Source organism: Nicotiana tabacum, chromosome 1, assembly GCF_000715075.1.
Source record: "Nicotiana tabacum cultivar K326 chromosome 1, ASM71507v2, whole genome shotgun sequence".
Classification (NCBI taxonomy): Eukaryota; Viridiplantae; Streptophyta; class Magnoliopsida; order Solanales; family Solanaceae; genus Nicotiana; species Nicotiana tabacum.
In genome coordinates this window covers 59,728,050-59,800,138 of record NC_134080.1, presented here as the reverse complement: position 1 = coordinate 59,800,138, position 72,089 = coordinate 59,728,050, and the positions used below count along the sequence as shown (strand labels likewise).

The window sequence follows — 72,089 nt, the reverse complement described above, 5'->3', positions numbered from 1 at the left end:
TGGCACAGGCTTTCGCAGGACATTTCCAATACAACCTTGAGATAGTCCCAGACCGTCTCACATTGCTAAAGCTCGAGAAGAAACCCGGAGAGAGCTTCCGAGAATTTGGGTTCCGATGGAGAGAACAGGCAGCCAGAGTTGATCCCCCAATGAGAGAAGGAGAAATGGTGGATTACTTCTTACAAACTCTCGAGCCAACTTACTTTGGTCACTTGGTGACGTCAGTTGGCAAATCATTTAATGAAGTTGTGAAAATGGGAGGTATGATAGAAGAGGGACTTAAGTCTAATAAAATCCTGAGTTATTCGGCAATTAAGGCAACAACTCAGGCCATTCAGAGCGGCACGGGAGGTGCGCTAGGAAAGAAAAGGAGAGAGGAGGTCACGACATTAGAGGCCGACAATTGGTCCAGATCTAGAGGTCCTTCCCCTCATTACCAACCCAGACCCCATCGTCTAAACTACCCACACATTCCAAATTACCCTCCACAACCCTACTACCAACCACAAGAACAACATTTCACCGTCCATCAAGCCCAGACATACACCCAACCTCCGGTTCGCCCACAATGGCGCACGCCGGTTCCCCACAATACATACCCACCTCCACATAACACATACCCACCACCACAAAACACCTATCCACCACCAAGAGCCTACAGGAACCCTCCAGGGATGGGTTTCAGGGGAAATCCGGCCGCCAGAAATGAAAGATTGCAGAGGCAAAGAACTTTTACTGAGTTGGGGGAAACTTATATTGCCTTGTTCCACAAATTGAGGCAGTTGGGTTTATTAAATCCTGTTGAGCCTAGATTACCAAATCCCTTACCCCAAAATATGGATCACTCGGTAAGATGTGAATATTGTTCGGGAGCTCCCGGACATGATACCGAGAAATGTTGGAGGCTGAAACATGCAATACAAGATCTTATTGATACCAACAAGATCGAGGTACAGGCACCGGAGGCACCTAACATTAACCAGAACCCATTGCCAAAGCACCCTGAAGCCCACATGATCGAGCTTGTGCACGAAGTAGGGGAGCCGAAGAAACCCCCACAGACAGTGATGATGATCCGTGCCACTCCAAAAGAAAAATCGATCAATGAGGAAGCAGGGGTAAAGTTGAAAGGGGAAGATGTCAAGCCAGTGGTGATATTGGGGAAGAATCCATCTGCCGCTACAAGGAAACCAGAACCAGCCAAGTTGGTAATAACGGGAGCATCATCTACACCCGTGGTTGTTGTGAAAGGGGTCTGCAGGGAACTGGTCATCATAAAACCAGTAGTCCAAACACCAATGATTGATAGCAAGGCTGTGCCTTGGAAGTATGAAAAGGCAGTGGTGATGTACAAGGGACGACAAGTGGAGGAGAATAGTTGTGAGGCGCAGGGACTGACTCGATCAGGACGGTGTTTTGCTCCGGCGGAATTGAGAAGACCCAATCCAGCTGCAATAAAGAAACCTGTGTCAGAAGAAGAAGCTGAGGATTTCTTAAAGAAGATGAAAGTGCAGGATTACTCCGTGGTCGAACAGTTGAAGAAAACACCGGCCCAGATCTCACTGCTATCATTATTAATCCATTCGGATGAACATCGTCGGGCCCTGATGAAGATACTGAATGAAGCTCATGTGCCCAATGAAATTTCTGTAAATCACCTGGAAACGATTGCCAACAAAATTTTCGAGGTGAACAGGGTAACATTTTCAGATGATGATCTGCCAGTGGAGGGCACGGAGCATAATAAAGCTCTCTACCTAACTGTCAAATGTGAAGATTCGGCAGTTACTCGGGCATTAGTGGATAACGGCTCAAGTGCCAATATTTGTCCATTATCCACCCTGAACCAATTGAAGATCGACCACGGAAGAATCCAAAAGAATAGCATTTGCGTCCGAGGATTTGACGGAAATGGAACAGCCACCGTGGGGGATATTATACTTGAGTTGACCATCGGTCCAGTCCAGTTTACCATGGAATTCCAGGTATTAGATGCTACGGTATCTTATAACTTTCTGTTGGGACGTCCGTGGATCCATGCAGCCAAAGCAGTGCCATCCACCTTGCATCAGATGGTCAAGTTCGAGTGGGATAGACAAGAGGTCGTATTGCACGGCGAGGACACTGCGTGCACCGTAGGAGGCGCCATTGTACCCTTCATAGAGACTAATGATGACAAAGGTCCCTGGGTCTACCAGATTTTTGATGCAGTGTCGGCAAACAAGATCCCCGAGGGTGAAATCATTCAGCATCCTAGGATAGCTTCCGCAACGGTTATGATGGTTTCAGAAATGCTAGGTAATGGGTTTATGCCAGGAAAAGGCTTGGGAGCTGAACTTCAGGGAATTGTTCAACCTGTTTCCTTGCCCAAGAATTTGGAGACCTTTGGGTTGGGGTTCAAACCGACTGCGGCAGATGTAAAACGAGCTCGGAAAATGAAGAAGAAAGTTTGGTTTCTTCCCAAACCTGTGCCACGTCTCTCAAGATCTTTCGTTAGAGCAAGCGCCAAGGGGTCACCAGTCCCGAAAGTTCTCGGGCGATTGATTGGGATTGACGGGGATCTGAATCAGAGTTTCGAAAGATTGTTCACTAATGTCAATATGGTAGAAGTCGGAGAGGGTTCCAGTGGAACAGACATACAGTTTATGGGGCCTGAAGCCAAAACCAACAATTGGACGGTTACTCCTCTTCCTACTCGGGGAGAGTCCTGGTAGTAGGCTTTGATTTTTGCTTTTTTATTTTTCGGATTATTCAGGGTGTAATCCAAATCTCATTTTATCTTGTAAAAGTGTGAACCCTGTTATCCCGCATTTTAATAAAACTCTTTTCTTGTCTCATTTTAATTTTGTTTTATTCTTTTCTCTTTCTGAACAGTTCTCTTTTTACTGGTTCTAATGACATGGCATGCACGACGGATCTTCGACCTAGTCTAATAAATCAATCTGACTCTGATTTAATGATACAAGAGATCGATTATGAGTCTGAATATGATGAGGATAAAGCCTTCGAGGAAATAAACCGAGAACTATGCCAATTTGAAGAGAAACCCAAGCCTAATCTGAATGACACCGAGGCTGTAAATCTAGGGGATGCGGATAATGTCCGAGAAACCAAAATCAGCATCCACATTGAGCCTGGCATCAGGGAAGAATTAATCAAAGCACTCATTGAGTTTAAAGATATTTTTGCATGGTCATATGACGATATGCCGGGTTTAAGCACCAAGCTAGTGGTTCACAAATTGCCCATTGACCCGGCCTGTCTTCCTGTCAAGCAGAAACTGAGGAAGTTCAAAACAGATATGAGTGTGAAGATTAAAGAAGAAGTAACCAAGCAGCTGCAAGCAAAGGTTATTCGGGTCTCTCGATATCCTGATTGGTTGGCTAATGTAGTGCCAGTACCAAAGAAAGATGGGAAGATCAGGGTATGCGTCGACTACCGTAATCTGAACAGGGCAAGCCCAAAGGATAACTTTCCATTGCCCAATATCCATATCTTGATCGACAATTGCGCCGGGAAAGAAATCGGCTCCTTTGTGGATTGCTACGCTGGGTATCATCAGATTTTGATGGATGAAGAAGATGCAGAGAAAATAGCTTTCATTACGCCATGGGGGACTTATTGTTATCGGGTAATGCCATTCGGTTTGAAGAACGCTGGGGCAACGTACATGAGAGCAATGACTACTGTGTTCCATGATATGATACATAAAGAAATCGAAGTGTACGTAGATGATGTGATCATCAAATCCAAGCGTCAGGAAGACCACGTAGCAGACCTTAGGAAGTTTTTCCAAAGACTTCGAAGGTACGACATTAAGCTCAACCCAGCCAAATGTGCATTTGGTGTTCCATCTGGAAAGCTGTTAGGATTTATCGTCAGTCGGCGAGGCATTGAGTTGGATCCGTCAAAGATCAAATCCATCCAGGAATTGCCGCCACCGAGGAACAAAACAGAAGTAATGAGTCTGTTGGGAAGGTTGAACTATATCAGCAGATTCATCGCTCAGCTCACAACAACTTGTGAACCCATCTTTCGATTGTTGAGGAAAGATGCCGCGATAGAATGGACGGCAGAATGTCAGAAGGCATTTGACCAGATCAAAGGTTATTTATCTAATCCACCTGTATTGGTTCCACCTGAGTCGGGGAGGCCATTAATCCTTTATCTAACGGTCCTGGATCATTCGTTTGGTTGCGTGTTGGGTCAACACGACATCACAGGAAGAAAAGAGCAAGCCATCTATTATCTCAGCAAGAAGTTTACAGTCTATGAGAATAAGTACACTCAACTTGAGAAAACATGTTGCGCTCTAACTTGGGTAGCACAGAAGTTTAAGCATTATCTGTCGTCACATACTACATACCTTATTTCACGTCTGGATCCATTAAAGTATATTTTCCAGAAGCCTATGCCCACAGGAAGATTGGCAAAATGGCAGATATTACTCACAGAGTTCGACATTGTCTATGTGACGAGGACGGCCATGAAAGCTCAAGCATTGGCCGATCACTTAGCTGAGAATCCTATTGATGAAGAATACGAGCCTTTGAGGACGTATTTTCCTGATGAAGAAGTGATACATATAGAGGAGTTAGAACTGAATGAGGAGCCAGGGTGGAAGCTTTTCTTTGATGGGGCTGCTAATGCGAAAGGAGTTGGAGTAGGAGCAGTACTTATTTCAGAAACAGGACATCACTATCCTGTTACAGCTCAGCTACGTTTCTATTGTACCAACAACATGGCTGAATATGAGGCATGTATTTTGGGCCTACGATTGGCTGCAGACATGGATGTTCAGGACGTCTTGGTCTTGGGAGACTCGGACCTCCTAGTACATCAGATCCAGGGTGAATGGGAAACACGGGATTTGAAGCTTATACCATACCGACAATGTTTGCACGATTTGAGCAAGCGATTTCGATCAGTGGAGTTCAGACACATCCCGAGAGTTCACAATGAGGTTGCCGATGCTTTGGCCACTTTAGCATCGATGTTGCACCATCCAGACAAAATCCATGTTGACCCATTGTATATTCAGGTTCGTGATCAGCATGCCTACTGCAACATAATAGAAGAAGAAATGGATGGCGAGCCATGGTTTTATGATATCAAGGAATACCTCAGGATAGGAATATACCCGGAGCAGGCAACCGGAGATCAAAAGAGAGCCATTCGACGACTGGCAAATGGATTTTTCCTCAGTGGAGGAATGTTGTACAAAAGAACCCCAGATCTGGGTTTGCTGAGATGTATTGATGCAGGTCAAGCCACGATAGTGATGACAGAGGTACATGCTGGAGTCTGTGGGCCCCATATGAGCGGATATGTGTTGGCAAAGAAGATTCTGCGAGCGGGATATTATTGGCTCACTATGGAGCATGATTGTATCAGTTTCGTACGAAAATGCCATCAGTGTCAGATACACGGAGATCTGATTCATTCTCCACCAATGGAATTGCACACAATGTCCGCACCATGGCCATTTGTAGCATGGGGCATGGATGTCATTGGGCCTATCGAGCCGGCAGCTTCGAACGGTCACAGGTTCATTCTGGTAGCCATCGATTATTTCACTAAGTGGGTTGAAGCCAAAACTTTTAAGTCTGTAACCAAGAAGGCAGTGGTGGATTTCGTCCATTCCCATATCATTTGTAGATTTGGGATCCCAAATATAATAATCACGGACAATGGTGCTAATCTTAACAGCAACTTGATGAGAGAAGTATGTGAACAGTTTAAGATTACACACCGTAATTCCACTCCGTATCGGCCCAAGGCGAATGGAGCAGTTGAGGCAGCCAACAAAAATATAAAGAAGATATTGAGGAAAATGATTGAAGGATCCAGACAATGGCATGAAAAGCTACCATTTGCGTTGTTAGGATACCGCACTACTGTTCGTACTTCAATAGGTGCGACTCCTTATTTGTTGGTATACGGAACCGAAGCAGTAATACCAGCAGAAGTTGAAATTCCTTCCCTTCGAATTATCGCTGAGGCCGGGATTGACGATGATGAATGGGTCAAAACCCGACTAGAGCAGCTGAGTTTAATGGATGAAAAAAGATTGGCAGCAGTATGTCATGGCCAGTTGTATCAAAAGAGAATGGCAAGAGCATACAATAAGAAGGTGCGCCCCAGAAAATTTGAAGTAGGGCAACAAGTATTGAAACGGATCCTCCCACATCAGATTGAGGCAAAAGGCAAGTTCGCCCCGAATTGGCAAGGGCCGTATATTGTGACCAGAGTATTATCCAATGGCGCTTTACGTCTGACGGATGTTGAAGGAAGATGCGTCGACATGGCTATCAATTCTGATGCAGTCAAAAGATATTATGTGTAATTTCTTTTGTTGTTTATTTGTTTGTTTATACTTAGTGCTTATTGGATAATGAAATGACGGAGGCAATTCTTTCTTCTATCCAAACACTTTTAACCTTTGCTTTACCCCTTTGAGCCATACTTATCTTTTTATACCCCTCTCTTGGAATCATTAATGAAAAAATGTATGAAAAAAAAACTTTTTGAAGGTCGCAAGAAAACAAAGGAGTCAGTGAACTACGTTCGACCTGATTCCTCAAAGAGGATACGTAGGCGCCTCACGGCTCGGTCATAAGGTAATAAAAAAAAAAGAAAAAAAAATCAAAAGAAAAATCCCCAAGTAAGAAAACTGGGGCAGAAATTATGTTTCTAAATTTTGAAAAAAAAAAAAAAAAAGAGTTTGATTCCAAGAGTTGTAATACTTTACCCATCAAAGTTATTTTGAATTTTATATCCTTTTCTTCTAAAACCTATATTGATATCCAAAAAAGACCTCCCGATCAGTATCCGAGAGGTGTTAAGATAGGCAAATGAAAACCAAGAATAAAACATCGGTCCCTGACTGAATGAGGATCATGAATTGAAAGAATTTTTAGCCAAAAGAATTCCCGGCAGAGATAAATCTTATCGGCAACACTCCAATCCCAAGCTGAGAAAATAAGATGAGAGAGTCTTATCGGCGAAAACCTTCACAGGCGCCATAAGGCGACGTAAGCTGAGAAATACAAAATGAGAGAGTCTTATCGGTGAAAACCTTCACAGGCACCATAAGGCGACGGGAGTTGTGAGAAATGAGAGAGCCTTGTTAGTGAAAACCCCGCGAAGGGCACTATAAGGCGACAAGATAGATTGACGGAAAAGATCCGTATTTTGCGAAGAATTGGGCACCTATTTATCCCCAGCAAGTGAAGACATCAGAAAGTTTGATCGACACAAATAGACTGGGTTGATTAATCCGGAATGCACAACATGATCATTGGAATCGGTTGTATCACCCAGATAAGTTCATTTTTTTTGTTCAGAAAGATTTTCTCATTTTTCTATCTTTTCATTTCGTTGTTTAAAAGAATTTTTCTAGAAATTTATGTTTTAAGGAAGGTCTTTCAGAGCTTACTACCAGTTGCCAAAATGGTACAACATAAAAAGTGAAAAGGTCAGGCAAGAGACAAGGCAATAAGGCAAAAGACGTGGGTTGCTAGGCCGAATAATACTGTCCTAAAATGGCAAGGAAAGTACGGGGAAGAGCCGGAAAAAAAAATGTTGAGGAAATTGTAAGCCTAGTTCCAAGACGATCCTCAGAGTACTCCGACCGAATATCGACCAAGCTACGAGGTGGTCGGACAACACAGAAGGGGAAGGGAAGAAGGGAAAATTCATCTTCGGCAAAATAACCTCCAGAAATTTTTGAGATACAAAATGGTGAAGGGATAAATGGAAAAACCATCCCCAGCAGAATGTTATCCCCAGCAAATAACATCATCCCCAACAAGTTTTGAGAACGCCGAACAAGAATAAGGGAAAGGGAACAATCATCCCCATCAGGAGTGACATGACCATTCGCCATATTTCAAAAAAAAAAAAAAAAAAAACTAACTAAATTTTCTTTGATTTGAACAGGAAAATAAAGTGTTGATGATGGCCTAAAAATACGCCATAAGAGAGATCGCCAGAATTGGGGCATAAAATTTTCTGCCACAAGTGGAAATTTTCTCGGAGAATAGAGGAAACAAATTCAAATTATTCTTTACCAATTAGGCACCCACCAGTATAATGCGGGAATACATTTCTGTCTTTTCATTTCATGTTCTAGGTCACCCACCAGTAGAATGCGGGAATACTTTTAAGTTCTAGGTCGCCCACCAGTATAATGCGGGAATACATTTCGGTTCTAGGTCGCCCACCAGTATAATGCGGGAATACTTTTAAGTTCTAGGTCACCCACCAGTATAATGCGGGAATACTTTTCTGTTCTAGGTCGCCCACCAGTATAATGCGGGCATACATTTCAGTTTTCCATTTCTAGGTCACCCACCAGTATAATGCGGGTATACATTTATGTTTTCATTTCATGTTCTAGGTCGCCCACAAGTATAATGCGGGAATACATTTAGGTTCTAGGTCGCCCACCAGTATAATGCGGGAATACTTTTAAGTTCTAGGTCACCCACCAGTATAATGCGGGAATACTTTTCTGTTCTAGGTCGCCCACCAGTATAATGCGGGCATACATTTCAGTTTTCCATTTCTAGGTCACCCACCAGTATAATGCGGGTATACATTTATGTTTTCATTTCATGTTCTAGGTCACCCACCAGTATAATGCGGGAATACTTTTCTGTTCTAGGTCGCCCACCAGTAAAATGCGGGAATACATTTCAGTTCTAGGTCGTCCACCAGTATAATGCGGGCATACATTTCATAATTTTGCATTGAAGCAACTTTTTAGTCTTGTATTACAGAGTTTGGAATCAGTAACCCCACCAGAAGGCGGAAGGTTACAACAGGAATCCCCAGCAATAAACAATAAAATTCCCCAGCACCGGGAAGCAGAAGGTTGCAACAAGGGGTCCCAGCATAAACTCAAGTCCATGTGTCAAAAGGAAGAAAAGCATCGGAAGAAAAGCACCGAAAGAAATGCAAGCAGACAAGGAAGCAAGGCAACAAAAATAAATTGTACTCTAGCCTAGCTTCTTGTTTTTTAAGCACGGTGTAACAAGGAGATCGGTAAGCAATAATAATAGCATGCAACAACAGTAACATTGCAGTCCAACGGTAGTCCCAGCTACCAAAATTTCCCGAACTACATTGACCTGATTCCTGTTTAGCCCAGGATATGTAGGAAACCTTTGAAGCAAAGGTTCGGTCAAATCTTTTTCAAAAAAAATGCTTCAACGGAGTACGCGAATGGGCAAAAATCGCTCGCTTTATCTTTGCACGAAAACCCTTCGTGTATCCGGGCAAAGAGGGGCAGCTGTAAGCACGTGATTTTTGCCCTATATGAGAATTACTCCCAAAAAAAAATTCAAAAATAAAATGATTTTTCTTGGTGTGCCATTTTGTGATATTTTGTGACATTTTGAATAATTATTTGTATTTGTCTGTGCGTGTTTATTTGATAAATTAATAAAAAATACAAAAATATGTCGCATTTTGCATGTAGGATTTAATTCTATAGTTGTTAGTAATTAAATTTGTTTTACAAAAATTTAAAAATTACAAAAATAAGCATCGTTTGCATTTTTAGCATTTAATGTCCAAATATACAATTTTATGCTTAATTAATACTTAATTGTGCGTTAATTGTTATTGGGAGTTAATTTGCGCTTTTATAACTTAATTTAATTCTTAATAATAGTTTAAGTATTTTTATAATTTAGTTTTAGAGAAATAAAAGAAGAAAAGAAAGCAAAAATATAAAGAAAGTCGGAATTAGGCCTCTTCTTCAATTTCAAGCCACAAGCCCAAAAAATGGCCCAATCTTCCCTACGACCCAGTCCATTTCGAACTGGGTCGACCCAGTCCATAACCCAAAAGACTCAAACCCCATTTGTCTTTCATTTTTACAAAACAAAAACAAAACAAAAAAAAAAGAAAGAAAAAACCCTAAAAGACCTAAGTCATCCGCCCCCCCCCCCACCTTTGCTTCTTCTTCTCCAAGTTTCTCCCTAGCATCAATGGCTTCCCTTCCATCCTCCTCACTGCACACACACACATGTCGTCTCCAAGCTGCCCTCCCATGAACAACCTCAGAAACCATGAACGACCTCAAAAACCACCAACGCGACTTCATCCTTCTCGCCGTGTCGCGTCGTTTTTTTACTGTTGCTGCACCCTTTTCTCGACACATCTGCTGCTTCAGTGATTGCCATGGCCGTGCTTTAGTTCCTGGACAACTACGCAGTCGATGCCTTGTCACCGCTACAGCTCCGCTCGTTGCCATGGCTGCTGTCGCGACTGCGTCTTCTCTTCGTCGCCGGTTGTCGCAGCTACTCCCTCCATCGTGCTGCTGTCGATGCTGCTGCTTCTGTTTCAATCAAATGACCAAACGAACACAGCCATGGACGAGCTTCGACGTCGACCATGTCGTCGTCCATGGCTGTCCGCGACGTGTTGCTGCCTTCGCTGCCGGATTGCTGCTGCCGATGCCGTGTTGCCGCTGCTGCTGCCACTGCTGCCCGTTTTCTTCTTCGCAGCTGCTCCATCGCGGCTGACCATGGACGAGCTTGCTCGTCGCTGCTGCGTTTTCTTCATCTTTCACTGATGCTTGTTGCTTCGTCGTCTTCAAGTCCGTTTATGTCCAAGTTTCGTTGGTTTCGTTTAGAGTTCGTTCGATGTTCGTCATTGGTCATTTACGGTTAGTTGTTCTAAGTTTATTTTCATCCATAATTTGTTTGATATTTTCAGATTTGAAATTAGTATAAGTTTGTTTCATTTTTCATATTTATTTTTAGATAAAAATGGTTAGTTTAATTATATTGTTGATAGATTTGAATTGAAGATTCAATTAAATTATTTTTTCAGTTTGAGAAGATTTAGTTTTAATATAGAAAAGTGTTAGCTTAAATCGTTTAAATCCGTTGATTGTTGTTAATATAGATTTAATTCGTGTTTCATCTTGTTTGAAGTTCGTTTTTAATTCAGTGATTTAATGTGAAGTTATGTTTTGGTTTTAATTTTTGGATCATGCATATTTGTTATAATTTTGTTGGATTTAATTTAGAAAAGATTAATTGATTATTTGAAGATTAGTAATTTGAATATGTTTATTTGTTTTGTTTAAGTTTAATTCGAAGTTGAATAAAGCTTGTTTGTTATTGTTGTTAAAGTAGATTCATTCATGTTCCTACTTTGTTTGGATGATCTTGAATCCGAATTTTATATAGTTTGATTTCTTGTTTACCATTTATGATTATTGCTTGAATTGTTCTCATAATCTTGTTTAAAGTTTAATATAAGAATTGTTTGTTGTAATGTTGTTAGAGTTGATGTTAAGTTCAATATTATTGAATTTAAGAATCTGAATATACTTGTTTGATTGTTGTTGTTGTTTAAATCCGAAAAATAGGTTTGTTGTTGCCAAAAATATTGTTCAATCAAATTTTGGTTGTTCTTGGTTGTTCAATTTATGTTCATATGATTTGTTGTTGAAATGTTGTTAAAATCATGTTCATGTGATATTGTTGTTATGATGTTCATCCATGTTCATATTGTTGTTTGAACATTGTTAGAAATTGATCATATTGACTATATTTTGGTTATGTTTGATTAAATGATGTGTTATAGCTGATGGGTAGTTTGGTAAATTTGTAATACGATCAGGGGTAGTTTGGTAATTTCAGTAAGGTTGGAAGGGGTAGTTTAGGAATTGTACATTTTGAAATTGTTTATTTGAAGCATGGGGGACAAAATGAAATGGGGTGGGTTGTGATATGATTATTTAATATAAAGGGGGACAAGATTTAAATTAAAGGGGAATCTTGCATTATTTTAAATAAAGCATGGGGGACAAAATATAATGGGGTGGTGTGATATATTTATTTAATGTAATGGGGATGAGTGGGAAGATAATGGGTTTGGTAGAGAAAGGGATTGATTTGAATTGATTTATGGGATGGGATATATATATGTGAAGTCTTGAACATAAGAAGGAGGACAGACAGAAAAAAAGAGATTGACAAAAAAAAGGGCTGAACATTTATTCCGAAAAAAAAAACATTGAAACTCTCAAGAAAAGAAAAAACATACAAAGAAAAAAAAATTTGAAAATTAGAAGAGAAAGTAGTACACACCTGAGAAATATTCTGGTATACAGGTGTAGAAATTAAGGGTTGAAGATTAACTAGCCTTTCAAAAATCTGAAAATTTCCTTTGGTTTCTGTCCATTATTTTCGGCATTCCTGGATTTTATTTTGAATTTTTCAAAGCTGTCACTGGGATTTTCGTTGACTGGTTATTGCTGGTTATTGTTGCTGTTGCTGTGTTACGTATTACGTTGCTGACTTTCTTCTTCTTATATTGACAATATCAGGTACACAACTGTAATTTTGGCATTTTGTAAGCTGAAATGAAGAATGGAGTGTTAAATTTTTAATTTAGTTTAATTTAATTTTTGTATTGTATTTAGGTTATTCATGTATTATTATTCTGTAAATCACTGTCATCGGCATAACTAGGCATATTATAGCGACATATTAAATAACGCCTTTACCAGATTATTAGGAAATATATTTAAGCCTGATTATTAATTAAAACTGTTTAATAAAAAAAAATAGAAGAAATAACGTAAAAATGGCGTTATTGAATCAGTTTGGCAAAAAATTAACTAAGTTCCTTATGCAGAAGGTTTTTCATCAACGATAAGTTAATCCGAATCATGTAGTTAATTTCAGTTATAACATGAATTAGTTTGCAAACAAGTATTAGGACATGATGAATTAAAACAAAGTTAGTTAATGTTAAATTGTTTAAATTTTTAGAAATATGATTTAGTACTCAAGTTTTTATTTTTATTTCTTTCAATTTTCAGTATTTGCAAATAATTAGTTTCAATAAGCTTAAGTCTTACTAATAATTTGAATTTTAATCCAACTATGGGATAATTAGTTTTTTTTTATTTTTTTTTTATTTTTTTACTTTCCGATAATTCCATGTTGTATCCATGATTATAATTTTATTATTTTCTGCTAATATTTGTTTTTCCCTTCTATTTAATATGTCATTTTCAAGAATGTAGATATTGATTTTATATTTATAAAAAACTTAGTAATAATAAAAAGGTAGTCATTAGGGATACTATTAAAGGAGTTCGCTAAAAATAAATAGATGTAAATAATACAAATGTATAGGATTCTCCATTCTCATTTATTTATTTAATTATTAAAAAAAATTACTTAGAATTAGGGATGGATTGTTTAGTGAATTTCACTTCCTTCCCCAAAGATGATGACGCGTTAGACTCTTTAGGCGCGATTTAATTAATTTTACCTTCTTAAACTCGGATGCGCATTTCATGCGACCCAAATCTAAATCCTAAAACATCAAATAAAATATGTTTCGTATTGTGGGTGCATTTCATGTGACACAATCCAAAGATATGTTTTAAGCGATGTTCACATTCCTAAAAAATAATTATAATAATAAAGCGGTAAAAAGATAAAATTTGCACATGGTTCATAATTGTATTAAAAATCAGATAAATAAGCCGAATATAACAGTTGAGCGACCGTGCTAGAACCACGGAACTCGGGAATGCCTAACACCTTCTCCCGGGTTAACAGAATTCCTTATCCGGATTTCTGGTACGCAGACTGTAATATAGAGTCATTCTTTTCCTCGATTCGGGATTAAAATTGGTGACTTGGGACACCCTAAATCTCCCAAGTGGCGACTCTGAAATAATTAAACCAATCCCGTTTCGACTGTCCTTTAATTGGAAAAAACTCCCTACGCACCTCGCGGTGCCGGAAAAAGGAGGTGTGACACAGCCTCCATCATATAGCAGGGTTGAGTCAGTAGATGCCCGGGGCTTCTTGGACAAGTGTCATCGGATTCTTTGTTCAACAGGTATTCTAGAGACCAGTGGGGTCTTGTTCACTACCTTTCGTTTATTGGGGATGCCTTCAGATGGTGGAAGGCTTATGAGAGGCGTAGGTCGGTCGGTGCAGCACCACTTACATGGCATGAGTCCTTCGTTCTCTTCTTGGAGAAGTTCGTGCCGCAGTTTCACAGGGAGGAGCTGCACAGATAGTTTGAGCAGCTACATTAGGAGGGCATGTCTGTGACTTAGTACGAGATGAGATTTTTAGAGTTAGCTCGGCATGTAGTTTGGTTGGTTCCCACTGAAGGGAGAGGATTAAGAGGTTCATTGATGGCCTCACATATCAGCTGTGGTTGCTTATGACTTGGGATAGGGTATCTTGTGCTACTTTTGACGAGGTGGTCAATATTGTCCGGCATATAGAGATGGTCCGTAGCTAGGATTATGGGGAGACGGAGGCCAAGAGGCCTCGTGGATCGGGTGGTTTTAATGGTGTTCCTTCTGGGGGTTAGTTCTACCACAACAGGGGTAGTCCTTATAGGCACGCTCAAATGGCTTGTCCAGTTCACCGTGGTGCATTATCCAACCATGGTTCATGCAATGCTCATCAGGGTCAGTCATCCCTCAGTGCCCTTCCAGCTCAGAGTTAGTCCCGTGCTCCATCGGTTCAGGGTTCATCTATGCCGGGTCCTTCTAGCAGTTATCCTGGTGTTCGGGGCTCCCTTCAGTCCCCACCACCAGCATTGGGGAGTTACTTTGAGTGCGGGGAGTTTAGGCATATGTGGAGGCAGTGTCCTCATCGCCCGGGAGGTCAAGTGTAGTAGAGGAGTTAGGTTGCGACTTACGCACTAGTTGTTTTACCACCCGTACAGCCAGTTCAGGGAGGGGCCCAGTCAGCTTGAGGTTGCCCTACATGGGGAGGCCGATCAGGTGGCTGTCAGGTCCGATTCTATGCTATTCTTACCAGACCAGATGCAGTGATCACACGTATTATCTCAGTATGCCACAGGGATGCATCTGTATTATTTGACCCTAGTTCCACTTATTCGTATGCATCATCTTATTTTGCTCTTTATCTGGATATGCCCCGTGAGTCCTTAGTTTCATACGTTCATGTATCTATGCTATTGGGCGATACTATTATTGTAAACCGTGTATATCGGACGTGTGTAGTGACTATTAGGGTATTAGAGACTAGAGTTGATCTCTTGTTGCTTAGTATGGTTGATTTCGATGTGATATTAGGTATGGATTGGTTGTCTCCGTGTGATGCTATGCTGGATTGTCATGCTAAGACCGTGAAGTTGGCGATGCCGGGGTTTCCAAGGATCGAGTGGAAAGGTTCTTTAGGTTATGTTCCCAACAGAATGATTTCATATTTGAAGGCCCAATGGATGATTGGAAATGGTTGTTTATCTTATTTGGCCTTTGTGAGGGATGTTGGTGCTGATACTCCTACTATTGATTCTGTTCCGGTGGTGCGAGATTTTTCGGATGTGTTTCCTGTAGATCTGTCGGGCATGCCACCCGACAGGGACATTGACTTTGGTATTGACTTGGTGCGGGTACTCATCCTATTTCTATTTCTCCATATCATATGACACTATCTGAGTTGAAGGAATTGAAAGAGCAACGTTAGGAGCTTCTTGATAAGGGTTTTATTAGGCCTAGTGTGTCATCTTGGGGTGCACCGGTTCTATTTATGAAGAAAAAGTATGGTACTATGTGCATGTGCATTGATTATAGGCAGTTAAACAAAGTTACAATCAAGAACAAGTATCCTTTGTCGCGCATTGATGATCTATTTGACCATTTTCAGGGAGCGAGGGTGTTCTCTAAGATTGATTTGAGGTTTGGGTATCACTAGTTGAAGATTCGGGACTCGGATATTCTAAAGACAGCATTCAGGATCCGTTATCGTCATTATGAGTTCCTTATGATGTCATTTGGGCTAACCAATGCAGCAACAGCATTCATGCATCTAAGAAACCATGTATTTCAGCCTTATCTCGACTCGTTTATCATAGTATTCATTGATGATATCCTGGTGTACTCTCGTAGCCAGGAGGAGCATGTCCATCATTTGAGGATTATGTTGCAGTAGTTGAGGGAGGAGATGTTTTATGCCAAGTTCTCTAAATGTGAGTTTTGTCTTAGCTCAGTGGCGTTCTTGGGGAATGTGGTGTCTAGTGAGTGGATTCAGGTGGATCCAAAGAAGATAGAGGCGATTCAGAGTTGGCATAGACCGTCCTCAGCTACGGAGATTCAGAGCTTTCTTGGTTTGGTTGGTTATTATCGTCGCTTTGTGGATGGTTTCTCGTCTATTGCATTGCCTTTAACCAAATTAACCCAAAAGGTTGCTCCTTTCAGGTGGTCGGATGAGTGTGAGGAGAGCTTTCAGAAGCTCAAGACTGCCTTGACCACAGCTCCAGTACTAGTTTTGCCTTCAGCTTCAGGCTCTTATACAATGTATTGTGATGCTTCACGGATCGGTATTGGGTGTATCATGATGCAGGAGGGTAGAGTGATTGCTTATGCTTTGCGATAGTTGAAGCATCATGAGAAGAACTACCATGTTCATGATTTGGAGTTGGCTGCCATTGTTCATGCATTGAAGATTTGGAGGCACTATCTCTATGGTGTGTCTTATGAGGTATTTACAGATCATCGGAGTCTCTAGCACTTGTTCAAATAGAAGGATCTAAATTTGAGGCAGCGAAGATGGTTGGAGCTACTAAAGGGCTATGATATTACTATTCTGTATTAATTCCGGGAAGGCCAATGTAGTGGCCGATGCCTTGAGTAGGAAGACGGTGAATATGGGTAGCCTTGAGTTCATTCCTATTGGTGACAGACCGTTTGCAGTTGATGTTCAGGCCTTGGCCAACCAGTTCGTGAGATTAGATGTTTTGGAGCCCAATTGGATTTTGGCTTGTGTGGTTTCTCGGTCTTCCTTCAGCACGATGATGCTAGAGATGTTACTATTGGGGATAATGGGGTGTTGAGGATGCAGGTCCAAATATGTGTGCCCAATGTAGATGGGATATGGGAGTTGATCCTTGAGGAGGCCCACAGTTCATGGTATTCCATTCATCCGGACGCCGCAAAGATGTAACAGAACTTGAGGCAACACTATTGGTGGAGAAGAATGAAGAAGGATATAGTGGGGTTTGTAGCTCGGTGCCTTAACTGTCAGTAGATAAAGTATGAGCATCAGAGATATGGTGGATTGCTCTAGAGTCTAGAGATCCCAGAGTGGAAATGGGAGCGGATCACCATGAATTTTGTAGTTGGGCTCCCATGGACTTCAAGGAAGTTCAATGCTATTTGGGTGATTGTGGATCGGCTGACCAAGTCCGCGCACTTCATTCTAGTTGGGACTACTTATTCTTCAAAGCGGTTGGCTGAGATTTACATTCGCGAGATTGTTTGCCTTCACGGTGTGCCAGTGTCCATCATTTCAGATCGGGGCATGCAGTTTACATCACAGTATTGGAGAGCCGTTCAACGAGAGTTGGGCACCCAAGTTGAGTTGAGTACGACATTTCACCCTCAGACGGAAGGACATTCTGAGCACACCATTCATATATTGGAGGATATGCTACGCGCTTATGTCATTGATTTCGGGGGTTCTTGGGATCAGTTTCTGTCGCTCACGGAGTTTGCCTACAACAACAACTACCAGTCGAGCATTCAGATGGCTCCGTATGCGGCTTTTTATGGGAGATGGTGTCAATCTCCAATCGGTTAGTTTGAGCCGGGTAAGGCTAGGCTATTGGGTACTGACTTGGTTCAGGATTGTTAGTTTGTATGAGTCCACCAAACAGTATAGAGTACCTGGTCCTCTATGAGTTTCCACTGAAAATACTAATAAACCAAACTATATAGAGATTTGGTCCTATATCAGTTCCCATAGTGCTAACTACTGAACCAATATGTAAATGAGATACATGATTTTTACGCGGAAAAATCCCAACTCAAGGGGACAAAAAACCACGACCTACACTGGTAGGATTTCAACTTCACTAACTTGTAATCACCTATTACAAGCCACTTTGTAATGACTCCATTACAAAGAATTCAACTCAACTAACTTGTGGTACTCTCATCGCAAGCCACTTTGTCACTCTTCTAGTTACAAAGACTTTAACTAACTTGTGATGCTCTCACCACAAGCCACTTTGCCACTCTCTAGTTGCAAAGACTTTTATCACTCTAACTTGTAACAACTCTATTACAAGTCACTTTGTAATAACTCTATTACAAAGACTTCACAACTCGACTAACTCTAGCCAAGACACAAACTTAGATGGTTTATGATTTTGAGTTTCCTAAAACAAAGCTTCTAATAAAGCAATATAGGAGTTACAATGAAGAACAAATAACAAAGACTCAACAAACCTAAGGACTTAAGATATCTTCAATCTTTGGATCTGGTCCTTGAGGTTGCAGCAGCTTTGTTCTTGAGAGAGGTGTTTCTAGCACCTGAAAGAATATTACTGAAAATTCTCAAGTCGTTGTCTTATGCCTTGCACCAGATTGTTATACTACAAAAGACATCACCATAGTGATGTCAATTCACAATAGTGATGTCAAATCTTGGTTAGTACATGCCTCTTTCCAATGGGAAGTGACTGTTGCACTATCGCGTGTACAGTTGCAGGCAATCACTTTCTGCAGTTGCTTTCCAGCTGTATAGTTGACTTATACTTCTGTCAGGGGAACACCAAGGGATCAGGTCCCTAATCTGGTTCTTGTGAATCTAAACATACACTGCCCAGATTATCTTGAGTTGATTAACTTGAATGATTGTACCAGGCGGCATACTTCAGGTCCTTTATCTAGTTATATACAGAACATTTGTTAGATCATCAAAACATAGATTAAAAGACCTTAAGCCCATCAATTTTTCCCTTTTTGATGATGACAAACTTTTAACATTGATGACAAACTTAACCAGATAAGATACCAACAACTGCATATGTACCCCTGACTCTATGCTTCCCCTTTAATTACTTGCTACAAGTTCAGTTTTTAATTTTAATCGATTCTTCCCCATTTTGGCATCAACAAAAAGACACAGTCAGACAAAATGGCATAAAGAAGTCCAACAAAGCTAACTCATGCCAGATATGTGCACACAACATGATAGAAAAGAGAAGCAAAAAGGAAAACAAGCATTGCACAAGCAAAAGAAGAGTTGTTTCATTGATAAGAAAATAAAATTGTTTCAACAAGAGCAGCAACGGTGAAATCAAACATGCCATCACAAAAAGACAAAACAAAAAGACAACAACATCTACAAAACATTAGAGCAAAAGATAATTGGCCACTAAGAGGATCCTAAGGGGCACTAGAAGAGGGAGGCTTGGAAAAGAAGGCAGCAATGGTTTTAAGAACCAGGTCCATGTGGGCATTTGCAGACAAATGTTAGTCAAGAAATTTCTCTCGCAGGTTCTCCACTTGTTGCCTATGTCCAGAAATTGTCTCATACCTGCCATTTCCAAGATTGTTGGGTCAAACGTGCGACTCCACAAAACTTTTCTGAGTTCTCCAACTCTCCTGCCCAAGGCCACTTTCACTTGGAAAGGTCTTCATTGAACCAGGTCTTCCCATAGTTTCTCACTTTTGTTTTCTAAACATTTTAGCAAACTTCCTGTTCCTGCTTGCAACAGCCACAATGTCACCTTCAAACAAATCTTTCTTAACCACAAACTTTTGGACTTTTGTAGATCTTTTCATTAAGGAACTAGGTTCCTCCATAACATCTTTATCAACCTCAACCACTGGAATGTGTTTGTTAGCCACAACTTCCCCCTATTTCATCAACCTCTTCTTCTTTTTCTTGATACCCAGCTTACTCTTCTGCAAGGCAGACTCAAAAGCCTTTGTCTTCTACAACCTCCTAGTTTGTTGTAGCTGAAAGAGAATCAGGTTCTTCAACAGGTTTTTCTGTGATAGTGGCATGAACCGAAGACTCGAGAAGCACCAGAGTCCTTTCATCCCCTAAGAATGGAGTTTCTTCCCCCTGAGATTCAGGCAGAGGGGAGGCTCCTTCATTCATAAGACTCTTAGCAGTGATAGCCATGATATTTAGTGCCACTTCCTTTTTTGGTGATTCCGTGGGAGCCACTGAGCCTAGAACGGAGGAGTTCAAGTAATGATCGGGATCTTCCTCAGAGACCTCTGACGCCTGAGGAGTAGCAATTTTGGTTTGTTCCGAAGAAAGAAGAGAAGTAGGGTTTGAAACACATGGAAGTGAGACAGGGTTTGACGGAGGAGTAAAGGTGATTGGAGATGAAGAGGAAACCGGCATGGGTACAGTAGTATCAGGGATAGTGAAGAAGTGGGTTTCAGGTGGTGGTGTTACGAGAGGTGGAGATGTGGGAGTGGTGTTGATGGCAGGAGAAGGAGACGATTGTTCATTGGCCATGGTGAGAGAAGTGGTAAAGAGTTCTGAAGGAAAAATTAAAGAGATGCAAAGGGAGATAATTGTTCAGAACTATTGGGAGTGTGAGGATTTTATGGAAGAAAGAGCTAATGATGAGAGGTGAGAGGAACGGATTCTGAAGAGTTTTGAAACAATGGTAGGTTTGTAGGAATATGTAACATGCAGAGGAAGTGAAAGGATTTGAGAGACAAGACATGTTATGCAGACTCTGAAAAATGGGATGATGTGGCAGTTGAATTAATTTTGCTATCCTTTTGGAATAAGCATGCGAAAAACACATTACTACTAACCTATGGTACAGGAACCAGGTTCCTGACCTGTTTTCGTAAAAGGGTTTTGCAGCTCTCCTCCGAAGTTCAACACTGTACCTTTAGCTTCTATGATCATCATGCGTGTTTACCTACAACGGTATAGATGTGAGTTAGGCCTAGTTAGAAAACACTTTAGCCAATTTTACCTTAGTATGACTATCACAGACATATCAACAGAACCAGGTTCTTAATTAGGTTTAAGTAACCCCAGTGCCATCCGGTTTCTCAAAGTGTTCCCTGCTCAGAGCTTTGGTGAAGATATCTGCAATTTGATCTTCTGTGCAACAAAATCTTATACAAATAAGACCCTTTTCCACATCGTCCCTGAGAAAATGGTGTCCGACATCAATGTGCTTGATTTTCTTGTGTTGAACCAGGTTCTTTGCCATGTTGAGAGCACTGGTGTTGTCACATAGAAGTGGTACACAATCAATGTATACACCAAAATCTTCCAATTGTTTATTGATCCATAATGAATGAGCACAACATGAGGCAGCTGCAACATATTCTACTTCAGCTGTTGAGAGAACTACTGAGTTTTGTTTCCTTGTACCCCATGAGATAAAACATGATCCAAGGAAATGAGCCAATACAGATGTGTTTTTCCTGTCCACCAGATAGCATGTATAATCAGCGTCAGCATAACCAATAAGGTTGAAATTTTCACCTGAAGGATAGTACAGAACCAGGTTCTGTGTTCCCTCAAAATATCTCAGAATTCTCTTACAGCCTTTATATGAGATTCCTTAGAATTTGATTGGAACCTTACACATAATCCCACACTAAATACAATGTCTGGCCTGCTGGCAGTTAGGTAGAGTAGACATCCAATGATTCCCTTATACATTGTTTGATTTATAGGTTATCCAGAATCATCCATGTCCAGCTTAGTAGCAATAGCAATAGGGGTATCGGTCACCTTTGATGCTTCCATATCAAACCTTTTCAAGACTTCTTTAATGTATTTCTGCTGACTGATACACGTTCCCTTTATGGACTGCTTCACTTGAAGAGCTGGGAAGACATTTAGTTCCCCCATCATACTCATTGCAAACTCACTTCCCATGAGTTTATCAAATTCTTCACATAATGAGTCAGTTGTAGCTCCAAATATGATTTCATCCACATAAATTTGAACAATGAGCAGGTTCCTTCCCCGTTTCTTCAAAGACAATATATTATCAATCTTTCCTCTTGTGAAGCCATTTTCCAAGAGAAACTTGGATAGTCTATCGTACCAGGCTCTAGGGTCCTGCTTCAATTCGTACAGTGCCTTATCCAATTTGAATACATATTCAAGATATACATGACGTTCAAAACCTTAAGGTAGCTTGATATAGACTTTTTCCTTGAGAAAACCATTCAGGAAGGCACTCTTCACATCTATTTAGAATAGGGTGAATTATATATGTGAAGCAAAAGCAATGAGGATCCTAGTAGCTTCCATGCGAGCTACTAGGGCAAAAAGTCTCATCATAATCGATCCCTTGCTCCTGATTGTGTCCTTGGACAACAAGCCTTGCTTTGTTCCTTGTAGTATTTCCATATTCATCCAGCTTATTCCTGAATACCCACCTGGTCCCTATGATGGTTCTGTCTGAGGGTCTAGGTACCAGGTGTCATACCTTGTTTCTTTCAAATTGATGTAGTTCCTCTTGCATTGCAATGGATTTCCCTGCACTCCTTGTTCTGTTACTTATGGAGTGCCTTGCACTGCATCTCCAACTCTTTCTTCAGCTTCAGTGGTAGTAATTGAAGTACCAGGTTTCTCTTGAGAAGTGAAAGAGGATGTTGCATTATCTTCACCTGTCTCCTTCATCTGACTCATTATATCAGCCTTCCCATTTGAATCATTAGATATTTCTCAGAGACCAAAAATGGTTCATTATCTTGATCATCACTGTTTCCTTCTTTGTTAGATAAGGGTGTCTCATTGAATAGCGCATGAACACTTCCTTCCATACAGTGTCCCCTTTTATTGTAGACTTTGTAGGCTTTGCTTTGAGGGGAGTATCCCAGAAGGATTCCTTCATTGCTTTTTGTATTAAACTTCCCAAGCTGGTCCTTCTCATTGTTGAGAACACAACATTTGCATCCAAAGGTTCTCAGATGAGTTATCTTTGGTTTTATTCCACTGAGCAGCTCATAGGGGGTTTTGTTTAAGAGGGACCTGATCATACACCTGTTCACCAAGTAGCAAGCAGTGTTTATTACTTCTGCCCAAAAAAATTTGGTGATTCCACTATTAATGAGCATTGTCCATTCCATGTCTTCTAGAGTTCTGTTCTTTCTTTCAACAACACCATTTTGCTATGGAGTCATTGGTGCTAAGAAGTTGTGAGTGATCCCATTTTCGTTACAAACTTATCAAATTTGGCGTTGTCAAATTCTGTCCCGGGGTTAGATCTGATGCATGCTACCTTCAATTCCATCTTCACTTGGATCTTCTTGACAAAGGCCACAAATACCTCGATAGTCTTATCCTTTGTTCTAAGAAACAGTGTCCAGGTGAATCTTGAATTTGGCGGACCACGAACCAGGTCCTTCTGAATCAATTTATTCAAAAGTGAGAAGCTTGCATGCCCCAATCTTCTATACCAAAGTTCTGTGTCATCATCAACTGACTTCAAGCATCTTATATCACCAGCTTGTAGAGATTCAAAGTTAGCAACGTAGATGTTCTTGTATCTTTTGGCTACTAAGACAACTTCGCCAGTTACCAGATTGATAACTGTGCACACTTTTGATAAGAACTCTACTTTGTTCCCTTTATCACAGATATGAGAAACACTCAGGAGATTGTACTTCAGGGCATCCACATAGTACACGTTCTCAATTGAGTGTCAAAGAGGCTTTCCAACTTTTCCAACATTGAGAATGTACCCCTTTTTTTCAAACGATACATTCCCTTCCTGCAGGGCTTTCAGTGAGAGAAAATCCATGGTGCTTCCAGTCATGTGCTTTGAGCATCCATTGTCCATGGTCCATTGCAGTCCGCTTCCTCTCACTATTCCCTGCACATGTAAATTATGGGTTAGACTTATGAACCCAAACTAGTTTGGGTCTCTTGTAATGAGAAAAGGGATGAATAAGAGCTTTTCTAGTCCATGTAGGCAACATTTGTTTTTTGCGAGTGGTACCTGGTCCCTCTTTAGTAGTCACTTTTTCAGCAAACACTTGTTTTTCTGTACAGATTGAACCCTGGCCTGGCAATTTTCTTTGAAGTGCCCATTGTTCCTACAGTGGGTACAAAGCCAGTTATCAGGAACCGTGACGTACTTGTTGTGAGGGTTGTAAGGAGTTTTCTCCTTTTGGAATCTGATTCCCTGCCTGTTTCCACTATTGTTAAAGTACATGGCAGTGACAACATCTGAGGACCAGGTCCACTTGAGAGATTTTTCAAGATCAATTTTTACTTTTTTCAATTCAGCTTGAAGCTGCCTATTTTTCTTGAGTTCACCACATAGACTAGTTCTCACATCATTTAATTTTTTATCAAGTTTGATATGTGTCTCACTAGCTACTCCCTTCCCCTTTTCAATACTTACATGCCTATATTCAGATTTGAGTCCCTCAATGGTTTCCGCTAGATCTGTGATAACCACCTAAAAGTCATCTCTTGCTTGCTCGGTATCAGCAATTCTCTCTTCTAGCGCATTCTTTTCTTTGCTTAGGTTTTCTATGGTTTCCTTCAAGTCAACAACCACTACCATCAAGTCATCTCTCTCATTTTCTACACTATTTATTTTTTTCAGTTAGAGCTTCCTTTTATTTTTCAATATTAGTTATGGTCTCATTTAAAATCACCACACATACTACCAGACCATCTCTAGATTGTTCAGCATCTCCTAGCTCTATGGTCAGGACATCCTTATCATTAACAAGACTATAATATGCATCAATTAGAACATTTTCTAATGAAATCAATTTCTTAGAAGAGTAGGACTTCAGATTTCTCTGAGCATCCCTAAAACTTACCTCATCATTATCATCCTCTTTATCATTATTGGACTGAGCCATTAATGCAAACAGTGAATCATATTCCTTTGCTTCATGTTCCACTACCATCATGGAACTATTTTCTACATCTGGTTCCCCTTCTAATTCACTGGAGGAGTCTCCCCAAGCAGCAAGAGTTTGCTTCACAACATTGTCAGATACACTTTTTCGGCTGAATCGTTTGTCAGGAACCGGGTTCCTTTTTGCTGCTTTATCAGAGTTTTGTTGGCAATGCTCCTGTTTCAAAAGTGGGTAGTCTTTGATGAAATTCCCTGGCTTTCCGCACTTGTGGCAGAGATCATAGTTTCTTGGTTTGCTTGTACTACTTCTCTTAGGTATACCACCATTTCTTCGAACCATCTTTTGAAATCTTTTAGTGAGATAGGCCATATCATTATCTTCTTCACTTGAGTCATTGTTTTCAGCCTTGAGCACCAGGTTCTTCTCCTTCTTCGGCTCTCTTCTTTCACTATCTCTCTGTCTTTTCATCTCCTATGTCTTTAGATTTCCAATCAGCTCATCCATGGTTAGAGTTTGTAAATTTGTAGCTTCGGTGATAGCATTCACCTTACTCTCCCAAGAGCCAGGTAGAACATTGAGAACTTTCCTTACAAGCTTGTTTTTGGGAATAACTTCTCCAAGTGAATGAAGCTCATTTATGATAGATGTTAATCTACTGTGCATATCTTGTATAGACTCATCATCCTTCATCCTGAAGAGCTCATACTCGGTGGTGAGCATGTCAATCTTGGACTGTTTAACCTAAGTAGTTCCTTCATGTGTCGTTTGCAATGCTTCCCATATTTTCTTGGCAGAATCACATGTTAATATTCTATTGTACTCATCAGGACCTATACCACATACCAAGATTTTCTTAGCATGAAAGTTCTTTTCTACAGCTTTTCTGTCCATATCACTGTATTCTTTTCTGTTTTTCGGCATCATTGATCCATTTTGTACAAGCTTTTTCATAGGAACATGTGGACCATCACAAATGATGTCCCACAGCTCTGAATCTTCGGCCATTATGAAATCATGCATACGAGTCTTCCACCAGCCGTAATATTGACCATTGAACCTAGGGGGTCTGTACGTTGATTCTCCTTCCTCAAAGTTAGGTGGAGCAACCATTGAGATCCTTTCTAGGTGTTAACCTTTTAGAAAGAACCTGCTTTAATACCAATTGTTAGTTTGTATGAGTCCACCAAACAGTATAGAGTACCTGGTCCTCTATGAGTTTCCACTGAAAATACTAATGAACTAAACTGTATAGAGATCTGGTCCTATATCAGTTTCCACAGTGCTAACTACTGAACCAGTATGTAAATGAGACACGGGATTTTTACATGAAAAAATCCCAACTCAAGGGGACAAAAAACCACGACCTACACTGGTAAGATTTCAACTTCACTAACTCGTAAACACCTATTACAAGCCACTTTGTAATGACTCAATTACAAAGAATTTAACTCAACTAACTTGTGGTACTCTCACCACAAGCCACTTTGTCACTAATCTAGTTACAAAGACTTTAACTAACTTGTGGTGCTCTCACCACAAGCCATTTTTCCACTTTCTAGTTGCAAAAACTTTAATCACTCTAACTTGTAACAACTCTATTACAAGCCACTTTGTAATAACTCTATTACAAAGACTTCACAACTCGACTAACTCTAGCCAAGACACAAACTCAGATGGTTTATGATTTTGAGTTTCCTAAAACAAAGCTTCTAATAAAGCAATATAGGAGTTACAATGAAGAATAAATAACAAATACTCAACAAACCTAAGGACTTAAGATATCTTCAATCTTTGGATCCAGTCCTTGAGGTTGCAGCAGCTTTGTTCTTGAGAGAGATGTTTCTAACACTTGAAAGAATATTACTGAAAATGCTCAAGTCGTTGTCTTATGCCTTGCACCAGATTGTTATACTACAAAAGACATCACCACCATGGTGATGTCAATTCACGATGGTGATGGCAAATTTTGGTTAGTACATGCCTTTTTCCAATGGGAAGTGACTGCTGCACTGTCGCGTGTACAGTTGCAGGCAGTCACTTTCTGCAATTGCTTTCCAACTGTATAGTTGACTTATATTTCTGTCAGGGGAACACCAAGGGATCAGGTCCCTAATCGGGTTCTTGTGAATCTAAAGGCACACTTCCTAGTTTGTCTTGAGTTGATTAACTTGAATGATTGTACCAGGCAGCATGCTTCAGGTCCTTTATCTGGTTCTATACAGAAAGTTTTTTATATCATCAAAACATAGATTAAAATACCTTAAGCCCAGCAAGGATGCTTTGGACAAGGTTAAATTAATTCAGGATCGGCTTCGCACGGTGTAGTCTAGATAGAAAAGTTACACTGATAAGAAGGTTTGTGATGTTGCTTTCATGGTTCGGGAGAAGGTTCTACTTAAGGTTTCGCCCATGAAGGGTGTTATGAGGTTCAGAAAGAAGGGCAAGTTGGGTCCTCGGTATATTGGGCCATTTGAGGTACTTCAGAGGATTGGAGAAGTGGATTACAAGTTTGCCTTGCCACCTAGTTTGTCGAGTGTGTATCCGGTATTTCATGTTTCTATGCTCCGGAAGTATGTTGGTGATCCGTTTCATATTTTGGATTTCAGCACGATTCAGTTGGAGGGTGATTTAACTTATGATGTGGAGCCGATGGCCATTACGGATCGGCAGGTTCGAAAGTTGAGGTCAAAGAACATAGCTTCAGTAAAGATGTAGTGGAGAGGTTAGCTAGTCGAGGAGGCTACTTGGGAGACCTAGCGGGAGATGCGGAGCAGATATCCACACCTATTTGAGACTCCAGGTATGTTTCTAGACCCGTTCGAGGACAAATATTTATTTAAGAGGGGGATGATGTAACGACCTGGCCGGTCGTTTCGCCCTGTTCCCCTATTTACTACTCATTTTGTGCTTTATAGCTGTTATGTGACTTGTCGGGTTAATCGGTTCGGGTTCGGAGGGATTTCGAAATGAATTGAGACACTTAGTCTCCAGGTTGAAAGCTTGAGTTGAAATGGTTGAACGGATGTTGACTTATGTGTAAACGACTTCGGATTGGAGTCATATCTATAATTTAGTTTGCTTTCTTGGAGTCTCTTACTTTGTTCCTTATACTGTGGTATCAGAGTCAGCCCGTCCTTTCGGAGGGAGGAACAGTTTACTAAATATGTCTAAGTCATTTTCATCATCCTCTTCCCTTGCAAAAATGAATATGTCTCCTACTCTATACAAAACCTTGTCCAAAAACTATGATTACCTCTATGAAGTAGATATCCTACCCGATGAACAAAAAGTATCATCCACTGAACTACCCCTCATAAACTCCTACTCAGCTTTCGCCAAAAAATTATTTGCACCCTGGACCCAAATTCGTTCCTTAATCCAACACAGACCAAAAGGAGTCAAAGAATATGTTGCTGCCTCAAAACTTGACCAGGATCCTATTCTTGCCACTCGAGAGGAACAATTTATCACTCTTCAAATCCCAGATGATTTTCCCAGACAATGGAGAGATCATGGTTTTACCCATATCCATTTTGGTGCTATCAGAATCGTTTTAACATATCATGGAAGGTCAACCTGTTGTAGCTCGACTTTCTCTTCTAGATACAAGATACTTGGAGTACCAACATGCAAATTAATGTTGGGACTGTCTTCATAACTATCTTTCCAAATTTTAACATGTCCCTTTATGATCCATACTTAACCGAAGCTCTAAAAATCCAAGTCCAAATCCAAGGAGCCCCTCAAGCTAAAGATTCCATCCAAGCCACTCTTCATCACCAAATGGCGTGGCGAGTCCAAAATCATGCCATGGATCTTTGCCTTCCCGGAGGAGAAAATGCTTTACTCCTAAATATTGATGCTACCAAAGGAAACACCATGTGCACCCAAATACCCAGAAAAATTTTCAGAGATGAACTTGTCAAAATTCTTCCTGATTCCTAGATCATAAATTATGAAAAGTTAAGAGAATCGGAGGAATCTCTACAATCTGGTGAACCAACTTTTACCAAAAGAAATGACAAAACCGTTTGTATAAGCTTTGACCATTCTCATCTCAAAAAACCTAATAAAACCATCTTCTCTTGCCAAATAATTCAACCCAAAGATACAACAGATACATACTCTGAACCTGATGGAGAGTTCTTTTGGAATATACAAAGCATCATGGAAGAACATGACTGGTGTCAAAATTTTGACAAAGAAGGAAAAAGGACTTGGTGGTTCAAATGACCCTTTACGGGACACTGCCCTTGGGATCTTGCTTGCAACTATCAAGACTATTTGGAAGATCCAATTGGAGAATATGATGAACACCACCAGCGTCATTGGGAAAGGTTCGGCCTCAACAAAACCAAACCAAAATCCAAGAAAAGGGGGAAAACCACTAAAAACAATTTCGAGCCAAATATGAGAATAACGATCCTTTAATTGGCTCATTAAGTCATCTAGGTAAATATGAATTTCTTGTCAGTTACAAACCCCAGGAATGGCCAAAATTACCAGAAAAATTCACTCCAAGCTGGGAGGATAGTGAAACCACACCCAAACCCAAATCACCATCAGCTCATACCCCAGAATCCAAAAAGCCACCTGAACCTGAAACTTCACCAATTCAAAAAATCATAAATCTCACAAAACCACAGATATTCATGCTAAGTCCTTCAAGCTCCAGTCATACCCTAGATTTTCCTTCACTTCAACCTTTTGAAAAAGAGGGTATAAGCCATGCTCCAAAAATTCCCAAGAAAAACATAGTGCTACCTACTGGAGAAAAAAAACCAACAAGTGACATCGAAGCAACAATGAACTGGCAATCAGAAAACTCCATCTGCCAAAACAAGGTGTTGAACAACATAGGCAACACCATAAAGAACATGGCCCATACACAAAACAAAATGATGAGCAAAGTGGAAACAATTGAGAAAAAGATGGAGCAGATATCGTCTCACCATGCCGGAATAATCAAAGCCTTGGAACTAAGATTGACAAATTTACAATACGAGATTTATCCTCCAGGAACTTCACTTTTCCAATTCTTCCAACAACAACAAAAGGAGGCGATTTCCATCAAAGGACAAATTCAACTTCTGAGAAATGACCACTTTGAGCCAAAAAAAACCCCAGTTTTCCCCTCAAAACCTACCTTCTTCCCTATGTCTCCACAAACATATTCCCCACCTAAATTAGACTACACCTTTTCTACTTTCCCATCTACCTCACAAAATCCATTCTCTTTCACCCAACCCATAAAAGAAGAACATGATTTTGATATCGCAAAATGATTTGGGAAAGGAAAGATGCCCTTGCAGCACAGAAACAAACTAAGAAAAGGCGAGACCAAGGAGAAAGTTCAAAATGGTCCAACCCCAAAAATCTGATGATTTCTGACCAGAAGGCTCCAGACCTCTATATCTCCCAGCCAAGATACATATCAGAAGAAGATACTCCATGGTCGAAGTCTCTGAATTCATCAGACGATGAAATAATGGAAGATAGCTCTCAATCAAGCAATGAATCCACAATGAACTCTTCCGAAGATGACAATCCCCCAATATCTGTAAACCAGCCAAGGGACCCAGAAGTATATGAAGTAGATGAGTAACAAGAAGGCATGACAGATGAGCCAATCCCAGAAAGAAGATATGAGCCCATGGCGTCAAAACCAGTTGGAACTGGCTTTCACACTTTCACCTTAGATGACGTCAAGGTTTCAAAATGGCCTCAAAGGATCCAAGACTTCTATACTTGGATGGTGACAAAAAACTTGGTGGAGCGAGAAAAGTATATCATCCTGTCAGAACTCACTTCACAGTTCTCAGGAATCCTCAGAGATTGGTGGAACTCACTTGGAATTCAAGACAAAAATACTTTTCTTACTTCCCAAGATTTTGCCTTCAACATCAGAATCCTACATGAAGTTTTCTGCGGAGATACTGGCCAAAGATAGGAGAAAATGCGAAGACAACTCTTCGAGATGAAGTGTGTGTCATTCGACAGAAATGACATTGACAGGCATTTTCAAAAGATGGCGAAGATATACTTTGAAATCGGCGGAGACATCAATCTGAAGCAAGCCTTTGTCTCTTCCCTTCCAAAGTTGTTGGCAAGCCGAACCATGACCATCATTGAAGAAAAGTTTCAGTCTATAACAATCCCACAAATTGGTTACATCAGGAAAGCTATTTTTGTTGCATTGGATGGCATTTGTACAAAGCGCTCAGCCCTAAAGCAAATTATCCAGCACAATCCAACGCTTGACAAGGAATGTCGTAAATCTGATCTAATCACCGGATCAGGATGTTCCTGCCACACATCCGGGCGAAGGAGAGAATTCAGGAGGTTCAGATGGCCAAGAATTCCAGACGGGAAATCAAGGTCCAAGAGACGCACAAAATATTTCAGACGCAGAAGGCCAGGAAGTTTTCACAAGAAGAACAAATGCTTTATTTGCCATAAGATTGGATATTTTGCAAAAAATTGTCCCCAATTAAAAAGATCTGTCAAACTCCTTGAAGAGATTGAAGATTATACTGGCATACATCTTGGAAAAGAGGAGGACCTTGAATCCATATTCTCTGTGGATGATGAACCTAATGAAGAAACTTTATTCTCTCTTGATATCTATGAAGATCAAGGCAATGATCAATACCAAATTTCAGAACCAGTGATCGAAGCCCAAGAGGAGATTAACGCTCTCGCAGTCGTTCCTCAAGTAGAACTCAAAGTCTATTCATCCAAATGGGATAAACCAACTCGAGTTATTGCTTTCATCGACACCGGAGCTGCTTCTTCACTCATAAATCCCGCTGTTCTCCCTGAAAATCAATGGGTGCTGCATTTTAAAGATTTCAACACTGCATCAAATGCAATCTTGACCACAACTGTCATTACAAATCACTCGGTCAAAATTGAGTTCTTTCCAGGGTTGAAGTACAGAACCAAGCTGCTAGGATCTGATGTACCAGGAAAGGATCTTATTATTGGATTCGACATTTACAGACAACTTAGAGATCAACTCCAGATCAAGGCTAACGGGATAGCTTTTACAAAGCAGTTCAGACCTTATTCTGAGATTCCAAAGGCTATTCCAAATCACTAACGATGAACAAATCAAAGAGATTGAGCAAAACCTCATTGAACATTCATGTGCTGAATCCCACAAGGATTTCATGAAGAAAGAGAAATGCCCGTTATGGAAAAACGAAGAGTTCTTTTATCAAACTCCCTTTTAAGAAGAATGAAAATATCAATCCAACAAAAGCCAACCATTCAGGGATGAATCCAGATCATCTTCAGCTTGTAAAGAAAGAATGTGAAGAACTTTTGGAATTTGATCTGATAGAGCCATCAGATTCACAATGGGCATGCGGAGCATTTTATGTCAACAAAAGAGCTAAACAGACAAGAGGAAAACTCAGGTTAGTCATTAATTACCAGCCACTCAACCATTTCCTCCAAGATGATAAATTCCCCATCCCAAATAAACTCTATCTTTTCTCCTACTTAGCCAAGGCCAAATATTTTTCCAAGTTTGATTTAAAATCTGGATTTTGGCAATTGGGAATCCACCCTGAAGAAAGACCCAAAACGGGATTTTGCATCCCCGATCATCACTTCCAATGGAAAGTCATGCCCTTCGGGTTAAAAACTACACCCTCTTTATTCCAAAAGGCCATGATAAAAATCTTCCAACCCATCATTCATACCTCCTTAGTTTACATTGATGACATATTATTATTTAGTGATACATTGGAGGAACATGGTAACTTGCTTCGTCAATTTGAGGCATTGGTAACACAGTATGGGATCATGCTTTCTGCAAAAAAGATGGTTCTTGCTCAAAAGGAGATCGATTTTCTCGGAATGCATTTTGTCCAAGGTGAATACAGTCCAGGATCGCATATATGTCAGGAATTACTCAAATTTCTGGATACCAACTTCACAACAAAGCAGATCCAACAGTTCTTGGGGGTAATAAATTATGTAAGAGATTTCATCCCAAATATCTCTACATACATTTCACCGCTCACAGAAATGCTCAAGAAAAATGCTCCATCATGGGGAGAGAAACAGGATGAAGCTGTCAAAAAAATAAAAGAGATATCTAAAAATGTCAAGTCTCTCTACATCCCTTCAGATGGAAAGAAGATACTGCAAACTGATGCCAGCCATGAATATTGGAGTGTTGTTCTATTTGAAGAAAAGATGGCCAGAGGAAAATATGCGGATACGCTAGTGGAAAGTTCAAAGATGCCGAGCAACATTATCACTCCACTTTTAAGGAAATTCTTGCAGTAAAGAATGGAATCAAGAAATTCAATTTCTTCCTTATCCATACAGAATTTCTAATAGAGATAGATATGAATGCCTTCCCAAAGATGATCCAGATAAATTCAAAAATTAATCCCAATCCTCAGATTCTCAAATAGGCCCAATAATTCTCTCCATACAAGTTTCAAGTCAAGCACCTGAAAGGAAAAGATAATATTCTTGCAGGTTTTCTGTCTCGACCGGAAGAATTCTAAAAGATTTTCCCCAGCAAAACTGAAGTCAAAGCAAAAGCTAATTAGCCACGTCTTCATGCTTTCAAATATACCAGGAACAAGTTCATTAAAGCCAACAGATCATCCACCAGAGTTGTTCAACCTCATGGATCCCTTTGATCCGTCGATTATTATGGAAAGAAGAACGTATTATGAGCTCCAAGTTTTCTGGCAATATAGATGATCCATTCTCAAGCCATATGGGGTCAATCCAGAATATCCGCTCTGCTATATATTCATAGCTCAAGCTAAGGATTTTTCACAAGAACTATTATGGTTTTTTTGGTACCTATGCCATCGGTATTATATTTTCATGGAATTCAAATGCAACGTCTTCAAGGATTTTGATAACATTGCACCAGCTCTTAAAGTATTTTTACTATTGTTCAAGCCTAGAAGATATTAGATGAAATGTTTCAGCGATTCCTACGCAACAAAGATATTCATGTTCCATAGGCCAATGAAGATCATTAATGGAAAAGTCCAGGCACAAGCAGAGGCATCATTTTGGTGGAAATTTCCCGTGTCCATTTTATCAATGGAAGAAAAATATAGCGAAGCACAAAGAATCATTTTCTAGCAAAATAGGTGCATCCCAAGAGAGATATGGCCAAAAGATTGGGCAAGCTGGAATTATACCAACACTCATCCTCACTGGGAAAGAGTCCAGGAAGCAACAAAACAATATAAAACCCCATACGAAGTTATCCGAGAAAAGATCACTCACGACATTTCCAGATTAAAGTTACGGATTACATCTCTCAATCCAAAGGAGAAAGAACAAAGCGGAGAAGGACCATCAAATTCCAGGCATTACTACACAAGGTCTTTGAAAGATGCCTAGAAGACAACCATAAAATCAATGAAGGATAATTATCTAAATCCCTGCTAATCCCACCATAATCCTACATTACCTACCAAAAAACCCTCAAAAATATCCTACCCATGCCAAGACAAATTCCCACATCTTTCCATACTATCTGGGCCCCACTTTCACTTGTTTTCACATGCTTCGTCACATACAGCACCCTACTTTCACATGTAGTCACATGCTCCCTCGTACTTTCACATGCTACACCATGTATATTCCACCACTTTCACATGTTTTCAGGAGCTTTTTAGTTGTTTTGCCTAAATTCCTTCACATGCCAAGAAGGACCCATATGTAGATAAGTTTGCCATATAAGATAGGTTTATTTTATTATGTAAGTTTGTCTTGTAATAACCTCCTAGTCCTATGTAGTAATCGGAAGATCATCTTGTAACCTTTGTAAATCTTTTGTGATATATTACATATGAGTGTTTTCTAAATTTCCCTCTTGTTCTTTCTTTCGAATGGATGGAAAGGTCGGTCCACGTTTGAAAATAGAGTAAGAATACTCTTTGAAAGTTAGCTTATTATAGTACGAAAGTTTTCTGAGTTATAAACAGCTAATGTTGGTTATAGTATAAAAGTTTTCTTAGCTTGGCAAACCGTCCCTTATGGGTTGTTGAAGCCAGCCCCTTTGTAGGAAAACTTTTGCAACTATAAACAAATTAACTGTTTCTGTAGCTTGGCAAGCCGTCCCTTATGGGTTATTGAAGTCAGCCCCTTTGTAGGGAAACTTTCATATCTATAATTTAGTTTGCTTTCTTGGAGTCTTTTACTTTGATTCCGTTAATCCCATTGGGTGATGTTGGACTTAGGAGCATGTTCGGATTTTGTGACTTTTTCCCGATTTTGAGACGTGGGCTCGGGGGGCGACTTTTGAGTTGACTTTTTGATTTTTTTATTTAAAGCTTAGTATTTTCTTATGGAATTGATTCCTTTAGCTCGTGTTGATTGTACTGAATTATTTGTGGCTAGATTCGAGGCATTTGGAGGCTGTTTCGCGAGGCAAATGTGTTTTGGAGTAGAAATTTGCTCGGATTGAGGTAAATAACAGTTCTAAATCTGGTTTTGAGGGTATGAAATCCTGTATTATGTGTCTTGTGATTGGTTTGGAGGTGACACACATGTTAGGTGACGGGCATGTGGGCGTGCACCGTAGGAATTGTGACTTGGTCGATACCATGGAGCTATGAAGTTGAATAATCTGTTGTTAGTTGTATGCACTCTATGTGTTATAGAATTTGACTGTAAATCATGTTTAGTCTATATGTTGGTACTGTAGGGACCCACAAAGGTTGTGTTACATGTTGAATTATCTACTAATTGCTGCTTGTACTCAATCACAATTTTACTTGCATATCATATTTCAGTCTCTATTATTCCTTATTGATTCATTATATCATTCTGTTTGGGCCGATTGCCATGATTTCTGAGAGCCCGAGAGACTAAAGAGGTTGATCACTGAGTAAGGCCGAAGTTCTGGTTGTGATGATATTTATGGGATCGGGCTGCACGCCGCTTCATGTTTCATTGATTTATTCCATGGTTGGCTTGTTATAGCGTCCGGGCTGAAGGAGCCCCTCTGGAGTCTGTACACACCCCCAGTGAGCGCAGGTACTTACTGAGTGCGAGTGCCGAGTGCACGAGTGCTGAGAGGAATGAGTGACTGTGAGGAATGAGTGATTATGAGGTTGGAGTGAATGGGAGGGTTGACTGGCTATTGCTGTGAGATGATGCATTTGATTTCATTATTCGCTGTCACATATCCCTGTCTTGAAATTTCTGAGAGATATTATATTCTGTTTCACTTGAACTTGACATGAATTAACTGATTTGACCTAAATTGCCGAGCTTGAAAGCATGCCTACCTTCCTATGTTAAAATTATTGTAATTGAACTATAATTGTGAAGCTCGTCACTATTTTCAGTTCTTTATTTAGTCTTGTTACTTACTGAGTTGGTTGTACTCACGCTACACCCTGCACTTCGTGTGCAGATCTAGGTATTTCCGGACACGGTGTGTGTTGATTTCTTTGCACTATTGATCGTTTGGAGATTTCGAGGTAGCTGCCCAGCGTTTTGCAGACCTTGTCTCTCCTTCCCTATCTTTCTACTTTATGTATTTAGTTTCAGACTATTATAGATAGTACTCCTAGACTTGTGTTGTATAGACGCTCATGTACTCCGTGACATCCCGATGTTGAGAATTTTCGCGTTGTGTTTTCGATTTTCTATCTTGTTTATGAGAACTTTTATTATTTAGTCTGCTTAACTTATTTCAGATAAAAGTGCTGGAATTATTTTTGAAATGTCGGATTGCTTTGTACCACGTTAGGCGTCATCACGACAAGTTAGGTTTTGGGTCGTGACAAGTTCAAAGATATCAAATCTACCGATTGATCAAGTATATCCGACATAAGTTCACTACGAAAAGCTCAAAGGGAAACCTACTTATCCAGATGTGATTAATCCTTACTTGCGAATCACACAATTTTTATGCATATTTTTTATAAATATGGTCATTCCCCATTCATGTGGGGGATTGTTGGGTTTTTTCAAAAGGGTGTGAATGGGAAATGAAAGAGGCACCTCTTGGATTGCACCTCTTCATCTCACCCTTTCATTGTCTATAAATTTAGAAGCTTGATCTCATTTTTTATACATGGAAAATCTGAAAACTTCTCCATTCTTTTCTACATTGTTGCATTATTTTTCCAAATAAATAAAGTGTCAAGTGTGATTTGTTCCGTTTGTTAATTTCGTTGAAGTTCTGTAATTTCGATTGCTAGTATTACAGAATAGTTTTTTCGTTCTATCCTAAGAGGAAGTAATCAATAACCTTGGGCAACAGTGAGGGGATTAAATTCCTTAAAAACACACAAGCAACTTGTGGGCTCGGAATTATTTTACGATTTGTTTATTGAGCTAACGTTTCTTTTTCCTATGATTTTCTGTTTCGAATACAGATTATTAACATCTTCTATTTACTCTACACCTTCCATCCCGTTTTCGATTGACCTAATATATAAAGGGATTCCTACATTGAATTGGATTATATGATATATTTATTCTCTGTACAAAAATCAACTTCTTCATACTTGCAAAAGGTTCAAGGAAACAGATTCATTACAAACCCGCATTTCCATTTTCTGCAGTTCAGAAAGCCTGAGCACTCACCAGGCAATTATAATATGAGCAGTTAATAGCTTTGCTTGCCTTTTGAGAATGACATGGACCAACCACTTCTTACTCCGGATCCTTGATATACAGAAAAGAGGAAAACAAGTAAAATGATTATTGTGGGGAAGATTACTCATACATGTTACAAATCCAAACTGGCATTTTTGTGCTATGATCAACAAATTAATAAAACTTCCTCAGTTATCCTTTTAAGCCAGAGTACATAGTAATGGAGCACCAGTGTATGCTCTCACAACGAGCATATTAGGATCTCCGGACTAGTGTTTTAAGCAGATTTATCGTAGTGAGTGTTTCTCCTTGCGCATTCCAAGATTGTCTTGTCAGCAGTAATGAAGTATGCAGCAATGGAAGCTGTTCACAGTAAGAAAACAAAGTAAGCACTACAAACTAGGGACTTCAAGAGACTAGTTAGGAGCTGCAGAAAGAAATGAAGGAAATAGAGAAAATATTACTACAACTGATGTAAATATACAAGTATAAGATCACCTAACATGCTATGTCATTCTAGAAGTACAATACATGATAATAATGTCTGGTGACAAAGCGAAAGGAGGTTGCAGCAAACGAAATAATTAATACTCATTGATGACAAGATGAAGCTTTAGCATGGGAGAAACACAAACTAGACATACTAGATAAAGAAACCGGACATTGAAGTTTCTCATCGGTAGATGACTGAAGCATTCAAGAACTTAAATAGACTACCGCACTTTACCAACAATTAACACAAGGTAACTGAAGACGAAGTGATGAAGTACCTCCTGACATTACATGCATTTGAATACTAATAGACGATAAAAATACCGCAAATTATCACTTAAAAAATAGTGCATCATGAGTTGTAAAAAAGATAAGTTCACAAATGCCGCCTTTCATCAGAAGAATGCATCCATAAGGTGTAATAATTTGACAAGGACTTCACTTCCTCTGCCTTCGGAAAGAAAAGGTGCTTTTATGCTCAAATCCATTCTTGATGTTGACTAGATTAACACACTAATAACTTTTCTATCAAAATCTTATAACCATTTTCCCAAGGTTTTATTTTTATTCAAAAAGGTTTGCCATAAAAGAGTAAATACCCTCACGTTTGCATATAAGGATATCAAAAGTTTCCACATTTTACGAGGATGATAGAAATTAGGGCTCTTCTAAAAAATAAAGACAATAATTATTCCTTAACCTTGAAAATAACTTTAAGTTTACAAAACATGATGAAATGAACTGTCTGAATTGAAATAAAATTAAAGGGTTTTAGTAATGACTAGAATTAGTTGATGTGCTTAATGGACCTTCTAAAAAGTTTAGGGGTTCCAACTATCTTTTGCCTCAAAAAGAAGAGAAAACACACAGAGTTTAAATAAGTCAAAAGGCAAAATAAATTTCCATAGTAATTGCAGGATTCCCAAAGAATGTTAAAAATTAAAGGAATATAAATGAAAAAAGAAGAATTAACATAGTAGCATGCACACATATAGTTTTTTTTGGTCCTATTAAAGTAAATTCCAGTAAATAAGTTAAAAGGGTAAAATAAAATTCTTGTAGTTAAAACTTTTCACTAAAGAACGAATATCTTCTGGTAAAAGACCAATAGATTGCTTAACCTCAGTGTATATAGGGGTGTGTCCTTTTCTTTTCCTCTTCGTTTGGGTAGGTCGCAAAATTGCATCATAATGAAGTAACTTGGTAATATTAAGTATTAAAATTATTTGGCAACTCGGATTAAATAGTTTATCGATCAAGTAAGGAACTCAACCAGTGCACATGCCAATTCCAGTTTGAGGAAAAAGATCAAACATGAAGAAGATGATGATAATAATTCACATAAAATTAGTCAAACAAGATGGGAGAAATACACTTTGTAGCTTTTATGTATCTTCACATGTATATAAGCCTAATCATAAAATTACAGGCCCTCACGCAATCAACAGTTAAAGGACTTATCGATAAAATATGTGAACATATGTTAAGGTCATACCAGCAGATATGATGAGTGCTTGAGCAGTATAATTGAGATTTGCCTTTGCCCAAGGAATTGTCCGCACAGCAACCAACTGAATATCAGAGAGCCAACATTTATAAGCTACAGAAAATTGATAGAAGAAAAATAGCCTTTTCCCTGTCCATGAATATATTCTCCATCACAGCAATGGTGTCACAGCTGATAGCACCAAAGTGTTAGAAAGAGAAGAATAGATATTAATAAAAGAAGGGTCGGTTCCATGAAGGTAAGATGTCATCACCGGTCATTACTTATCTAGAGCAAGATCATTCGTTATTATCTAGTTTGACCATCAATAGCTATCAGAACCAGAGGACTGCAGATAAAAATGGAACTCTTGACAAACTAAAAATCCAAAATGAAGTTCAAAGACAATGTTGTACCTCTATAATAGCAAGAGTATAGTCTAAATCCCAAAATGCTAGGGATATAATCAGATCACTACAAGAACATCAGTTCACGAACCGTAGGAATTGCACTAGCAACACATGCAATTGCAGCTGCTTTACTTCCCGCACGGACACCCTCTGCAAATTCAGCAAAATGAAAATGCACAAACAATTAGGTATTAGATATATCTTTTCCACTAAATGGAAATAACCAAACTTTATAAAGAGGCAAACTTCACATATAACATGTACATTAATTAGCATAGCAAAAGAAGAACGAGAGAACTTTCTTTTTACATTGTCAACATAGCAGTTGAACTAATATTCATACCACAACTAAGTAAAAAACAGAGCATTCAAAATTTTGAATGCAATAAAATATGTATAAGAGGAATTAACCTAAAACCAAGCATTGCAAATTTGCAATCAATAACATAATAGAAATCGAGTCAACTTTCTAACAGCCGCTGTTTTCTTTTTTATAAGTCTTCATCACAACCTACAGACATGAGAAGTGAAACAATATAAACTAACAGAACTTGAAATTAGGAAAGAATCATCCACCACAAAGTTTCTTTTCCTTCATGATCATGACGAGATTTATCTACAGCAAACCAATTTCAAAGGCAGAAGAAAATCTAATGTCAGAAACCTGATCACTGTAAGTCTGTCACCAACCAGAAAGCAGAAGCAACATTTTTTTTTTTTGATAAGGTAGGTAACAAGCAACTTTATAGTATAAAACTTTTAGAAAAAAAAACAGATTAAGTGGGGTATTTTGAAGTGATAAAGAATGCACGGTATATCTGTTTAATGTCAACTCCATATGAAACCCCTTTCTCAAAAAAATGGAAAAAAGAAGCATAATTTGAGAAAACATTTGTTATTAGGAAGTAGGAACTAGAATAATCAGATTGGGATGTGTGATGAAGATGATACTTCAATAGAATAATCAGATATGGGATGTATGATGGAGTTTAGTACTTCAATACTTTGTCAGATATTGATTGCTTGAAAATTTCATTTGAATTTAAATACAAACCAAAGAAGTATGTGTTTGGCAAATACTTAAATGCCCTCTTAGGACTTAACATTGTTCAATGCATACTATCATCACCATTGGAAAGGAATTTATTTATGAAATAGTTACAAAGAGAATCAACTAACTATGTATTTCACCAGTTCATTAAGGAGAAAGCCAAAGAAGCACGAGGCAGTTAAAAAAGCCTTAATTAAAGCTATATTCCCACTGATCCCAACATATGAACATTTGTAGTTTACCACAAACTCCGTCGGACTCAGCCTTAAATTACAGAGGAACCATATCCCACAGTCTTCCTTTTCTTTCTGTTACAGCAATAACATATATTAATCTGGCCTTATGTGGATACTCCTAAGATCAGAAAGTATTCCATGTCAGGACATGCCAAGTATGCAAAGCACAAAAAGTCCCAAATAAAAGCATATCATGTTTTATGCTATTTTCTATTGTAGCAACGCTGGTTTTACCCTACTTGCCAGCTTCGTAGTTTGTTCGAGTGATCATAGTAGTTGGTTCATCCAGGCCATGAAACAAGATAAATGACGAACCAATCACAGGAGGCTTGTGAATTGAGTATTTTCAATGCTTTCTAAAATCGATCTAGAACCTAAACGACAAAACCTTCTCGCTAAATGAGGTTATAAAAGGTTCTTTCCAACATATAAAACTTGCTATACAAAGCTGTTTTCAATGGGAAGCTTGTGGCTGCAGAAGAACACCAATTACAAATACGATCAATTTTCATTTAAAATAAAAAAACAAAAATTGATCAATTAATATTCCTTAACAGCCAAACTAGAGTTGACCCAGAAGAGAACCCCATATTATAAAATGGGGTCCATCTAGTTCTCCACGAAAACTAAGTTTAAGCGCTCAGCAGAATCGTGAGCTAGAGTAGGGACTAACACTTTTCTCTAAAATTAAAATTAAGTTCTTTTCTGATTAGCGCTAATCATAAAACAAAGGTAAATTTCAATGTTTATTTCACCAAATATCTAGAAATGAGAAAAAAAAAATGGGAACCTTGAGTACATTCCCTAGACTTGCGAATTCTGTCCTCCTCAAATGCAGAAGCAATCAACAAAGATTCCCTTCGCTTTGCCCACGAGTCCCTCATCTCTGATGAAATTCCCATCTTTCTCTTTTTTGTTGTTTGATAAATCAAGAAGATTCTGTGTCAGCAAAAACCCCAGATGGATTTTATGCAAGAAAAAACGCAACTTTAATTTTCAAATATAATTTAACAGGAACTAAGAGGAGAAGCAGAAAGATGGATCAAGAAAATGACCTGGGCTTACAGATATAATGGAGATAAATGATATGATGATTGACAAAGCAAAACAAAAACTGAATACTGGAGGGCGGCGAGTTGAGAGTTGTATTCAGTTGAATTTGGACTGAAGGAAGAGAAATTAAAAATTAAAGCAGTATTCAGCGCACACAGAGTTTCTTTTTTATTTTCCTTTTCGGGATTACTTATGGCTAAAAGTTAATCCGCACTCCGTGTAAAGTAATGCATATTTATATAAAAATAAAAATATATCATTTATTTAAACACACTAATAAGAAAGTAATACTAGTATATAAAAGGAAATAGAGGGAATAGTGTATACGGTCCAAATCGGGTTCGTCCATTGTTAGACCAATCGAGGTTGAAATATGGCAGGTTAAAGTTCGGGTTATATCGAACCAAGGCGCAAATTAGATCGTCGAGCTCGTGACCCAAAGACCGAACAAGATCGAGACCGAGCAAGATTGAGGGAAACTTACCGAGCCAAATAACGAAAAGCCAAAATATCCGCAATCGATCGCGGATCAAGGCGGAAATCTAGGCACGTATCAAGAAGAGGCCAATTAAATAGCAAATCATGAGATTTTTTACCTTGTATAGAATTGTATCAAAAGTAGAACACATCCACTATATAAAGAAGGGTTCTAATCATTTGTAGGACATATGATAACATGCAAAAAAGAAAGCAATATATTGATCATTTCTAGTTCTTATCATCTTGTTGTTTAGTTCTAACACTGGTTGAGACATTTCTTGGCTCGAGGATGATCAAACTCAGAAGCTAAGGCTGTTCAATATTGTGGTTTACATTTATTTTATTATAATTAATTTCAACATTAACCTGTCTTCTTAATTTGTATCAAGTTATATCACGTATCCTTAAAACAGCATACAAATTCAATTGTTATCCAAAGGTAAACAGTTTGGCGCCCACCATGGGGCTAAGAATAATAGTGATTAACCGGTACAAACTTTTATAACACACACTATTTTACAATTGTTCTTTGAAGTATCTTTGATTCCAGGACCAAAATGTCAAACTCTCAGTCAATACCTCTACACGTTGACAATGATTTCGGCGACCACGACAAAAATGATAATATAGCACCAGGGAACGATGTGCCCCCAGTTGGCCTCGATGAAATTCCGGCTGTAGTTCCAATCGACGTCAGCTCACATGTAACCATCAACGCGAATTTGGTCGTCAATCCTGAAGGCAGCGTCTGTAGAGACGTTCGATCAGCCGGTCAAAGTACATATGGCGGCGAAGATGGCGGGATCAGTCTGCGGGTGATCTTCGAAATGTTGCAGACTCAGCAGGCAGCGATAGCCCAGCTCCAAAACCAGAATCACCCACCGAGTAGGGCCAAGCTCGAGCCGTCCCAGGAAGTTGTACATATGGTCGAACCAGTTTCAAGGAAATCGAGCGAGAAAGAATCGGAGACCAATCCTGCAATCATGAAGATGCTCGAAGAACTAACAAAACGAATTGAGTCAATGGAAAAGTAAATCGAGGAAAATGATAAAAAGGTGGAAACTTACAACTCCAGGGTCGATCAAATCTCGGGGCCATCATCGATATTGAAGGGCCTGGACTCCAAGAAATTTGTGCAAAACCTTTCCTCCCGAGCGCGGCTCCTAAGTCGATCCCCAAGAACTTCCGCATGCCCGAGATTCCTAAATACAATGGAACAACCGATCCGAATGAGCACGTCACCTCTTACACATGTGCTATCAAAGGGAATAATCTAAAGGATGACGAGATCGAATCTGTCTTGCTAAAGAAATTCGGAGAGACCCTGTCAAAGGGAGCTATGATATGGTACCATAATTTACTACCTAACTCTATTGACTCATTTGCTATACTTGCAGATTCTTTCGTAAAGGCACACACCAGGGCCATCAAGGTCGAAACCAGGATATCAGACCTTTTCAAGGTAAGACAAAAGGACAACGAAATGCTCAGAGAATTTGTGTCTCGATTCCAAATGGAACGAATGAACTTGCCACCAGTCGTTGATGATTGGGTTGTTCAAGCTTTAACCCAATGACTCATTGTTCGAAGCTCAGTGGCTTTATAACAGTTGAAGCAAAATTTGATAGAATACCCGGCTGTTACTTGGGTCGATGTGCATAATCAGTATCAATCAAAGATCAGGGTCGAAGGCGATCAACTTAGGGTCTCTTCCGGGTCCGTTTATCCTATCAGACCCGTCTATAGAATCAAGAGGAATATTGACCTAGAACCGAGGTTGAACAGAGATCAATATCAGCCATATAAGGAGATAGTAGGAGTAGCGGATCCGGGCAAAATTTCTGCACGAAATGAAAGGAGAAGTTATCGAGGCCAAAGCTCTCGAAGGCTCATGAGCAAGAACGGCTTCGACAGACCTATCGGACATAAAGAGGCACCACGATGTTAAAGTACAACTTTAATGTTCATGTGGCTGCCATCTTATCATTTATCGGACGCATCAAAGATACCAAGTGGCCTCGGACTTTACAAGCGGATCCAGCCCAAAGGGATACCAAACAAATATGCAAATATCATGGCACTCATGGCCACATAATGGATGATTGTTGACAATTGAGAGAAGATGTAGCCCGGTTATTCAACAACATGCAACTTGGGGAACTTCTGAGCGACCGAGCCAAGAATCATTTTAGAAACAGGGATTCCAATAAACCAAATGAGCAATACTAACCTCAACAAGTCATTCATATGATCATTGGAGGGGTCGATGTTCCTCAAGGTCCAATGTTAAAGTGCACCAGAGTATCAATCACAAAGGAAAAACGAACCCGGGATTACATACCAAAAGGAACTTTATCTTTCAACGATGAGGATGCAGAAGGAATCATGCAGCCCCATAATGATGTACTGGTAATATATGTACTCATGAATAAGACTCGAGTTAAACGTGTAATAATTGATCCAGGTAGCCCAGCCAATATCATTCGATCGAGGGTCGTAGAGCAACTCGGCCTACAGAACCAAATTGTGCCTACGACTCGAGTGCTAAACGGATTCAACATGGCTTGTGAAACTACTTAGGGAGAAATAACGTTACCGATAAACGTAGCCGGAACCACCTAGGAGACCAAGTTTTACGTAATCGAAGTGGACATGAGGTATAACGCCCTGTTCGGGAGACCATGGATCCACAACATGAGGGATGTGCCCTCGACCCTTCACCAGGTATTAAAATTTCCAACACCAGAAGGCATCAAGATGGTCTACGGGGAGAAACCCTTCGCAAAGGAGATGTTTTCTGTCGATAAAGTAATTCCGATATCAACACTCTTATAGACAAATGAGTCAGGTTCGAGAGCAAAAAAAGAAGCCAAATAGTAATCATCCATGCTAGCCTCGACCCAATCTGACAAGTAGGGGACTGACGAAGACGATGATTACGGGGTTCCTCGATCCTTATAGTTCCCGATGATTCCGACGCTACCAAATCAATGATCGAAGAGTTGGAGCAGGTCGTACTGATCGAACATTTGCCCGATCTAAAGATATACCTGGGCACGGGGTTACCCCAGCCTCAGGAAAAAACTCATTCAATTTCTTATAGCTAACATGGATTGTTTTGCTTGGTCCCATCTCGATATGACAAGGATCCCGCCGGAGATCACTACTCATAAGCTGAGCCTGGACCCGAAATTCCATCATGTCAAATAGAAAAGAAGACCCCAGTCCGAGATCGAGCATGCTTTCATCAAGTACGAGATAACTAAACTCCTTAAAATAAGGTCCATCCTGGAAGTCAAATATCCGGAATGGTTTGCAAACGTAGTAGTAGTCCCTCAAAAAGGAAAAAAAAAATAAGAATGTGTGTGGATTATAAAGATTTAAATAAGGCCTGCCCTAAAGACTCTTTCCCTTTGCCTAACATTGATCATATGATCGATGCCACAACTGGCCACGAGATCCTCAGTTTTATCGATGCTTACTCCGGGTACAACCAAATACGGATGAACCCGGATGATCAAGAAAAAACCTCTTTCATCACTAAGTATGGCACATACTGCTATAACGTAATGCTATTTGGATTAAAAAATGTCGGTTCCACTTACCAATGCCTAGTAAACCGAATGTTCGAAGAACAAATAGGAAAATTCATGGAAGTTTACATTGACGATATGTTAGTTAATATCCTGCGAGCAGAGGACCATTTAAAGCATTTGCAGGAAACCTTCAGTATATTGAAGAAATACAACATGAAGTTGAATCCAAAAAAGTGCGCGCTCGGAGTTGGATCCGGTAAATTTCTCGGGTTCATGATGTCCAACCGATGAATCGAGATCAACCCCGACAAGATCAAAGCTATCGAGGATATCACTGTAGTAGATAATGTGAAGGTCATACAAAGTCATAGCCTCCCTGGGGCGATTCATCTCGAGGTCTTCCGATAAGAGCCATCGATGTTTCTCATTACTGAAAAAGAAAAACAACTTCACATGGACCCCGGAATGTCAACGGGCCTTAGAAGAACTTAAGAGATATCTATCAAGCTCACCATTGCTTCACACACCAAGGGCAGACGAATGACTATACTTGTATCTAACAGTATCAGAAATAGCGGTAAGTGGAGTCCTAGTCCGGAAAGAACAAGTTACGCAATTTCCAATTTATTATGTTAGCAGGACCTTAGGTGAGGCCGAAACTAGATATCCTCACCTAGAGAAATTGGCACTCGTTTTGCTAAGTGCCTCTAGAAAACTAAAACCATATTTTCAATGCAATCCTATATGTGTTGTGACAACCTACCCATTACGAAATATAATGCATAAACCCGAACTCTTGGGATGATTGGCCAAATTGGCCATAGAAATCAGCGGCGATATCGAATGTTAATCCCGAACATCCATTAAATCTCAAATTTTGGTAGATTTCATGGACGACTTTACGCCGACCCTAATACCCAAAGTCGAAAGAGAGTTGTTGGTAAACTCAAGAATGTCTTCGGGAATCTGGACCCTCTTTATGGATGGTGCCTCAAACGCAAATAGGTCCGGACTTGGCATCATACTGAAGCCACCCACAGGCAATGTAGTTAGACAATCCGCTAGAACTGTGAAGTTGACTAAAAACGAGGCCAAATATGAGGCCATGATTACAGGTCTCGAACTATCCAAAAGCTTCAGAGCGGAGGTGATCGAAGCTAAGTGTGACTCCCTCTTCGTAGTGAACCAAGTTAATAGAACGTTCGAAATTAGAGAAGAACAAATGCAAATATAACTAGACAAGTTACAGGTAACATTACATCGGTTCAAAGAGTAGACTTTACAACACGTGCCTCGAGATCAAAACAGTGAGGCCGATGCCCTTGCAAACTTAGGGTCGTCGGTCGAAGACGACAAGCTCAACTTGGGGGAAGTCGTACAATTCATGAGGTCGGTAGTATAAGAAGGTCACACCGAAATAAACTCCACAAGCTTAACCTGGGATTGGATAAATAAATACGTAGAGTATTTGAAGACCGGAAAACTTCCCTCAGATCCAAAAAAATCGAGGGCCCTACTCATAAAGGCAGCCCGATTCAGCTTGTTCGAGTATAGAACCTTATTCAGAAGAATGTTCGATAGCCCGCTAGCAATATGTTTGGGACCGGGAGATACCGAGTATGTTCTGAGGGAAGTTCCAAAAGAATCGAGGGCCCTACGCATAAAGGCAGCCCGATTCAGCTTGTCCGAGTATGGAACCTTATTTAGAAGAATGTTCGATAGCCCGCTAGCAATATGTTTGGGACCGGGAGATACCGAGTATGTTCTGAGGGAAGTTCACAAGGGCACCTATGGAAATCATTCAGGCGCCGAATTATCGGTTCAAAAAGTGATCAGAGCCGGCTATTACTGGATCGACATGGAAAAGGATGCGAAAGAGTTCGTATGAAAATGTGACAATTGTAAAAAATATGCTCTGATGATTCACTAACCCGGGGAACTGTTACATTCGGTCTTGTCGCCATAGCCATTCATGAAGTAGGGAATTGACATTTGTCGGCCCTCTTCCACGGATACCGGGTAAGGTTCAATTTATCTTATTTATGACTGAATATTTTTCTAAGTAGGTTGAAGCACATGCATACAAGAAGGTCAGGGAGAAGGAAGTCATCAACTTCATTTGGGACCATATCATATGTCGGTTCGGGATGCCAACCGAAATTGTATGTGACAACGGGAAATAGTTTATCGGCAGCAAAGTGACCAAGTTTCTCGAAGATCATAAGATCAAAATGATCTTATCGACACCTTATCACCCTAGTAGGAACGGATAAGCTGAATTGACCAACAAAACCATAACCCAAAACCTTAAGAAAAGGTTGACTAACGTCAAGGGAAAATGGAAAGAGATACTGCCCGAAGTTCTTTAGGCATATCGCAAAACTTCGAAGTCTAGTACCGGGGCTACCCCATTCTCATTGGTTTATGGCGACGATGCTCTAATACTGGTCGAAGTCGGGGAGCCAAGTATCAGATTCCGATATGCAACAAAGGAATCAAATGACGGGGCCATAAATACGAGCCTGGAGCTATTAGATGAAAGACGTGAAGCCGCCCTTGTTCGATTGGCCACCCAAAAGCAACGGATCGAGAGGTATTACAATCGAAGGGCCAATCTTCGATACTTCAATGTCAGGTACTTAGTACTAAGGAAAGTCATACTAAGCACCCGGAATCCGAACAAATGGAAATTGGGTCCGAACTGGGAAGGACCATACCAGATTCTCCAGGTTAGGGGGAAAAGATCCTATAAGCTCGGAATGATGAACGGAGAATAACTACCAAACAATTGGAATGTAACTCACCTAAAACGATATTACTACTAAGGTACGACCCCATTTTATTTCCTTTTATTTTTGGACTAACGCTTGCAGGTGGTCGACAAGGAGAGGCACGGAGTATTTAGGTCTGAAAGCATGCGTTGCACTCTTTTTTTCTTGAACCGGTTTTGTCCCAAATGGGTTTTTCGACAAGGTGTTTAACGACGCAATAGTTGATCGTGCTAATTTAAAATCGAAGGACGATCACGAATCGGTATCGAATATAGCATTAATAGTATCCGAGGTTCCTCTACAATCAACCTCGAATACTGGGGGGAATTACCCTCGGATATCGACTTTTGCGAGAAAATTACTTCGTAATAGAAGGGTCTCGATAGGTAGGATTTATTGTAAGGGTCAAACGGTCAAACGAACCGTGCTCACATAGGTTGCTCGAGCACTGGCATAAAACATGTATGTATGTATAACTGTTTTTCACAAGAATAAAGAGAAGTAATCTCCTTGTAATTATCTTATATTTTAGAAAAATTTCCTCTTTACATCCCTTAAAAAAAATTCGTACCTCCGATCTCCTAAAGGTAACAAGGGCCGCTTATAACCGGAGTTTGAATGGTCATTCCCTCACTAGGGGACTACCGTCCAAAAACAAACTCGAACGGCCCAAGTCACTGGGCCTCGGGGGCATAAGACCTATTAGGCAACCACCGGATTTTAAAGGCCATGGCCACCCCCTCGGGGACTATTATCTTGGGAACGCCCAGATAGCTCGAGAAAGCAGGTCCAATGGGCAGCTCCTAAACAAAAAGGCCACGACCATACTGACACGGTTTAGAGACGTCCGAAACTCGTAACAAAAACTAGGCCTTCGAAAAAGAAATTTTTTTCATAACCGGTTCCAAAGGCTACCCTCGGCGAACTACAATCTCGGCTACTAACTTTGGGAAAAAGGTTTCCGGTAACACTGAACCCCCAAGACGCCTTAAAACAAAGTAATGTAAAAGTGAGGTTTGTTTGGACCGTCGAACATAAACTAAGTTATTTTATGCTAAGGCATCCCGAATTTCGTGAATACAAGTAACAAGTTAAAAGGGAAGATATGAAAGCCAAAAGGGAAATAAAAGCCTAATCCTTATATATATATATATAACAATCTTTTTACAAAGGCCAGAATGGCCCAATACAAAAACCTACAACAGCCGAAACGGCCTCAAAAAGATACATAGAAGCAAAAATAAAAACATATAAAGGCCTAAGTGGCCTGGTCCCCATCGGAGGGAGCATCTTCATCCTCCAGATCTACCCCATTTTCAGACTCGCTTAAGCTTTCGGAACCTTCCTCGGGAAAGGCCAGCTTCCAGGCCCGGCTTCTTCTACTTTGGCACTCTCGAGTTCAGCCAGTACGTCGAAGTTCTGAGCATGAACTCCTTCGAGGGCTTCCCTTAGAGCTTGCCACTTTGCATGATCCACCATACTTTTAGCCTGTGCTTGGATCGCCTCGACGTCAACCTTGAACTGGTCCACTTTGGCGTTAGCCTCGATCTTGTTCTTAACTACCTCTAATTTGGCTGCCTCGAGTGCCTTGGCTAGATTCTCTTTACCAGAAATAGCCGAGCCCAACTGAGAACAGAGCTCCTCGATCTCCTTGGCCGGCACTAAGGATTTCTCCTTTGCAACCTGAAGTTGGGCCTCGGCCGACTCCAGTTGTGCTGGGACAACTTCTTTTTTCGAGTGTAAGAGGTCCATATTTTTCTTGAACTCCTCAGCCTCAGCCTTTATCGTACCTACCTGTGCTTGAAGCTTCCCGATATGTTCAAGCCTCTGTCGGACCTGCATGATCGGATCGTTAGCCACTATGTCCAATTCGTCTTCACTATCGCGAAGTACTCGAATTACCTGCTCGGCCATCTCGGCGTGTTCCCTCCGAGCCAGTTCTAATTCGCCCAGAAGCTTCTCACTAAGAAGCTTGTAGGTATCCCTCTTCTCAGTAAGCACTTGAACGCCAGCCTCATGTTGGGTTGACTCCTCCCGGTATTGGAGAAAAGTCTCATAGTGCAGTACCGAGGCCTGCAAACATAAAGGCAGGTGTTACGATTGTTTTCAACTTTAAGTTTAAAATACATAATGAAAAAGACACTCAAAATTACCCGATTCAATGCTTGTTTAGCTTCATTAAAAATGCAGGGGATTTCCACCTTGTCCATCACGACCTGATCCTCTTCGGTCACCAAACACCGAAGATAGCTAGCGACCTCCACGGGGGCAGAGAAAACCCAGGCATCCTCTGGGATAGAGAAAACTATTGACCACTTTCGGTTAGGGTCAACACTCGGAGCTGGGAATCGGTCCACTAACTTTGGGCTCAGGGAAGACCCACTGGCTCCCAGCGATGGTACCTTTTTGGCATTGGCAAGTCTCCGAGCCCAGTGACGTCATCTGAGGTAGCAGACTCTAACCCATCTAAGAAATTGTGGATATCTGCATCCCCCTGAGGCCCCTCGTAAGAATGACTTTCTAGCATGTCGGCCTCATGGATCATGGCATCTGAGAACTAGGGAGACCCCCTCCCCCCCCCCCCCCGGTAAGGTCGATCACCCCAAGCATGTCTTTCGGGGCACTTTCCTCTGCTCGAGGGGTATCAGCCCCGGTCTCCCTCTCGACCCCCCAACATGGGGAGGATTGGCCTCACTCTCTTCTGGTTCGGGAGCTTCGGCTAAAACTCCTTCATCGGCCTCCTCATGTTGGGACAGTTCGATTTCGGCATCCGCCGGTTCGGAGGGCCCTTGTATCACGACACCTGCCCCCATGCGGGCCACCAACTTAGATTTCTCTTCTTCTTCTTTTTCTTCGGACTCGTCCCTTAGCCGGTGGATTGAGTCCGAGGATAGAGCATCAGTGCTTCCCTTGGGCTTGCACGACCTCTTCTTCGGTTTTTTCTTTTCTGAGTTCGGCGAACTCGGGGCCCTTTTTCTCTTCTTTTCATCACCCTGCCTCGGAGTAGGGGACTCTAAAGGCACATCCTCATCACCGGATAGAGGCCTAGTAGCAACATCTTTGGGTAGACCTACAAAAGAAAACAGAACCAATAAGAATTCGACAATACAAGGAGGAAATTAAACATTATTACATCAGAAAAGAAAACTTACCATGATTACGAGCCTCCCCCCGACCCTTCGACAATTCGCGCCATGCGCGCTCGGAATATGGTATGGTCTTTGTGACACCAGGCCATAGACCCACTCTTTGAGTTGAGGAACTACATCCGGCATCCGAGACACAGCTGCACCATTAAAACACCGATAAGAAGGAAGGAAAGAGAAAAAACAATAAATAAAGTTTTTAAGGAGAATTTATACTTAAGCTTTATGTTCTATTTCTTGGGAAATGGAATATCCTCGGTAGGGATCAAGTCCGAGGTCCTCACTCGAACAAATTGGTCCATCCAGCCCCAGTCCCGATCCTCATCTATACTCCATAACGGGGCCCTGGTGACCCGGTGAGCAAGTTTGATTAGCCCCTCACGATATAGTCGGGGACTATACAGGAGCATAAGATGATCGAGGGTGAAGGCTTATCCCTCGATTTAATTTACTAAAAAATGAAGAAGAATCATTATCTCCAGAAAGAGGGGTGAATCTGACCGAGGGTCACTTCGTACCTCTTGTAGAAGGCAATAATGATTGGATCTAAGGGACCCAACGTGAAGGGGTAAGTGTAAACACTTAAAAAGCCCTCCACGTGGGTGGTAATTAATTCCTTTGGCGAGGGCACCACCACTTGTTTATCGGCCCAGTTACAATCCTCTTTAACCTTGGCGAGGAGATCATAGGTGATTGTACATATATATCTCGAGACCGACTCACATAGACCCAGTACCGAGGAAGTTTTTTTATCTTGAAATCAGCACCGATCGGGCACCCTCCGGGAACAAACTCATCAGGGAGTAGCTCCGCCACAATCCCGTCGCTGCCAGGCCGTGACGAAGAAGCTTTTTCTTTCTGTGGAACAGTTTTAGAAGTTTTCGCCATTTTAAAACAGAGATAAAGGAAAGAAGGATGTTGCAAAAGGTTCAAGAAATCTTGGCAAGAAAGTTGGAGAATGAAGAGATTCTTAAAGAACAAGAGTAGAAGAAGCTTTTTTTTAACATAAAGTTTGGATGAATGAAAGTTGAGGTATTTATAGTTAGCTAATGACAATTCAAAACCAGTAGTGGCCGACCAACACTGACACACATTTAATGCCTTGGATACTGGACCGACAGGATGTTTCAATAACCTTTTGTCGCTTACGTCATGATATATCGAAGCGAGGTTCGGAAGTTCATATTGTTTCTCGTCATCTTCCCTCCGAAAAATGAGGGGACTATCTGTATACGGTCGAAACCGGGTTCGTCCATTGTTAGACCAATCTAGGCTGAAATATGGCAGGTCAAAGTTCGAGTTCGGGTTATATCGAACCAAGACGCAAATTTAGATCGTCGAGTCCGTGACCCAGAGACCGAGCAAGATCGAGGGAAACTTACCGAACCAAATAACGGAAAACCAAAATATCTGCAATCCGTCGAGGATCACGGCGAAAATCTCGGCACGTATCAAGAAGATGCCAATTAATTAGCAAATCATGAGATTTTTTACATTGTATAGAATTATACCAAAAATAGAACACCCCCATTATATAAATGGGGGTTTTGATCATTTGTAGGACATACGGTAACACGCAAAAAGACAATAATATACTGATCATTTATAGTTCTTATTATCTTGTTGTTCCGTTCTAACACTAGTTGAGACATTTCTTGGCTCGCGGTTGATCACACTCAGAAGCTAAGGGTGTTCAATATTGTGGTTTGCATTTATTTTATTATCGTTAATTTCAACATTAACATGTCTTCTTAATTTGTATTAAGTTATATCACGTATCCTTAATACCATGTACAAATTCAATTGTTATCTAATTTTAAGGGTAAACAAATAGGGTGCTATGTAACTAATTGATTTTACACATTCGCTTTTTTAATTACCTCTTAAGGTATCGTGGTTCGCAAACTAATACTGAAATTGTAATACAAGAATTGATTATTTTTAAGAATTATATATATATATATATATATATATTTGAAAACGTAAAAAAAATTATACATAATAACTTGAACATATTAGAAGCACATCTAAGAGATATTCGAGAAAATTATAATCAAACAACGACCGTTTATGCAACACCACTCTTATTTTATCTAACGATATGTGACTAGAAATAAAGTTGAAAATGTTAATTGAACAGACTTGTTCATAATATTGAATAATGCAGGTGCAAACTGTTTATTTGGTTGTACATTTGCAGAAGAACCGCTTAAATACATATAAAAATTGGATGATTATGGAGAATAAAAGGTTTAGCTTGAGACGTGTTAAAGACATTGTCCTTAAGGATATTTTGCTCATACCGAGATAAATAATATTAGGTGTATCCCCAGAATTCAACAAGCTCTTCTAGTATAATTAGGAGCAAAAACAACAAAGATTTATAAGAAGAAAATCCAGCACAAAAGAAAGAAGAAGAAAAGTTTTTACTAATTTTATTCCTTTTCAAAGTGACCACACAAAGGACTTATATAGTCCAAAAACAGAAAGTACCCATCTGATAATGAATCTAAGCCATAAAGGCTCATCCAAATTTTTAACGTTGCTTTTCTGTTAAACAACATAAAGACAATCATTAAAAACATTTAACTCCATTAAGGAGCCAAATTCCAACTGATGTAACGTAAAGAAACGTCTAAGAAATGATTCCTAAATTAATGTTAAGAAGCAGTCAACTAAGATCATATTTGATCAGATTCAAAGATGTAGAAAAATAACTTATTTTGATAGTCATTTAATGATAATAAATATTATATTCAAAGTTATTCTAATTTACTTTTACACACATTAAAATATATTTAAATTGATTGATCATATAAAGACCCATTAAAAGAGTGAACCTAGACATCAATTTAAATATTCTTTTTGAGATATTAAAAATATTATTTTTTTAACAATCCCCCACATAGCTCAAAAAGAATATTATAACAAAAAATAACAAATTTCGCTGGATTTTCACAAATGAGCATAATGCATGAAATCTGGTGTCTCTTGGACTATGAACCAAACCTAGATAAAATAAGATTAAACTTACAGAACAATTGGTGAAGTTTAGAACTTCTATGAACCAAGAATTCTTTTGTAAGTTTAGTGTCTTACCTATCACATTATACCGGCACACACTTTGTTGTTTGTCGCGGTTTTGCGCTAATAGGTCATGCGCGCGCTTGGTTTTCATGAGTGCTCTAGAAATTTTTTGCCATAAATTTCATAGGAGCGGCCCCACTCCACACTCATATAGGTTCATCCATCAAGTGTATTCTGCATCACAATACACCACCTATAAAAGACTATGGATTAATAGATTAAGAGTTTAATAACTCAGCCTCTCATTCCTTGCAGACTTGCACTATATACACACATACACCATAGGAAGGGATATAATTTAATAGTGCACATTTGATCAACTAATGACTTGTTATTACCCATATGAACCTACTTTATGGGATCTCCAATCACATAGGTTGGGTTACCATCATAGTTGATATAACTCAAATTGGCAAAAGTCACATTCCCCTCGATGTTTCAGATATTAATTTTCTTCCCAAAGGTTTAGTCAGAGGATCGGTCAAATTCACTTCTGACTTCACATAATCTATGGAAATAATTCCATCTCTCAGCAGCTGCTTTATCACATTATGTCTCAATCGGATATGTCTACTCTTCCCATTAAAGGATTTGTTTTTGGCAATGACTATTGCAGCTTGGCAATCACAATGCATCGACACAGAATATGCCGGTTTAATTCCTAGTGGAATACTTGCCAAAAGGTTCTTTAACCACTCGGCCTCATTGCCAGCTAATTCCAATGCCACAAACTCAGATTCCATGGTAGATCTAGCTATTATTGTTTGTTTAACTGATTTCCATGCTGCAGCACCCCCACCGAGGGTGAACACATAACCACTAGTGGATTTTGTCTCATCTGAATCAGAGATCCAGTTAGCATCAATGTATTCTTCTAGTACAGTGGGAAATCCACTATATTTAATACCATATTTCATGGTACCTCTCAAATATTTCATTACTTTTACTAATGCATTCCAATGATCATGACTTGGGGTTTTGAGTATATCTACTCAATCTACACACAGCATATGCAATATCAGGTCTAGTAAAATTCATCAAATGCATTAAACTGCCAATAACTTGAACATATTTATTTTGATCTACAGCATCTCCCTTATTCTTTTTTAATTGACTACTAGCATCATAAGGAGTGCTTACAGGTACCACATCAAAATTATCAAATTTTTTAAGAATTCTTTCAACATAATGTTCTTGAGTCAACATCAAACTATTGTCATCTCTTATAATTTTCATGCCTAAAATAACACTAGCTTCTCCCATGTCTTTCATCTCAAAATTAGAAGACAAGAAAATTTTGATTTTATGTACTAAATCAAGGCTAGGACTAAAAATAAGCATGTCATCCACATAAATGCAAATAATAACACATGTACCATCTATACATTTTGTATAAACACATTTATCTACTTCAATTGATGAAAACCCATCATTAATCAATACTTGATCAAATTTTTCATGCCACTGTTTAGGTGCTTGCTTTAGATCATATAAAGATTTTAACAATTTACATACTTTATTTTCTTGTCCAGACACTATACAACCCTCAGGTTGCTCCATGTTAATTTCCTCTTCCAAATCACCATTTAAAAATGCAGTTTTAACATCCATTTGGTGAATAAAAAGTTTATAAATAGAAGTCATGGCAACTAAAACACGAATCTAGAAAATTCTAGTTACAGGAGCATAAGTGTCAAAATAATCAATATTTTACTTTTGGGTAAAATCTTTTGCAACAAGTCTAGCTTTGTATTTATCAATGGAACCATCCGGATTGAATTTCTTCTTAAAAATTCATTTACAACCAATGAGTTTAGCTCCCGGAGGTAAATCAACTAAAATCCAAGTTTTATTTTGTAAAATTGAATTTAATTCTACATCAATAGCTTCTTTCCAAAATGAGGCATCATACGAAGAAATAGCTTTAGAATATGTTAAAGGATCATTATCCACAAGATAAGTATAAAAATCATTACCAAAAGATTTTTCTTTCCTTGGTCTTTTGCTTCTTCTTAAATCCTCACTTTCAAAATCATTTTTAATAATTGGAACATGTGAAATATTATCACTTGGAATAATAGGAGCATCAGAAATTTTTTCAAATTTTAAAGGAAAAATATTTTCAAAAAATTCAACATTTTTTGTTTCAACAATAGTATTATTTTCAAGTACATCACTTTTGACTACTAAAAATCTATATGATGCACTGCTTTCAGCATACCCGATAAACATACAATCAGATGTTTTAGATCCTATTTTCCTTTTCTTAGGATCAGGCAACATAACTTTAGCAAGGCACCCCCACACTTTCAAATATTTCAAATTAGGTGGATACCCTTTCCATAACTCATAAGGAGTTTTACCCGTTTTCTTATAAGGAATTCTATTTTGTAAATGACAAGCAGATAAAATGGCTTCACACCAAAGATTATCCGAAGCACCAGAACTAACAAGCATGTTATTCATCATTTCCTTTAAGGTCCTATTTTTTCTTTCCGCTACACCATTTGATTGTGGAGAATATGGTGGAGTTATCTCGTGAATTATCCCTTCTTTCTCACAATAATCATTCAACAAAATAAATTCACCACCTCTATCGGATCTAACTCTTTTGATTTTCTTATCTAATTGATTTTCTACTTCAGATTTATAAATTAAAAACTTATCAAAAGCTTCATCTTTATTTCTCAACAAATAAACTTTTGTATATCTAGAAAAATCGTCTATAAAAGTCACATAATATTTTTTCCCTCCTCTAGTCATAGTTTGTTTCAAGTCTCCTAAATCTGTATGAATTAAACTTAATAATTCAGATTCTCTAAATACTGAAGCACATGATTTCTTAGTTTGTTTAGCTTCTTCACAAACCTCACACTTATCAATATTCGAAAAATTAATATTTGAAATAAGACCTTCAGAATGCATTTTTTTAATATAAGATAAACTAACATGTCCTAATCTAGCATGCCATAAATTAAAAAAATCAATCAAGTAAGCAGAAGTACTAACATGTTCATTGATAACATTGAGTACAAACAAGCCATGGTTATAATAACTCTTGCCAACAAAATTATTATTCTTGGTCAACACGACCTTATCAGATTCAAAAGAAACCTTCACCCCCACTTTTCCTAATAATCCCATAGAGACCAAATTGGCTCGGATACTAGGAACATGCAACACGCCATTCAATGCAAAAGTTTTGCCAGATGTGAGTTTGAGAAGAATTTTGCCTTTTCCAAGAACTTGAGTAGTTCTTGAGTCACCAAGATAGACAACTTCTTCTCCCTCCTCAACTTGGGTGTAAGACACAAAGTCTTTTTTGTTAGCACATATGTGCCTAGTGGCTCCAGAATCTAACACCCAATCTTTCACATTGGCCACAAGGTTCACTTGGGAAACAACCGCAACAATTATATCATCCACTTTGGCTTCGGTCAAATTTACTTTAGCCTTAGTGGGATTATCATTCCCAACCCTTTTTCGACATTGAGCAACATAGTGGCCAGGTGTGCCACACACAAAGCAGTTGCCTTTTTCTTTGAAGGTTTGATTGTTGGTTTTGGATTTATAACCATTTCTTTTATCATACCTGTTACTTGATTTTCTCTTACGGTTGTTCTCCTCCACAAGGCTGCTTCTAGTAGCAATTTCTTTTCCTTTGTCAACCACAGCGTACTTGCGGTTAAAATTATCTCCACCAAAAACAGCAACAGAAACAATTGGTGCAGCAGGAGTAGTAGCATCGACAACAACATTAGCAACGTTATTCTCCATAATAACAGCGTAATATATCCTTAAGATTGTTGTAAAAAAATGGATGATTATGGAGAATAAAAGGTTTAGTTTGAGGCGTGTCAAAGACACTGTCCTTAAGGATATTTCGCCCACACCGAAATAAATAATATTAGGCGTATCCCCCAGGATTCAACAAGCTCTTCTAGTATAACTAGGAGCAGAAACAACAAAGATTTATAAGAAGAATACCTAGTACAAAAGAAAGAAGAAGAATTTTTTTTACTAATTTCACTCCTTTCCAAAGTGACCACACAAAGGACTTATATAGTAAAGGCTCATCCAAATTTTTTAACGTTGCTTTTCTGTTAAACAACATAAAGACAATCATTAAAAACATTTAACTCCATTAAGGAGCCAAATTCCAACTGATGTAACGTAAAGAAACGTCTAAGAAATGATTCCTAAATCAATGTTAAGAAACAGTCAACTAAGCATATTTGATCAGATTCAAAGATGTAGAAAAATAACTTATTTTGATAGTCATTGATAATAAATATTATATTCAAAGTTATTCTAATTTACTTTTATACACATTAAAATATATTCAAATTGATTGGTCATATAAAGACCCATTAAAAAAGTGAACCTAGACATCACTTTAAATATTCTTTTTGAGATATTAAAAATATTTTTTTTTTAAAATATATAGGTTCGGTTGGTTCAGTATGGAAATCACGAACAACAACAACAACCCAGTAAAATCTCACTAGTGGGGTCTAGGGAGGGTAGTGTGTACGCAGACCTTACCCCTACCCCAAAGGAGTAGAGAGGCTGTTTCCGAAAGATCCTCGGATCAAGAAAACAAAAAGACAAAAGGAGACAATATTAGTATCACCACGGAAATTATAGGAAAAATGGGAACATGAAATCCAGAAGAAAGATGCAAAGCAAAAGTGATAGCTAGTAAAATAGGTCCTGCATTGAAAACCGAAATAGTAAGACACAAAATTACCACTAGCTATCTAAGACAAAACCCCTACTAGACTAGTCTCACAAAGGTACGAAGTAAGGCAAGACTCGACTACCTCCTAAATTACAACCCTAATAGTCGACCTCCACATCTTCCTATCAAGTGTCATGTCCTCGAAAATCTGAAGCCTCGTCATATCCTGCTTGATCACCTCTCCCCAATACTTCTTAGGCCGCCCTCTACTTCTTCTAATGCCCTCCACAACCAGCCGCTCACACCTCCTTACCGGAGCATCTGGGCTTCTTCTCTGAACATGTCTTAACCATCTGAGCCTCGCTTCCCGCATCTTGTCATCAATGGGAGCCACGTGCACCTTCTCCCGGATATCATCATTTCTAATCTTATCCATCCTAGTGTGCCGCACATCCACCTCAACAGCCTCATTTCTGCTACTTTCATCTTCTGGATATGTGAGTTCTTAACAGGTCAACACTAAGCCCCATACATCATAGTCGGTCTAACCACCGCTTTATAGAACTTACCTTTGAGTATCGGTGGCGCTCTCTTGTCACAAAGGACTTCTTATGCTAACCTCCACTTCATCCATCCTATGCTAATACGGTGAGTGACATCCCGTCGATCTTCCCTCTCCCTGGATCACTGACCTAAGGTACTTGAAGTTGCCTCTACTTGGGATGACCTGTGATTCACCACTATATGACATATATGCTAGCTCAAATTGATTGTTATTACTTATTACTTCTTAGGCTTGGAATGCCACCAATAATTCACATATACATAAAGAAGCACCTTGCGTAATCCATGATCTAACCACGTGTATTAGGAAGATGAAAAAGAAATTGGGACCGAATTTTGTATGTACCACTACTTTAGCAAACACATCTTTTGTTAATAACTACCTTGAAACCATGTAACCAAGGATAGTAAAGCCTTCCACTATCTACTAATATTACGAATAATATCAACTTACGTACCAAAGAAAGGGGGGGGGGGAGGGGGAAACCTCATAGAACCTCGTGTTTAATTCCTCTTATTATGGTCGTTTATCTTTCCTTGTGGGAATATAACTACTAAACGATTGTATAATTTTGAGATATCAAAGCTATGGGCTTCAACTGATCAGAAGCTCAATTTGTTAAAACACACATGCTTACTTGACGATCAACTATTTACGTTTGAGGAGTTAACTTCTATTTTAATACGTCCAAATTACAATTATTTTCCGTAACTTCTGGGTATACAATTTTATTCTTCCAAAATTAATACTTTTGGATCATGTCATTTTCTTTTCAGATAGAACATGAGCTTTCATCTTTCAAGTATAAGTTTGTAAAAGTCCCTTCTATTAAGCAATAGATAATTTGGCTGTTAACTTTGTATAGTAATATCCCTATTTGGGGTTCATTCTTATATCCACGATGTCAATATAAATTCACACAAGTCACTTATTTCTCTCATACATAAAGGTTAAAACTCCTGCATTACGCTGTGACTCAAAAACCAGTCCGACAATCTGCTTGAAAGAAGCCGCTGAGCACATTGCACATTATTTTTATTAACGAATTTATAGCCAAAGTATAAACAACACAACCAAACAATGTCAATCTAACCAATAGATCAAAAATCCAAATTTAAGCCATTTCATTATATATAACCAACCAAGTGCTCAATGACAAAAGCTTATCAGTAAAACCAGAGAAAAAAGAAATACAATGATAAAGCAGTTCACCATTACAAACTTCTCCTCATGTAAGCAGCAAGCATGACTTCTTAACAGCCACAATTATGTAGAATACTATTACACTGCAAAAGATCCAACTCATCATAAGGTGATAAAAGAGACGAAGGGATTTGATACTAATGGCAAAAAGAGGTCCAGAAATCAACCTACCAATAATATGCCTAGAGGCCTTGCTCAACAAGATAGTCACCAAGCCTTTCAACAATCATATTGCACTGGCCAGGAGTCATTGGCTCATCATATATTCCAATGATCAAAGCCTGGTTGGTCTTCTTAATAGTGATACCACCTGGACCCTGAAAATAACCAAGCAGAAAGCCAAGATGACATTACAATGAATCCAAAGCAAATCGCCACAAAGATATATATATATATATAGAACTCGACAAGTACCATTTATTTCATTACCATCACCAAAAGATACCAGGATGATAACTAATTATTTAACATTCAATGGGAAATCTGTAGATAGCTTGTATCACTTGGGAAAAGGGATAAAGATTTGCTCAACCCAGCAGGTCGTTCAAGCATCTCAAGGAGGCGCAAGTGAGTTACGGAGTTTCCATGCCCACTTTAGATAAGATGTGTATGCAAGGAGACTAATGGGAATTCAAGCTTTAAAAAACAAAGATCATGTACCTTCTTCCCTCGGATCACCGCTCCTGGCTCTCCCTGAATCACCATGTATTTTGTTCCCCCGAGATATAAACCAGTTGGAGCAAGTGTTCCAGGTTCAACAAAGTCTTTCATTATGCCTGTTATTTCTTCTGGCTTGAACTGCCATAATACATAAAATCAATGAGTTAACAATACTCCAATAATAGACAATTTAAGACCCACAGGCGGTTATGTCCACCCATCCCTTCTTTACTCATCACCATTCCAAGGGAATGGTGGTGAGCAGGTCAGAGAAATGAAGAGAAAAGATCGCAAAATGAAAGAAGAGAAAAAAACACCATTTCAATTTTCTACATTACAGCATCAGATTAACCACACCTATAAGATGCAACCGTCAGACACTAGCATAAAACAAGTGGAGAACAGCAACCGTAAAAGCTAAGTTTCTCAATTACTTAGCTAAAGTGGTGTAGCTGTAACCTGAAACTTCAGCACAATCAATCAGAAATTATATCCCCTTCCTGGCTCTGATCCCCATTGTTTCCAGCCAGAAAAAAATCTCTTCCTAAGAATCTTGAGGTTTAATCAGACTAGACCTCTTAATAAAAGTTTAACTGGAGAGAAATAATCATTGAGTTATCCCTTTATATTTTTTCTTCTTTGGCTTAGTATTCTTTTTCACGTCAACCTTCTTCTTCTTCTTTGGGCCACTTGCTCCCATCTTCTAGTTTAGCCTTTTCAACTAGGTAGGCTCTCACCATTCTCTCTTGTTTTTTGACATGTTCTTCACCAGACTACACTCTCCCTTATCACACTCTCCAAAGAAAATATAAAAACTGGAGACGGGTTCCGCTCCATGTTGGATTAGCACACAATTCTCTGCTCAACTAAATATATGTGGATCTCTCACTGATAGGATCAACTGGAGTGAAGCTGACAGAAGGTTTAACAACTAGAAAAGTATGGGGGAAATGTAAAGCTTGAAGCTTTCTTAACCTCACTCCATGTAATTCCTCTCACCAATATTGCATGAGGTTTTACATCTCAATTTTCACAGAGAAGGTCCCAACCCTGTAAACTTCCTAAATTTTATAACGGTGGTGTTTGGACCAGCTTACCGGACATTGACAATTCCACTGGATACCTCCTACACCCCTCCCCCAACCAATACAGATACCAAGTAACTCTGCTCACCAAGGCTTAGGCGGGAAGAAATCATCTTGGTTTTCTTCTATAGGTTTTAAGCACCTACAGGGCACTAGAAGAGCCAAATAACCTAATATTCCTTCCTAGCACGCTTCCAAAATTCTGTGTTTAAATATTTTTCTGCTTACTTCCACTTCAATAATTTTTCTCTATATTCTTAATTAGAACCACATTCAGCGCTCAGCAAATAGATAAAATCAACATAGATATTAAACAAAGGAAACTTATATCCCAAGAGCAAACTAGGCTGAGGTACACAAATATCAGTCAGCTACTCCTCAATCCCAAATTAGCTGAGGTCAACTATATGAATCCTCTGTATGACTATCCACTCTGCTCTGTTCAGATCCATTTCATTCCAATAACAAATAATCATCTAAACTACTTTGTTTCTCCTTTCTTTAAACCCAACGTCTGTAAGCTACCCCCAATAAATAAATAAAGCACCAGAACCTTCGCCAAGGCGCATCCCAATTTTTTTATTCTAGTCCACCAAAAATGCAATAATTCAACAAAATACCTAAATAAGAAAAATCTGAACCGCTTGAATCTGAGTAAGAGCAGAAACATATGAAATCTAGCAAAATTGGAAGTGGGTATAGAAAGGAAACCTGAGGAAAATTGGCGGATTGAGCCCAAACGGTGCCGTCTTGACCAATAATAGCAGCAGATGTGAGATGGTTACCTTCAATCTCACACAGCAAGTGATCATCTACATATGTTTGCCACGACATTTTTTTCTGCTTTTTCAGTGATTAACCTAAGTTTCTTCTTCTTCAAAAGTTGCTCCGAATCCCAGATCTATAGTTCAGTGAGATATTATTGTTTGTGTACTTGTGCTTGAGTAAAGAAAATGGGTTGATAAATGTGATAATGGCTTTTCTAGAAGTTGCGTTGAGGTTAAGCTGAATTTAATTTCTTCTTTAATGTAATAAATGGTCAATTTCTTTTTTTTCTTTTGGTGTGGAATAAGACTGGAAGATTCGGACAACTATAAAAATCTCCTTTTGACTTCAAGCGGACACTTTATTGACATACATATCGTTAGAGCCCTCAAAATCATTCCAACCCAACCCGTTATTTAAGTAGGGTTGGGCTGAGATTTTTTGAGCTCCGGCCCAAGTCAGTTCGCTACTCCTTGAAGTTTGATCGAGGTTGGGCTTGGGCTGGCCCGTAGGCTAAAAATTAATAAATTAATTAACTATTAAATATTTAATATTTAAAAAAGTAAAAATTTAAAAAAACTGTTAACTATAATTCCCATTCCCTAACCCTAGATTGCTCATTTACACTTCCATATCAACTAGAATTTATATTTTTGACATGCATGTAATATGACAAAATTAGTTTTTCTTTTGCTTAATTAATAACGAACTCGAAAAGTTTTAGCCAATAATAATCATTTTTCAAAATAAAATATTACTTTAAGTGGCCAATAATCAGTTTGAATTACTTTAATATACTATTAATAATTAGTTGCTCTTTAGTATAGAAAAAGATCAATTTTGAATACAAAAAAAATAATAATTGACCACTAGCAAATTTCGGAAATTTTAAAAATTTTATGGACTATAATGATGAAATCAGCAAATGATATTAATCATAAATTAAAAAATCACAACATTTAAACTTATTGAAGCAATCCTTGAATATGAGACAAATGAAAGAAAATCATTAAGAAAATATTCATGTAACTTTAAAAAAGAAAAGTTAGAAATATGGAGAATTTGCATTTCAATTACGAGATTCCTCGTCAAATATCAAGTATTTTTTTTTACGCTCTAAGCAAACAAAAGTTATTTACATGATTAATCGACTATATCACAAAAATAATTCTAAGGATTTAAAGAAATTCTTTTTTCTTAAAAAAAAAAATTAAAGGGTCGGCCCGCCCTAGCCCGCGGCCCTTTTAGGGCTGGGTTGGGCTGGCCATTTAAGGCCCGTTCATGTGGCGGGCCGGCTCGTCCTAGTCCACCAAATTTAAAAGCCCATAAGGTTTGAGTTGGGTTGAGCTGGGCTGACCCGTTTTGACAGTTCTACATATCATGCTAGTATCGCCTTAATTTGGATTAATTTAACAATTTATCCTTAAATTAGTACTACTAACTCTTTTTCGATTAGACAATGAGTTTAAAAACTAAAAAATAATTTTATAGTGACTTTTGTACATTAAACATAGCCAAGATTTGAAGAAAAAAATAAACCTGAACGATCACTCATAAAATTTTCTCCTTTTTACTTCTAGAGAAGGATAAAATCTACTAGATGAAATTAATGTGAATTATATACATTAAATTACATAATTCACACAGGTCAGAACCATTGAAATAGTCATTAATTCTTGCATTTAAAGTAGATTATCTACATTACACCTCTTGGGGTACTGTCCTTCTCCGAACCCTGCATGAATGGAGGATACTTTGTGCACCGAGCTACCTTTTTTTATGTACATTAGATTAGAAAGCCAACATGAAAAGTAAAAGTGAATCCAAAAATTAATTTATCGGTTTAAGATTTTGATTGAACCACTAAGCGAATCACCTTATTTGAGTTATGGGCTCATAACCGAAAGGAAGGGGATGTCGAAGGCGCGGCCATAACTCAATGTTTTTCAATAATATTAGTGGAATTTTAATAAACCACTATAGGTTAGAGATTATTTACTTGGTACAACTATAATTTTCGTATTTACTAGCCATACACAATACTTACGTTGCCAGGAGTATATATTTTCTGTATTTGTGCGTGTAGGATAGACTATATCAATGAATACGATTTTAGTGTATTCCGATGTATTCAATTTACTATATTTAATTCGGTTGAATTCAAAAAAAAAATACAATGGTATTTGGTTGTATCCAATTCGCTATATTTATTCGTAGCTATTTTTACATTGTATTCAATTCATTGTGTTCGATTCGGCTGTATTCAAACAATAAAAAATTCAAAAAATATAGGCAAAAATACAAAAAAGTCTCATTCGAAATACAATTATATATATATATATATATATATATATATATATATATATATATATATATATATATATATATATATATATATATATATATATATATATATAAATACAAAAATATATATTGTATTTACCCTCCAAAATAACGAATACACTCAAATTCGGCCAGATATGAGAAATACAAGAAATAAAATATACTCAAATCTGAGAAAATCCCATAATAGTTGTATTTTGGATACAGTAAATACAACATATGAGAGACTGGATACAATCTAAATAGATGCATTCAATGTGTGAAAATCAGAATACAATTATCAAATGGCTCAATAATACACTGTATCAAAAGGCAACAACATCGATAAATAAAATCAAATACAGCTAAATACAACTACATTCTCAATGTATACAGCCAGAGAAGAGAAGAAAGTTTGTCGGAGATGACATTTTTTGCCCAAGCAAAACATTATATATATTGTATTTATAATCAACATGGAGACGAACAAAAATTCGGTCAGATCTAAGAAAACACTAAATACACTCTATTTATCATTTGAAAATCCGGCGATATGAGAATGAGGCTTCCAAGCTTCGCGTCATCAGAGACGAACTAAAACCCAGCCAGATCTAAGAATACAATGTATCTACTATGTATTTACCATTCGAAATCCAGTTAGATCTGAGAATAAAATGTATGTAACGTATCATTATATGTGATTCTATAGCAAAGATGAGAAGAGAGTTCACCGGAGACGTCTTCCAGCCATGCAAAATTTGAAAGTTCCCTTTGTTTGTCCCCATATACATATTAACTAGTGCGTGAAAATAGGTTCCTTGATCCTCTTCAGTTGTTCAAAAGAGTATCACAATCCAACTTACACACTTTGGATTACTTCCAAACTTTTCAAACAAGTTCAATTCAACTATATCGACCTATCCAAAGTGTGCGAACACCAATTGGAGTTCAATAACATCAAAGTCAACTCTTGGTCAAACTTATGAATTCTTAAGTTATTCAAATTGCCAACTTTGGAGAAATAGTGTCAAATTCTTCTAGGCAAAATTGGTGTTAACCGGCACCCTCAGCAATCTCTATTCCCTTTATGTAAATATGCACCACATATTAGGTCATTGTTTTCTTGATTTGCCATAAGTATTAAAAGATTGGGATTGATAGACTGAAAGGAAGAGTATGATTGTATGAGTGTCGTAGAGTGCGACTAATTTGATGGGAAGAATTCTAATTTTGAGAGACTGATTTTGTAACGACCCGACCGGTCGTTTCGAGAGTTATAGCCTCATTCCCTATTTACTGCTCCTTTTATATTCTACAGCTGTTATATGACTTACCGGGTTGGTTGGTTCGGGTCTGGAGTGATTTCAAAGTGAATTGAGACACTTAGTATCTTAATTGAAAGCTTAAGTTGAAAAAATTAACCAGATGTCGACTTGTGTGTAAACGACATCAGATTTGAATTTTGATGGTTCAGTTAGCTCTATATGGTGATTTTAGACTTAGGAGCGTGTCCTGATTGTGACTTGGAGGCCCGTTGTAGAATTAGGCTTGAATTGGCGAAAGTTAGAATTTTGAAAAGTTTGACCGAGGGTGGGCTTTTTGATATCGGGGTCGAATTGGATTTCCGGAAGTTGGTGTAGGTTTGTGGTGTTATTTATGACTTGTGTGCAATATTTGAGGTCAATTGGATGTGATTTGATAGGTTTTGATGTCGTTTGTAGAATTTAAATTTTTTAAAGTTCATTAGGCTTGAATCTGTGTGTAATTCATGTTTTTGATGTTGTTTGAGGTGATTTGAGGGTTCGACTAAATTTGTATAATGTTTTGGGACTTGATGGTATGTTTGGTTGAGGTCCCGGGGGCCTCGGGTTGACTTCAGATGGTTAACAGATCATTTTTGGACTTAGGTTGTTGGCTGATAACTGCTGGTGTGTTCTTCTAGTTTCCTCTTATGCGTTCTCGAGAGGAGCTCGCGTTTGCGAAAGGTGTCTGTGAGCTGGGAAGATTTTGTTCTTCGCGTTTGCAAACAAGAGGACACGAAGGTATGGACTGTATGTGCATCGCGAACGCGAGAGAGAGGTGTCACGTTCGCGAAGAAGAGTTGAGGCAACTAGGGACCCTAGGCCTTGGTCTACGCATTCGCGGGGAAGGGGTCGTATTCGCGAAGAGTGGAGTTGGCAGAGCTTCGCATTCGCGAAGCTGAGGTCGCGTTCACAAAGTGTTAAATTGAGAGACGGGCAGATTGATTTGCGCGAATGCGAGAGGAAGGTTGCATTCGCGATGAAGGAATATCTGGGCAGCAGTGTTAAATTTCAAGAACAAGGGTTTGGACCTTTTTTATATTTTGAGCTAGAGACCACGGATTTGGGCGATTCTTGAAGGGATTTTCAAGAAGTTGATTGGGGTAAGTGATTCTTACTTGGTTTTGGCTAAATTCTATGATTATGCCTTTAATTCCATCTTCTAATTTGTGATTTGGGGTGAAAATTGGGGAAAAAGAGGAAAAGTTCTTGAGTTAGATTTTTGAGGTTCTGAATGGGATTTTATTATCGGATTTGAGTAAATGTGGTATAGTTAGACTCATAAGTGAATGGGCTTTCGAGTTTTATGACTTTTGTCGGATTTCCAGACATGGGTCCGGGGCCCGGGTTTGAGGCGATTTCGGATTTTGGCTATAATTTAGTATTTTTCTTGTGGAATTGACCCCTTTAGCCTATATTAATTGTATCGTACTACTTGTGGCTAGATTCGGGACGTTTGGAGACCGATTTAAGAGGTAAAGGCATTTTAGAGTAGAGTTTTGCCAGGATTGATGTAAGTAACACTTTCAAACTTGGTTTTGAGGGTTCAAGACCCCAAATTATGTAATATGTGATTGGTATTGAGGTGACACACATGCCAAGTGACAAGTGTGCGGGCGTGCACCGTGAGAATTATGACCTGGTTGATTCCATGGCACTTAAAGTCTATTGATATCCGTGTTTTCTTCATATGATAAAGTAATAGAGTTGTTAATCATGCTAGATATCATGTTTAGGCTTTATGCCAGTACTGCTAGGACCCATAGTGGTCGTTTCTTACTGTTACCTTACTGATTTCATTGATATTTCGTACTCAGTCATATTCATTCACTTCATATCATATCTCAGTCCCAATTGTTATTTATTGGTACAACATATCATTATTTCAGGCTAGTTTTCATAACATTTTGAGCCCGTGAGTGAGACTGGAGAGATTAATGACTGAGTGAGGCCGAGAGCCTAATTATGAGTGACAGTTATGGGATCGAACTACACGCCACAGCGGTTATACTGATTTTATGATAGCGTTTGGGATGTAGGAGCCCCTCTGGAGTCTGTACACACCCTAATGAGCGAGGTTGATGTTATTGAGGGATGGATCTTCCTTGGACATGAATCTTCTCCGAAACACTTGATACCTGGAGATGAATCTTCTCCACAGGGCTAAATTGGCCTTCCTCGGCACTGGGTGACTGATGGTAACTGATAAATATATTCCGAGATGGATCTTCCCTAGGTCGTATGGGCTATATACAGTGCCGAGTGGTTGAGCATTTGAGAGTGCGAGCACATGAGACTGTCAGTATGGTTCATCATATACAACATGTGCATTGGCATGTAGAGATAGAAGAGTTATTCTTCACATTGTTCATATCTAATCTATTTCTCTGTTTTGAGCTATCTATTTAACTTGAAAGCATGCCTACATTTATGCACTGTTATCTTTGTTTTTAACTGTGCCGGTTAAATTCGTCACTACCTTTCAGTCCAAAGGTTGGACTTGTTACTTACTGAGTTGGTTGTACTCACGTTACTCCTTGCACCTCGTGTGTAGATCTAGGCGCTTCTGGTCACGGCGGCTGCTGATTGAAGAGTCAGATCCCATAGACTATCGAGGTATCTGTATGGCGTTTGCAGGCCTTGACTCTCCTTCATTATCTCTATTTGTATTTCAGTTTTATTCCCTAGACATTTAGTAGACTGTATTCTGGTATATACGCTCATGTACTCTGTGACACCCCGATTTTGGGATAGTTTGTATCGTATTTCAAATTATTTCTGTTTTAAAAGGTTTTTCTTAAGTATTAATTGTTTTTGTTTTTATTTTCAAAGTTTTTACTGTGTTGAGATGTTGAGTAGTGGCTTACCTAGTTCTACGATAGGCGCCATCACGACGGTTGGTTTTGGATCGTGACAAGTTGGTATCAGAGCCTAGGTTACATAAGTCTCACGAGTCATGAGCAAGTTTAGTAGAGTCTTGTAGATCGGTACGGAGACGTCTGTAATTATCTTCGAGAGGCTACCGAACCCTTAGGAAACTTCACATTCTTGAATTCTTGTCGCGCGAATCTATTGATTCTGGTAACTAAACTTTTGTTATTCTATTCTCTCACAGATGGTGAGGACACGTACTACTGGGCAGGATGAACAACCACCAGTACCACCAACTAAGTCGCGAGAGTCCGAGGTCACGGTAGAGGTCGTGGTAGGGGCAGAGGTACAACTCACACAAAACCTAGGGCATCACCTACAGATCTACCAGTTGCCCCAATTCAGGAGCAGGTTCCAGTTGTGGATGCACCAGTTGGGCCAGCTTAGGCACCGCCCGTGGCCATTGTGATTTCAGGCCTTTAGGAGGCCTTAGCTTAGATTCTAACCGCGTGCACCAGTCTTGATCGGGCGGTCTCTATTCCAACCATAGCAGCCACTTCTCAAGTCGGGGGAGGTACTCAGACTCCTGTTGTCCGCACACCAGAGTAGGTGATGTAGGGACTCCAGACACCGGGGGCACCACCAGCCCAGTCGGTTGTAGCTGCTTAGGACTATGTGATTCCTATCATGCCTGATGATGATTAGCGTAGATTAGAGAGTTTGGGAGACTCCAGCCTCCATCTTTCAGTGGTACAGAGGCAGAGGATGCATAGGGCTTCTTGGATAAGTGTTAGAGGATGCTCCGTACAACAGTTATTCTGGAGACTAGTGGGGTCTCGTTCACTACTTTTCAGTTCTTTGGAGCTGCCTTCAGTTGGTGGGAGTCTTATGAGAGGCGTAGGCTGGTCAGTGCAGCACCACTTACCTAGCAGGAGTTCACCGTTCTCTTCTTGAAGAAGTTCGCTCGTAGAGAGGAGCTGGGCAGACAGTTTGAGCAGTTGCGTCAGGATGATATAACTGTGATGCAGTACGAGATAAGGTTTTCTGAGTTGGCCCGTTATGCGGTTTTGTTGGTTCCCACTGATAGGGAGAGGATTAGGAGGTTCATTGGCAGCCTTACATTTCAGCTACGGGTGCTTATGACTAGAAAGAGGGTGTCTGGTGATACCTTCGATGAGGTTGTTGACATTGCTTGGTAGATAGAGTTGGTCTACAACCAGGAGCGGGTTAAGAGGGAGGCCAAGTTCTCGTGGATCAGGTAGTTTTTGTGGTGTTTCTTCTAGAGATCAGTTCTACCACAGTAGGGGTCATCCTTATAGGCATGCTGAGACGGCTCGCCCAGTCTACCGTGGTGCATTATCTAGCCATGGTTCTCACAGTTCTCATCAGAGCCACTCATCTCTCATTACCCTTCAAGCTCAGAGTTCGTCTTATGCACCATCAACTCATGGTTCATCCATGTCGGGGCCCTCTAGCAATTATCCCGGTGCCTAGGGCTCCCTTCAGTCTCCACCGCCATTTGCAAGGAGAAGTTGCTTTGAGTGTGGAGATCTGGGTCATATCAAGAGGCATTGTCCCCGCCTCTCAGGAGGTTCAGCATAACAGAGGAGTCAGCCTACGACTTCAGCACCAGTTACTT

At 39.2% G+C, this 72,089-nt stretch overlaps 4 protein-coding genes across 5 annotated transcripts; 1 reads left to right on the top strand and 3 right to left on the bottom strand.

Annotated features, from left to right (window-relative positions):
• Window positions 1-25,114: 25,114 nt before the first annotated feature.
• On the bottom strand, window positions 25,115-25,753 carry LOC142162770 (uncharacterized). The gene is made up of 2 exons (XM_075219518.1): window positions 25,487-25,753; window positions 25,115-25,384 (listed from the first exon to the last, which is right to left on the bottom strand). The coding sequence occupies exons 1-2, from the start codon at window positions 25,751-25,753 to the stop codon at window positions 25,115-25,117; spliced, it is 537 nt and encodes a 178-aa protein (XP_075075619.1).
• A 6,168-nt stretch (window positions 25,754-31,921) lies between these two features.
• On the top strand, window positions 31,922-32,944 carry LOC142162768 (putative mitochondrial protein AtMg00860). Its single transcript, XM_075219516.1, has 2 exons — window positions 31,922-32,064; window positions 32,389-32,944. The coding sequence occupies exons 1-2, from the start codon at window positions 31,922-31,924 to the stop codon at window positions 32,942-32,944; spliced, it is 699 nt and encodes a 232-aa protein (XP_075075617.1).
• Window positions 32,945-37,325: 4,381 nt separating this feature from the next.
• LOC107829929 (early nodulin-93) lies at window positions 37,326-42,153 on the bottom strand. Of its 2 annotated transcripts, none has more exons than XM_016657402.2 (5): window positions 41,990-42,153; window positions 41,715-41,863; window positions 39,726-39,787; window positions 39,237-39,312; window positions 37,326-37,612 (listed from the first exon to the last, which is right to left on the bottom strand). In XM_016657402.2, the coding sequence occupies exons 2-5, from the start codon at window positions 41,824-41,826 to the stop codon at window positions 37,527-37,529; spliced, it is 336 nt and encodes a 111-aa protein (XP_016512888.1). In that variant the 5' UTR covers window positions 41,827-41,863; window positions 41,990-42,153; the 3' UTR covers window positions 37,326-37,526. The 2 variants fall into 2 exon arrangements, with proteins under 2 accessions (XP_016512888.1, XP_016512886.1); XM_016657400.2 differs by having other exon boundaries at window positions 41,980-42,152.
• A 19,188-nt stretch (window positions 42,154-61,341) lies between these two features.
• Window positions 61,342-64,194, bottom strand: LOC107829930 (profilin-2). The gene is made up of 4 exons (XM_016657403.2): window positions 63,903-64,194; window positions 62,107-62,244; window positions 61,618-61,763; window positions 61,342-61,529 (listed from the first exon to the last, which is right to left on the bottom strand). The coding sequence occupies exons 1-3, from the start codon at window positions 64,023-64,025 to the stop codon at window positions 61,629-61,631; spliced, it is 396 nt and encodes a 131-aa protein (XP_016512889.1). The 5' UTR covers window positions 64,026-64,194; the 3' UTR covers window positions 61,342-61,529; window positions 61,618-61,628.
• Between the last annotated feature and the right edge of the window lie 7,895 nt (window positions 64,195-72,089).

Bases quoted from the DNA above. Each gene is read 5' to 3' on its own strand.
- LOC142162770 (XM_075219518.1), bottom strand. From the start codon at position 25,753: ATGGTTGCTCCACCTAACTTTGAGGAAGGAGAATCAACGTACAGACCC. The intron at 25,385-25,486 runs GTATGTGGTATA...GGAACTACTTAG, and splicing joins TTCATGCTAAGAAAATCTTG to GTTAAACAGTCCAAGATTGA.
- LOC142162768 (XM_075219516.1), top strand. From the start codon at position 31,922: ATGAATCCAGATCATCTTCAGCTTGTAAAGAAAGAATGTGAAGAACTT. The intron at 32,065-32,388 runs GTTAGTCATTAA...ATTATTATTTAG, and splicing joins CAGACAAGAGGAAAACTCAG to TGATACATTGGAGGAACATG.
- LOC107829929 (XM_016657402.2), bottom strand. From the start codon at position 41,826: ATGGGAATTTCATCAGAGATGAGGGACTCGTGGGCAAAGCGAAGGGAA. The intron at 39,788-41,714 runs GTTCCCATTTTT...CTGAATTTGCAG, and splicing joins GTCTAGGGAATGTACTCAAG to AGGGTGTCCGTGCGGGAAGT. The intron at 37,613-39,236 runs GTATGACCTTAA...TACTGTGAACAG, and splicing joins AGCACTCATCATATCTGCTG to CTTCCATTGCTGCATACTTC.
- LOC107829930 (XM_016657403.2), bottom strand. From the start codon at position 64,025: ATGTCGTGGCAAACATATGTAGATGATCACTTGCTGTGTGAGATTGAA. The intron at 62,245-63,902 runs GTTTCCTTTCTA...GTATTATGGCAG, and splicing joins AATCCGCCAATTTTCCTCAG to TTCAAGCCAGAAGAAATAAC. The intron at 61,764-62,106 runs GTACATGATCTT...GGTTATTTTCAG, and splicing joins CGGTGATCCGAGGGAAGAAG to GGTCCAGGTGGTATCACTAT.